This window comes from Phyllobates terribilis, unplaced genomic scaffold (assembly GCF_046119375.1).
Source record: "Phyllobates terribilis strain yellow unplaced genomic scaffold, ASM4611937v1 Scaffold_1__5_contigs__length_1240528914, whole genome shotgun sequence".
Classification (NCBI taxonomy): Eukaryota; Metazoa; Chordata; class Amphibia; order Anura; family Dendrobatidae; genus Phyllobates; species Phyllobates terribilis.
Window position 1 is genome coordinate 100,791,587 of NW_027362761.1, and position 72,089 is coordinate 100,863,675.

A 72,089-nucleotide genomic window follows, 5' to 3' on the forward strand; every position below is an offset into this window, starting at 1 on the left:
TAACATTATGTGCCATCAATTTCATTCTTTCTTCGGCTCTATAATAGATGCGATCCGATGGTCAACTTGCAAAAACGGAGTGCTGATAGTATCCAGATGATGACGATGGGTTAACATTGTGTGCCATCAATTTCATTCTTTCTTCGGCTCTATAATAGATGCGATCCGATGGTCCGCTTGCAAAAACGAAGTGCTGATAGTATCCAGATGATGACGGTGGGGTAACATTATGTGTCATCAATTTCATTCTTTCTTCGCCTCTATAATATGAGATCAGATGGTCCGATTGCAAAAACGGAGTGCTGATAGTATCCAGATGATGACGGTGTGGTAACATTATGTGCCATCAATTTCATTCTTTGTTCCGCTCTAAAAGATGCGATCGGATGGTCCGCTTGCAAAAACGGAGTGCTGATAGTATCCAGATGATAACGGTGAGGTAACATTATGTGCCATCAATTTCGTTCTTTCTTCGGCTCTATAATAGTTGCTATCCGATGGTCCGCTTACAAAAACGGAGTGCTGATAGTATCCAGATGATGAAGGTGGGCTAACATTATGTGCCATCAATTTCATTCTTTCTTCGGCTCTATAATAGATGCGATCCGATGGTCCGCTTGCAAAAACGGAATGCTGATAGTATCCAGATGATGACGGTGGGGTAACATTATGTGCCATCAATTTCATTCTTTCTTCGGCTCTATAATAGATGCGATCCGATGGTCCGCTTGCAAAAACGGAGTGCTGATAGTATCCAGATGATGACGGTGGGATAACATTGTGCGCCATCAATTTCATTCTTTCTTCGGCTCTATAATAGATGCGATCCGATGGTCTGCTTGCAAAAACGAAGTGCTGATAGTATCTAGATGATGACGGTGGGGTAACATTCTGTGCCATCAATTTCATTCTTTCTTCGGCTCTATAATATGCGATCCGATGGTCCGCTTGCAAAAACGGAGTGCTGATAGTATCCAGATGATAACGGTGAGGTAACATTATGTGCCATCAATTTCATTCTTTCTTCGGCTCTATAATAGTTGCTATCCGATGGTCCGCTTGCAAAAACGGAGTGCTGATAGTATCCAGATGATGAAGGTGGGCTAACATTATGTGCCATCAATTTCATTCTTTCTTCGGCTCTATAATAGATGCGATCCGATGGTCCGCTTGCAAAAACGTAGTGCTGATAGTATTCAGATGATGACGGTGGGGTAGCATTATGTGCCATCAATTTCATTCTTTCTTCGGCTCTATAATAGATGCTATCCGATGGTCCGCTTGCAAAAACGGAGTGTTGATAGTATCCAGATGATGACGGTGGGGTAACATTATGTGCCATCAATTTCATTCTTTCTTCGGCTCTATAATAGATGCGATCCGATGGTCCACTTGTAAAAACGGAATGCGGATAGTATCCAGATGATGACGGTGGGGTAACATTATGTGCCATCAATTTCATTCTTTCTTCGGCTCTATAATAGATGCGATCCGATGGTCCGCTTGCAAAAACGGAGTGCTGATAGTATCCAGATGATGACGGTGGGATAACATCATGTGCCATCAATTTCATTCTTTCTTCAGCTCTATAATAGATGCGATCCGATGGTCCGCTTGCAAAAACGGAGTGCTGATAGTATTCACATGATGATGGTGGGGAAACATCATGTGCCATCAATTTCATTCTTTCTTTGGCTCTATAATAGATGCGATCCGATGGTCCGCTTGCAAAAACGGAATGCTGATAGTATCCAGATGATGACGGTGGGGTAACATTATGTGCCATCAATTTCATTCTTTCTTCGGCTCTATAATAGATGCGATCCGATGGTCCGCTTGCAAAAACGGAGTGCTGATAGTATCCAGATGATGACGGTGGGGTAACATTCTGTGCCATCAAATTCATTCTTTCTTCGGCTCTATAATAGATGCGATCCGATGGTCCGCTTGCAAAAACGGAATGCTGATAGTATCCAGATGATGACGGTGGGGTAACATTATGTGCCATCAATTTCATTCTTTCTTCCGCTCTATAATATGCGATCCGATGGTCCGATTGCAAAAACGGAGTGCTGATAGTATCCAGATGATGATGGTGGGGTAACATTATGTGCCATCAATTTCATTCTTTCTTCGGCTCTATAATAGATGCGATCCGATGGTCTGCTTGCAAAAACGAAGTGCTGATAGTATCCAGATGATGACGGTGGGGTAACATTATGTGCCATCAATTTCATTCTTTCTTCGGCTCTATAATAGATGCGATCCGATGGTCCGCTTTCAAAACCGGAGAGCTGATAGTATCCAGACGATGACGGTGGGGTAACATTATGTGCCATCAATTTCATTCTTTCTTCAGCTCTATAATAGATGCGATCCGATGGTCCGCTTGCAAAAACGAAGTGCTGATAGTATCCAGATGATGACGGTGGGGTAACATTATGTGCCATCAATTTCATTCTTTCTTCACCTCTATAATATGCGATCCGATGGTCCGATTGCAAAAACGGAGTGCTGATAGTATCCAGATGATGTCGGTGGGGTAACATTATTTGCCATCAATTTCATTCTTTCTTCGGCTCTATAATAGATGCGATCTGATGGTCCGCTTGCAAAAACGGAGTGCTGATAGTATCCAGATGACGATCGTCGGGTAACATTATGTGCTATCGATTTCATTTTTTTGTTCAGCTCTATAATAGATGCGATCATATGGTCCGCTTGCAAAAACGGAGAGCTGATAGTATCCAGATGATGACGGTAGGGTAACATTATTTGCCATCAATTTCAGTCTTTCTTCGGCTCTATAATAGATGCGATCCGATGGTCCGCTTGCAAAAACGGAGTGCTGATAGTATCCAGATGATGACGGTGGGGTAACATTATGTGCCATCACTTTCATTCTTTCTTCTGCTCTATAATAGATGCGATCCGATGGTCCGCTTGCAAAAACGGAGTGCTGATAGTATCCAGATGATGACGGTGGGGAAACATCATGTGCCATCAATTTCATTCTTTCTTCGGCTCTATAATAGATGTGATCCGATGGTCCGCTTGCAAAAATGGAGTGCTGATAGTATCCAGATGATGACGGTGGGAAAACATTATGTGCCATCAATTTCATTCTTTCTTCGGCTCTATAATAGATGCGATCCGATGGTCCGCTTGCAAAAACGGAATGCTGATAGTATCCAGATGATGACGGTGGGGTAACATTATGTGCCATCAATTTCATTCTTTCTTCAGCTCTATAATAGATGCGATCCGATGGTCTGCTTGCAAAAATGGAGTGCTGATAGTATCCAGATGATGACGGTGGGGTAACATTATTTGCCATCAATTTGATTCTTCCCTCGGCTCTATAATAGATGCGATCCGATCGTCCGCTTGCAAAAACGGAGTGCTGATAGTATCCAGATGATGACGGTGGGGTAACATTATGTGCCATCAATTTCATTCTTTCTTCGGCTCTATAATAGATGCGATCCGATGGTCCACTTGCAAAAACGGAGTGCTGATAGTATCCAGATGATGACGATGGGCTAACATTGTATGCCATCAATTTCATTCTTTCTTCGGCTCTATAATAGATGCGATCCGATGGTCCGCTTGCAAAAACGAAGTGCTGATAGTATCCAGATGATGACGGTGGGGTAACATTATATGCCATCAATTTCATTCTTTCTTCGGCTCTATAATATGCGATCCGATGGTCCGATTGCAAAAACGGAGTGCTGATAGTATCCAGATGATGACGGTTGGGTAACATTATGTGCCATCAATTTCATTCTTTCTTCCGCTCTAAAAGATGCGATCCGATGGTCCGCTTGCAAAAACGAAGTGCTGATAGTATCCAGATGATAACGGTGAGGTAACATTATGTGCCATCAATTTCATTCTTTCTTCAGCTCTATAATAGTTGCTATCCGATGGTCCGCTTGCAAAAACGGAGTGCTGATAGTTTCCAGATGATGAAGGTGGGCTAACATTATGTGCCATCAATTTCATTCTTTCTTCGGCTCTATAATAGATGCGATCCTATGGTCCGCTTGCAAAAAAGGAGTGCTGATAGTATTCAGATGATGACGGTGGGGTAACATTATGTGCCATCAATTTCATTCTTTCTTCGGCTCTATAATAGATGCGATCCGATGGTCCGCTTGCAAAAACGGAGTGTTGATAGTATCCAGATGATGACGGTGGGGTAACATTATGTGCCATCAATTTCATTCTTTCTTCGGCTCTATAATAGATGCGATCCAATGGTCCGCTTGCAAAAAACGGAATGCTGATAGTATCCAGATGATGACGGTGGGATAACATTATGTGGCATCAATTTCATTCTTTCTTCGGCTCTATAATAGATGCGATCCGATGGTCCGCTTGCAAAAACGGAGTGCGGATAGTATCCAGATGATGACGGTGGGGTAACATTATGTCCCATCAATTTCATTCTTTCTTCAGCTCTATAATAGATGCGATCCGATGGTCCGCTTGCAAAAACGGAGTGCTGATAGTATCCAGATGATGACGGTGGGATAACATTATGTGCCATCAATTTCATTCTTTCTTCGGCTCTATAATAGATGCGATCCGATGGTCCGCTTGCAAAAACGGAGTGCTGATAGTATCCAGATGATGATGGTGGGGAAACATCATGTGCCATCAATTTCATTCTTTCTTTGGCTCTATAATAGATGCGATCCGATGGTCCGCTTTCAAAACCGGAGAGCTGATAGTATCCAGACGATGACGGTGGGGTAACATTATGTGCCATCAATTTCATTCTTTCTTCGGCTCTATAATAGATGCGATCCGATGGTCCACTTGCAAAAACGGAGTGCTGATAGTATCCAGATGATGACGATGGGTTAACATTGTGTGCCATCAATTTCATTCTTTCTTCGGCTCTATAATAGATGCGATCCGATGGTCCGCTTGCAAAAACGAAGTGCTGATAGTATCCAGATGATGACGGTGGGGTAACATTATGTGTCATCAATTTCATTCTTTCTTCGCCTCTATAATATGAGATCAGATGGTCCGATTGCAAAAACGGAGTGCTGATAGTATCCAGATGATGACGGTGGGGTAACATTATGTGCCATCAATTTCATTCTTTGTTCCGCTCTAAAAGATGCGATCGGATGGTCCGCTTGCAAAAACGGAGTGCTGATAGTATCCAGATGATAACGGTGAGGTAACATTATGTGCCATCAATTTCGTTCTTTCTTCGGCTCTATAATAGTTGCTATCCGATGGTCCGCTTACAAAAACGGAGTGCTGATAGTATCCAGATGATGAAGGTGGGCTAACATTATGTGCCATCAATTTCATTCTTTCTTCGGCTCTATAATAGATGCGATCCGATGGTCCGCTTGCAAAAACGGAATGCTGATAGTATCCAGATGATGACGGTGGGGTAACATTATGTGCCATCAATTTCATTCTTTCTTCGGCTCTATAATAGATGCGATCCGATGGTCCGCTTGCAAAAACGGAGTGCTGATAGTATCCAGATGATGACGGTGGGATAACATTGTGCGCCATCAATTTCATTCTTTCTTCGGCTCTATAATAGATGCGATCCGATGGTCTGCTTGCAAAAACGAAGTGCTGATAGTATCTAGATGATGACGGTGGGGTAACATTCTGTGCCATCAATTTTATTCTTTCTTCGGCTCTATAATATGCGATCCGATGGTCCGCTTGCAAAAACGGAGTGCTGATAGTATCCAGATGATAACGGTGAGGTAACATTATGTGCCATCAATTTCATTCTTTCTTCGGCTCTATAATAGTTGCTATCCGATGGTCCCCTTGCAAAAACGGAGTGCTGATAGTATCCAGATGATGAAGGTGGGCTAACATTATGTGCCATCAATTTCATTCTTTCTTCGGCTCTATAATAGATGTGATCCGATGGTCCGCTTGCAAAAACGTAGTGCTGATAGTATTCAGATGATGACGGTGGGGTAGCATTATGTGCCATCAATTTCATTCTTTCTTCGGCTCTATAATAGATGCTATCCGATGGTCCGCTTGCAAAAACGGAGTGTTGATAGTATCCAGATGATGACGGTGGGGTAACATTATGTGCCATCAATTTCATTCTTTCTTCGGCTCTATAATAGATGCGATCCGATGGTCCACTTGTAAAAACGGAATGCGGATAGTATCCAGATGATGACGGTGGGGTAACATTATGTGCCATCAATTTCATTCTTTCTTCGGCTCTATAATAGATGCGATCCGATGGTCCGCTTGCAAAAACGGAGTGCTGATAGTATCCAGATGATGACGGTGGGATAACATTATGTGCCATCAATTTCATTCTTTCTTCAGCTCTATAATAGATGCGATCCGATGGTCCGCTTGCAAAAACGGAGTGCTGATAGTATTCACATGATGATGGTGGGGAAACATCATGTGCCATCAATTTCATTCTTTCTTTGGCTCTATAATAGATGCGATCCGATGGTCCGCTTGCAAAAACGGAATGCTGATAGTATCCAGATGATGACGGTGGGGTAACATTATGTGCCATCAATTTCATTCTTTCTTCGGCTCTACAATAGATGCGATCCGATGGTCCGCTTGCAAAAACGGAGTGCTGATAGTATCCAGATGATGACGGTGGGATAACATTATGTGCCATCAATTTCATTCTTTCTTCAGCTCTATAATAGATGTGATCCGATGGTCCGCTTGCAAAAACGGAGTGCTGATGGTATCCAGATGATGACGATGGGCTAACATTGTGTGCCATCAATTTCATTCTTTCTTCGGCTCTATAATAGATGCGATCCGATGGTCTGCTTGCAAAAACGAAGTGCTGATAGTATCTAGATGATGACGGTGGGGTAACATTCTGTGCCATCAATTTCATTCTTTCTTCGGCTCTATAATATGCGATCCAATGGTCCGCTTGCAAAAACGGAGTGCTGATAGTATCCAGATGATAACGGTGAGGTAACATTATGTGCCATCAATTTCATTCTTTCTTCGGCTCTATAATAGTTGCTATCCGATGGTCCGCTTGCAAAAACGGAGTGCTGATAGTATCCAGATGATGAAGGTGGGCTAACATTATGTGCCATCAATTTCATTCTTTCTTCGGCTCTATAATAGATGCGATCCGATGGTCCGCTTGCAAAAACGTAGTGCTGATAGTATTCAGATGATGACGGTGGGGTAGCATTATGTGCCATCAATTTCATTCTTTCTTCGGCTCTATAATAGATGCTATCCGATGGTCCGCTTGCAAAAACGGAGTGTTGATAGTATCCAGATGATGACGGTGGGGTAACATTATGTGCCATCAATTTCATTCTTTCTTCGGCTCTATAATAGATGCGATCCGATGGTCCACTTGTAAAAACGGAATGCGGATAGTATCCAGATGATGACGGTGGGGTAACATTATGTGCCATCAATTTCATTCTTTCTTCGGCTCTATAATAGATGCGATCCGATGGTCCGCTTGCAAAAACGGAGTGCTGATAGTATCCAGATGATGACGGTGGGATAACATTATGTGCCATCAATTTCATTCTTTCTTCAGCTCTATAATAGATGCGATCCGATGGTCCGCTTGCAAAAACGGAGTGCTGATAGTATTCACATGATGATGATGGGGAAACATCATGTGCCATCAATTTCATTCTTTCTTTGACTCTATAATAGATGCGATCCGATGATCCGCTTTCAAAACCGGAGAGCTGATAGTATCCAGATGATGACGGTGGGGTAACATTATTTGCCATCAATTTCATTCTTTGTTTGGCTCTATAATAGATGCGATCCGATGGTCCGTGTGCAAAAGCGGAGTGCTGATCATTTCCAGATGATGAAGGTGGGCTAACATTATGTGCCATCAATTTCATTCTTTCTTCGGCTCTATAATAGATGCGATCCTATGGTCCGCTTGCAAAAAAGGAGTGCTGATAGTATTCAGATGATGACGGTGGGGTAACATTATGTGCCATCAATTTCATTCTTTGTTTGGCTCTATAATAGATGCGATCCGATGGTCCGCTTGCAAAAAACGGAATGCTGATAGTATCCAGATGATGACGGTGGGATAACATTATGTGCCATCAATTTCATTCTTTCTTCGGCTCTATAATAGATGCGATCCGATGGTCCGCTTTCAAAACCGGAGAGCTGATAGTATCCAGACGATGACGGTGGGGTAACATTATGTGCCATCAATTTCATTCTTTCTTCGGCTCTATAATAGATGCGATCCGATGGTCCACTTGCAAAAACGGAGTGCTGATAGTATCCAGATGATGACGGTGGGGTAACATTATGTGCCATCAATTTCTTTCTTTCTTCGGCTCTATAATAGATGCTATCCGATGGTCCGCTTGCAAAAACGGAGTGTTGATAGTATCCAGATGATGACGGTGGGGTAACATTATGTGCCATCAATTTCATTCTTTCTTCGGCTCTATAATAGATGCGATCCGATGGTCCGCTTGCAAAAACGGAATGCTGATAGTATCCAGATGATGTCGGTGGGGTAACATTATGTGCCATCAATTTCATTCTTTCTTCGGCTCTATAATAGATGCGATCCGATGGTCCGCTTGCAAAAACGGAGTGCTGATAGTATCCAGATGATGACGGTGGGATAACATTATGTGCCATCAATTTCATTCTTTCTTCAGCTCTTTAATAGATGCGATCCGATGGTCCGCTTGCAAAAACGGAGTGCTGATAGTATCCAGATGATGACGATGGGCTAACATTGTGTGCCATCAATTTCATTCTTTCTTCGGCTCTATAATAGATGCGATCCTATGGTCCGCTTGCAAAAAAGGAGTGCTGATAGTATTCAGATGATGACGGTGGGGTAACATTATGTGCCATCAATTTCATTCTTTCTTCGGCTCTATAATAGATGCAATCCGATGGTCCGCTTGCAAAAATGGAGTGTTGATAGTATCCAGATGATGATGGTGGGGTAACATTATGTGCCATCAATTTCATTCTTTCTTCGGCTCAATAATAGATGCGATCCGATGGTCCGCTTGCAAAAAACGGAATGCTGATAGTATTCAGATGATGATGGTGGGGAAACATCATGTGCCATCAATTTCATTCTTTCTTTGGCTCTATAATAGATTCGATCCGATGGTATGCTTTCAAAACCGGAGAGCTGATAGTATCCAGATGATGACGGTGGGGTAACATTATGTGCCATCAATTTCATTCTTTCTTCGGCTCTAAAATAGATGCGATCCGATGGTCCGCTTGCAAAAACGGAGTGCTGATAGTTTCCAGATGATGAAGGTGGGCTAACATTATGTGCCATCAATTTCATTCTTTCTTCGGCTCTATAATAGATGCGATCCGATGGTCCGCTTGCAAAAACGGAGTGCTGATAGTATCCAGATGATGATGGTGGGGAAACATCATGTGCCATCAATTTCATTCTTTCTTTGGCTCTATAATAGATGGATTCCGATGGTCCACTTTCAAAACCGGAGAGCTGATAGTATCCAGACGATGATGGTGGTGTAAAATTATGTGCCATCAATTTCATTCTTTCTTCAGCTCTATAATAGATGCGATCCGATGGTCCGCTTGCAAAAACGGAGTGCTGATAGTTTCCAGATGATGACGGTGGGGTGACATTATTTGCCATCAATTTCATTCTTTGTTCGGCTCTATAATAGATGCGATCTGATGGTCCGTGTGCAAAAGCGGAGTGCTGATAGTATCCAGATGATGACGGTGGGGTAACATTATGCACCATCAATTTCATTCTTTCCTCGCCTCTATAATAGATGCGATCCGATGGTCCGCTTGGAAGAACGGAGTGCTGATAGTATCCAGATGATGACGATGGGGTAACATTATGCACCATCAATTTCATTCTTTCCTCGCCTCTATAATAGATGCGATCCGATGGTCCGCTTGCAAAAACGGAGTGCTGATAGTATCCAGATGATGACGGTGGGGTTACATTATGTGCCATCAATTTCATTCTTTCTTCGGCTCTATAATAGATGCGATCCGATGGTCCGGTTGCAAAAACGGAGTGATGATAGTATCCAGATGATGACGGTGGGGTAACATTATGTGCCATCAATTTCATTCTTTCTTCGGCTCTATAATAGATGCGATCCGATGGTCCGCTTGCAAAAACGGAGTGCTGATAGTATCCAGATGATGACGGTGGGGTAACATTATTTGCCATCAATTTCCTTCTTTCTTCGGCTCTATAATAGATGCGATCCGATCGTCCGCTTGCAAAAACGGAGTGCTGATAGTATCCAGATGATGACGGTGGGGTAACATTATGTGCCATCAATTTCATTCTTTCTTCGGCTCTATAATAGATGCGATCCGATGGTCCGCTTGCAAAAACGGAGTGCTGATAGTATCCAGATGATGACGGTGGGCTAACATTGTGTGCCATCAATTTCATTCTTTCTTCGGCTCTATAGTAGATGCGATCCGATAGTCCGCTTGCAAAAACGAAGTGCTGATAGTATCCAGATGATGACGGTGGGGTAACATTATGTGCCATCAATTTCAATCTTTCTTCGGCTCTATAATAGATGCGATCCGATGGTCCGCTTGCAAAAACGGAGTGCTGATAGTATCCAGATGATGACGTTGGGGTATCATTATGTGCCATCAATTTCATTCTTTCTTCGGCTCTATAATAGATGCGATCCAATGGTCCGCTTGCAAAAATGGAGTGCTGATAGTATCCAGATGATGACGGTGAGGAAACATCATGTGCCATCAATTTCATTCTTTCTTTGGCTTTATAATAGATGCGATCCGATGTTCCTCTTGCAAAAACGGAGTGCTGATAGTATCCAGATGATGACGGTGGGGTAACATTATGTGCCATCAATTTCATTCTTTCTTCGGCTCTATAATAGATGCGATCCGATGGTCCGCTTGCAAAAACGGAGTGCTGATAGTATCCAGATGATGACGGTGGGGTATCATTATTTGCCTTCAATTTCCTTCTTTCTTCGGCTCTATAATAGATGCGATCCGATGGTCCACTTGCAAAAACGGAGTGCTGATAGTATCCAGATGATGACGGTGGGCTAACATTGTGTGCCATCAATTTCATTCTTTCTTTGGCTCTATAATAGATGCGATCCGATGGTCCGCTTGCAAAAACGAAGTGCTGATAGTATCCAGATGATGACGGTGGGGTAACATTATGTGCCATCAATTTCAATCTTTCTTCGGCTCTATAATAGATGCGATCCGATGGTCCGCTTGCAAAAATGGAGTGCTGATATTATTCAGATGATGACGGTTGGGTAACATTATGTGCCATCAATTTCATTCTTTTTTCGGCTCTATAATAGATGCGATCCGATGGTCCGCTTGCAAAAACGAAGTGCTGATAGTATCCAGATGATGACGGTGGGGTAACATTATGTGCCATCAATTTCAATCTTTCTTCGGCTCTATAATAGATGCGATCCGATGGTCCGCTTGCAAAAATGGAGTGTTGATAGTATCCAGATGATGACGGTGGGTTAACATTATGTGCCATCAATTTCATTCTTTCTTCGGCTCTATAATAGATGAGATTGGATGGTCCGCTTGCAAAAACGGAGTGCTGATAGTATCCAGAAGATGACGGTGGGGTAACATTATGTGCCATCAATTTCATTCTTTCTTCGGCTCTATAATAGATGCGATCCGATGGTCCGCTTGCAAAAACGGAGTGCTGATTGTATCCAGATGATGACGGTGGGCTAACATTGTGTGCCATCAATTTCATTCTTTCTTCGCCTCTATAATAGATGCGAGCCGATGGTCCGCTTGCAAAAATGAAGTGCTGATAGTATTCAGATGATGACGGTGGGGTAACATTATGTGAAATCAATTTCATTCTGTCTTCGGTTCTATAATAGATGCGATCCGATGGTTGGCTTGCAAAAACGGAGTGCTGATAGTATCCAGATTATGACGGTGGGGTAACATTATGTGCCATCAATTTCATTCTTTCTTCGGCTCTATAATAGATGCGATCCGATGGTCCGCTTGCAAAAACGGAGTGCTGATAGTATCCAGATGATGACGGTGGGGTAACCTTATGTGCCATCAATTTCATTCTTTCTTCGGCTCTATAATAGATGTGATCCGATGGTCCGCTTGCAAAAACGGAGTGCTGATAGTATCCAGATGATGACGGTGGGGTAACATTATGTGCCATCAATTTCATTCTTCGGCTCTATAATAGATGCGATCCGATGGTCCGCTTGCAAAAACGGAGTGCTGAATGTATCCAGATGATGACGGTGGGGTAACATTATGTCCCATCAATTTCATTCTTTCTTCGGCTCTATAATAGAAGGGATCCGATGGTCCTCTTGCAAAAACGGAGTGCTGATAGTATCCAGATGATGACGGTGGGGTAACATTATGTGCCATCCATTTCATTCTTTCTTCGGCTCTATATTAGATGCAATCCGATGGTCCGCTTGCAAAAACGGATTGCTGATAGTATCCAGATGATGACGGTGGGCTAACATTGTGTGCCATCAATTTCATTCTTTCTTCGGCTCTATAATAGATGCGAACCGATGGTCCGCTTGCAAAAATGAAGTTTTGATAGTATCCAGATGATGACGGTGGGGTAACATTATTTGTCATCATTTTCATTCTTTCTTCAGCTCTATAAGATGCGATCCGATGGTCCGCTTGCAAAAACAGAGTGCTGATAGTATCCAGATGATGACGGTGGGGTAACATTATGTGCCATCAATTTCATTCTTTCTTCGGCTCTATAATAGATGCCTCCGATGGTCCGCTTGCAAAAACGGAGTGCTGATAGTATCCAGATGATGACGGTGGGGTAACCTTATGTGCCATCAATTTCATTCTTTCTTCGGCTCTATAATAGATGCGATCCGATGGTCCGCTTGCTAAAACGGAGTGCTGATAGCATCCAGATGATGACGGTGGAGTAGCATTATGTGCCATCAATTTCATTCTTCGGCTCTATAATAGATGCGATCCGATGGTCCGCTTGCAAAAACGGAGGGCTGATAGTATCCAGATTATGACGGTGGGGTAACATTATGTGCCATCAATTTCATTCTTTCTTCGGCTCTATAATAGATGCGATCCGATGGTCCACTTGCAAAAACGGAGTGCTGATAGTATCCAGATGATGACGGTGGGGTAACATTATGTGCCATCAATTTCATTCTTTCTTCGGCTCTATAATAGATGCTATCCGATGGTCCGCTTGCAAAAACGGAGTGTTGATAGTATCCAGATGATGACGGTGGGGTAACATTATGTGCCATCAATTTCATTCTTTCTTCGGCTTTATAATAGATGCGATCCGATGGTCCGCTTGCAAAAACGGAATGCTGATAGTATCCAGATGATGACGGTGGGGTAGCATTATGTGCCATCAATTTCATTCTTTCTTCGGCTCTATAATAGATGCGATCCGATGGTCCGCTTGCAAAAACGGAGTGCTGATAGTATCCAGATGATGACGGTGGGATAACATTATGTGCCATCAATTTCATTCTTTCTTCAGCTCTATAATAGATGCGATCCGATGGTCCGCTTGCAAAAACGGAGTGCTGATAGTATCCAGATGATGACGATGGGCTAACATTGTGTGCCATCAATTTCATTCTTTCTTCGGCTCTATAATAGATGCGATCCGATGGTCTGCTTGCAAAAACAAAGTGCTGATAGTATCCAGATGATGACGGTGGTGTAACATTATGTGCCATCAATTTAATTCTTTCTTCGGCTCTATAATATGCGATCCGATGGTCCGATTGCAAAAACGGAGTGCTGATAGTATCCAGATGATGACGGTGGGGTAACATTATGTGCCATCAATTTCATTCTTTCTTCCGCTCTAAAAGATGTGATCCGATGGTCCGCTTGCAAAAACGGAGTGCTGATAGTATCCAGATGATAACGGTGAGGTAACATTATGTGCCATCAATTTCATTCTTTCTTCGGCTCTATAATCGTTGCTGTCCGATGGTCCGCTTGCAAAAACGGAGTGCTGATAGGATCCAGATGATGAAGGTGGGCTAACATTATGTGCCATCAATTTCATTCTTTCTTCGGCTCTATAATAGATGCGATCCGATGGTCCGCTTTCAAAAACGGAGTGCTTATAGTATTCAGATAATGACGGTGGGGTAACATTATGTGCCATCAATTTCATTCTTTCCTCGGCTCTATAATAGAAGCGATCCGATGGTCCGCTTGCAAAAACGGAGTGCTGATAGTATCCAGATGATGACGGTGGGATAACATTATGTGCTATCAATTTCATTCTTTCTTCAGCTCTATAATAGATGCGATCCGATGGTCCGCTTGCAAAAACGGAGTGCTGATAGTATTCAGATGATGATGGTGGGGAAACATCATGTGCCATCAATTTCATTCTTTCTTTGGCTCTATAATAGATTCGATCCGATGGTATGCTTTCAAAACCGGAGAGCTGATAGTATCCAGATGATGACGGTGGGGTAACATTATGTGCCATCAATTTCATTCTTTCTTCGGCTCTAAAATAGATGCGATCCGATGGTCCGCTTGCAAAAACGGAGTGCTGATAGTTTCCAGATGATGAAGGTGGGCTAACATTATGTGCCATCAATTTCATTCTTTCTTCGGCTCTATAATAGATGCGATCCGATGGTCCGCTTGCAAAAACGGAGTGCTGATAGTATCCAGATGATGATGGTGGGGAAACATCATGTGCCATCAATTTCATTCTTTCTTTGGCTCTATAATAGATGGATTCCGATGGTCCACTTTCAAAACCGGAGAGCTGATAGTATCCAGACGATGATGGTGGTGTAAAATTATGTGCCATCAATTTCATTCTTTCTTCAGCTCTATAATAGATGCGATCCGATGGTCCGCTTGCAAAAACGGAGTGCTGATAGTTTCCAGATGATGACGGTGGGGTGACATTATTTGCCATCAATTTCATTCTTTGTTCGGCTCTATAATAGATGCGATCTGATGGTCCGTGTGCAAAAGCGGAGTGCTGATAGTATCCAGATGATGACGGTGGGGTAACATTATGTGCCATCAATTTCATTCTTTCTTCGGCTCTATAATAGATGTGATCGATGGTCCGCTTGCAAAAACGGAGTGCTGATAGTATCCAGATGATGACGGTGGGGTAGCATTATGTGCCATCAATTTCATACTTTCTTCGGCTCTATAATAGATGCGATCTTATGGTCCGCTTGCAAAAACGGAGTGCTGATAGTATCCAGTCGATGACGGTGGGGTAACATTGTGTGCCATCAATTTCATTCTTTCTTCGGCTCTATAATAGATGCGATCCGATGGTCCACTTGGAAGAACGGAGTGCTGATAGTATCCAGATGATGACGATGGGGTAACATTATGCACCATCAATTTCATTCTTTCCTCGCCTCTATAATAGATGCGATCCGATGGTCCGCTTGCAAAAACGGAGTGCTGATAGTATCCAGATGATGACGGTGGGGTTACATTATGTGCCATCATTTTCATTCTTTCTTCGGCTCTATAATAGATGCGATCCAATGGTCCGCTTGCAAAAATGGAGTGCTGATAGTATCCAGATGATGACGGTGAGGAAACATCATGTGCCATCAATTTCATTCTTTCTTTGGCTCTATAATAGATGCGATCCGATGGTCCTCTTGCAAAAACGGAGTGCTGATAGTATCCAGATGATGACGGTGGGGTAACATTATGTGCCATCAATTTCATTCTTTCTTCGGCTCTATAATAGATGAGATCCGATGGTCCGCTTGCAAAAATGGAGTGCTGATATTATTCAGATGATGACGGTTGGGTAACATTATGTGCCATCAATTTCATTCTTTTTTGGGCTCTATAATAGATGCTATACGATGGTCCGCTTGCAAAAACGGAGTGTTGATAGTATCCAGATGATGACGGTGGGTTAACATTATGTGCCATCAATTTCATTCTTTCTTCGGCTCTATAATAGATGAGATTGGATGGTCCGCTTGCAAAAACGGAGTGCTGATAGTATCCAGATGATGACGGTGGGGTAACATTATGTGCCATCAATTTCATTCTTTCTTCGGCTCTATAATAGATGCGATCCGATGGTCCGCTTGCAAAAACGGAGTGCTGATTGTATCCAGATGATGACGGTGGGCTAACATTGTGTGCCATCAATTTCATTCTTTCTTCGCCTCTATAATAGATGCGAGCCGATGGTCCGCTTGCAAAAATGAAGTGCTGATAGTATTCAGATGATGACGGTGGGGTAACATTATGTGCCATCAATTTCATTCTTTCTTCGGCTCTATAATAGATGCGATCCGATGGTCCGCTTGCAAAAACGGAGTGCTGATAGTATCCAGATGATGACGGTGGGGTAACATTATGTGCCATCAATTTCATTCTTTCTTGCGCTCTATAAGATGCGATCCGCTGGTCCGCTTGCAAAAATGGCGTGCTGATAGTATCCAGATGATAACGTTGAGGTAACATTATGTGCCATCAATTTCATTCTTTCTTCGGCTCTATAATAGATGCGATCCGATGGTCGGCTTGCAAAAACGGAGTGCTGATAGTATCCAGATGATAAAGGTGGGGTAACATTATGTGCCATCAATTTCATTCTTTCTTCGGCTCTATAATAGATGCGATCCGATGGTCCGCTTGCAAAAACGGACTGCTGATAGTTTCCAGATGATTACGGTGGGGTAACATTATGTGCCATCAATTTCATTCTTTCTTCGGCTCTATAATAGATGCGATCCGATCGTCCGCTTGCAAAAACGGAGTGCTGATAGTATCCAGATAACGACGGTGGGGTAACATTATGTGAAATCAATTTCATTCTGTCTTCGGTTCTATAATAGATGCGATCCGATGGTTGTCTTGCAAAAACGGAGTGCTGATAGTATCCAGATTATGACGGTGGGGTAACATTATGTGCCATCAATTTCATTCTTTCTTCGGCTCTATAATAGATGCGATCCGATGGTCCGCTTGCAAAAACGGAGTGCTGATAGTATCCAGATGATGATGGTGGGGTAACCTTATGTGCCATCAATTTCATTCTTTCTTCGGCTCTATAATAGATGTGATCCGATGGTCCGCTTGCAAAAACGGAGTGCTGATAGTATCCAGATGATGACGGTGGGGTAACATTATGTGCCATCAATTTCATTCTTCGGCTCTATAATAGATGCGATCCGATGGTCCGCTTGCAAAAACGGAGTGCTGAATGTATCCAGATGATGACGGTGGGGTAACATTATGTCCCATCAATTTCATTCTTTCTTCGGCTCTATAATAGAAGGGATCCGATGGTCCTCTTGCAAAAACGGAGTGCTGATAGTATCCAGATGATGACGGTGGGGTAACATTATGTGCCATCAATTTCATTCTTTCTTCGGCTCTATATTAGATGCAATCCGATGGTCCGCTTGCAAAAACGGATTGCTGATAGTATCCAGATGATGACGGTGGGCTAACATTGTGTGCCATCAATTTCATTCTTTCTTCGGCTCTATAATAGATGCGAACCGATGGTCCGCTTGCAAAAATGAAGTTATGATAGTATCCAGATGATGACGGTGGGGTAACATTATTTGTCATCATTTTCATTCTTTCTTCAGCTCTATAAGATGCGATCCGATGGTCCGCTTGCAAAAACAGAGTGATGATAGTATCCAGATGATGACGGTGGGGTAACATTATGTGCCATCAATTTCATTCTTTCTTCGGCTCTATAATAGATGCCTCCGATGGTCTGCTTGCTAAAACGGAGTGCTGATAGCATCCAGATGATGACGGTGGAGTAGCATTATGTGCCATCAATTTCATTCTTCGGCTCTATAATAGATGCGATCCGATGGTCCGCTTGCAAAAACGGAGTGCTGATAGTATCCAGATTATGACGGTGGGGTAACATTATGTGCCATCAATTTCATTCTTTCTTCGGCTCTATAATAGATGCGATCCGATGGTCCGCTTGCAAAAACGGAGTGCTGATAGTATCCAGATGATGACGGTGGGGTAACCTTATGTGCCATCAATTTCATTCTTTCTTCGGCTCTATAATAGATGTGATCCGATGGTCCGCTTGCAAAAACGGAGTGCTGATAGTATCCAGATGACGACGGTGGGGTAACATTATGTGCCATCAATTTCATTCTTCGGCTCTATAATAGATGCGATCCGATGGTCCGCTTGCAAAAACGGAGTGCTGAATGTATCCAGATGATGACTGTGGGGTAACATTATGTCCCATCAATTTCATTCTTTCTTCGGCTCTATAATAGAAGGGATCCGATGGTCCTCTTGCAAAAACGGAGTGCTGATAGTATCCAGATGATGACGGTGGGGTAACATTATGTGCCATCAATTTCATTCTTTCTTTGGCTCTATATTAGATGCAATCCGATGGTCCACTTGCAAAAATGGATTGCTGATAGTATCCAGATGATGACGGTGGGCTAACATTGTGTGCCATCAATTTCATTCTTTCTTCGGCTCTATAATAGATGCGAACCGATGGTCCGCTTGCAAAAATGAAGTGCTGATAGTATCCAGATGATGATGGTGGGGTAACATTATTTGTCATCATTTTCATTCTTTCTTCAGCTCTATAAGATGCGATCCGATGGTCCGCTTGCAAAAACAGAGTGCTGATAGTATCCAGATGATGACGGTGGGGTAACATTATGTGCCATCAATTTCATTCTTTCTTCGGCTCTATAATAGATGCCTCCGATGGTCCGCTTGCAAAAACGGAGTGCTGATAGTATCCAGATGATGACGGTGGGGTAACCTTATGTGCCATCAATTTCATTCTTTCTTCGGCTCTATAATAGATGCGATCCGATGGTCCGCTTGCTAAAACGGAGTGCTGATAGCATCCAGATGATGACGGTGGAGTAGCATTATGTGCCATCAATTTCATTCTTCGGCTCTATAATAGATGCGATCCGATGGTCCGCTTGCAAAAACGGAGTGCTGATAGTATCCAGATGATGACGGTGGGGTAACATTATGTCCCATCAATTTCATTCTTTCTTCGGCTCTATAATAGATGCGATGCGATGGTCCTCTTGCAAAAACGGAGTGCTGATAGTATCCAGATGATGACGGTGTGGTAACATTATGTGTCATCAATTTCATTCTTTCTTCGGCTCTATAATAGATGCGATGCGATGGTCCACTTGCAAAAAAGGAGTGCTGATAGTATCCAGATGATGAATGTCGTGTAACATTATATGTCATCAATTTCATTCTTTCTTCGGCTCTATAATAGATGCGATCCGATGGTCTGCTTGCAAAAACGGAGTGCTGATATAATCCAGATGATGACGGTGGGGTAACATTATGTGCCATCAATTTCATTCTTTCTTCGGCTCTATAATAGAAGCGATCCGATGATCCACTTGCAAAAACGGAGTGCTGATAGTATCCAGATGATAACGGTGGGGTAACATTATGTGCCATCATTTTCATTCTTTCTTCGGCTCTATAATAGATGCGATCCGATCGTCCGCTTGCAAAAACGGAGTGCTGATAGTATCCAGATGACGACGGTGGGGTAAAATTATGTGAAATCGATTTCATTCTGTCTTCGGCTCTATAATAGATGCGATCCGATGGTTGGCTTGCAAAAACGGAGTGCTGATAGTATGCAGATTATGACGGTGGGGTAACATTATGTGCCATCAATTTCATTCTTTCTTCGGCTCTATAATAGATGCGATCCGATGGTCCGCTTGCAAAAACGGAGTGCTGATAGTATACAGACGATGACGGTGGGGTAACATTATGTGCCATCAATTTCATTCTTTCTTCGGCTCTATAATAGATGCGATCCGATGGTCCGCTTGCAAAAACGGAGTGCTGATAGTATCCAGATGATGACGGTGGGGAAACATCATGTGCCATCAATTTCATTCTTTCTTCGGCTCTATAATAGATGCGATCCGATGGTCCGGTTGCAAAAACGGAGTGATGATAGTATCCAGATGATGACGGTGGGGTAACATTATGTGCCATCAATTTCATTCTTTCTTCGGCTCTATAATAGATGCGATCCGATGGTCCGCTTGCAAAAACGGAGTGCTGATAGTATCCAGATGATGACGGTGGGGTAACATTATTTGCCATCAATTTCCTTCTTTCTTCGGCTCTAGAATAGATGCGATCCGATCGTCCGCTTGCAAAAACGGAGTGCTGATAGTATCCAGATGATGACGGTGGGGTAACATTATGTGCCATCAGTTTCATTCTTTCTTCGGCTCTATAATAGATGCGATCCGATGGTCCGCTTGCAAAAACGGAGTGCTGATAGTATCCAGATGATGACGGTGGGCTAACATTGTGTGCCATCAATTTCATTCTTTCTTCGGCTCTATAATAGATGCGATCCGATGGTTCGCTTGCAAAAACGAAGTGCTGATAGTATCCAGATGATGACGGTGGGGTAACATTATGTGCCATCAATTTCAATCTTTCTTCGGCTCTATAATAGATGCGATCCGATGGTCCGCTTGCAAAAACGGAGTGCTGATAGTATCCAGATGATGACGGTGGGGTAACATTATGTGCCATCAATTTCATTCTTTCTTCGGCTCTATAATAGATGCGATCCGATGGTCCGCTTGCAAAAACGGAGTGCTGATAGTATCCAGATGATGACGGTGGGGAAACATCATGTGCCATCAATTTCATTCTTTCTTCGGCTCTATAATAGATGCGATCCGATGGTCCGGTTGCAAAAACGGAGTGATGATAGTATCCAGATGATGACGGTGGGGTAACATTATGTGCCATCAATTTCATTCTTTCTTCGGCTCTATAATAGATGCGATCCAATGGTCCGCTTGCAAAAATGGAGTGCTGATAGTATCCAGATGATGACAGTGGGGTAACATTATTTGCCATCAATTTCCTTCTTTCTTCGGCTCTATAATAGATGCGATCCGATCGTCCGCTTGCAAAAACGGAGTGCTGATAGTATCCAGATGATGACGGTGGGGTAACATTATGTGCCATCAATTTCATTCTTTCTTCGGCTCTATAATAGATGCGATCCGATGGTCCGCTTGCAAAAACGGAGTGCTGATAGTATCCAGATGATGACGGTGGGCTAACATTGTGTGCCATCAATTTCATTCTTTCTTTGGCTCTATAATAGATGCGATCCGATAGTCCGCTTGCAAAAACGAAGTCGATAGTATCCAGATGATGACGGTGGGGTAACATTATGTGCCATCAATTTCAATCTTTCTTCGGCTCTATAATAGATGCGATCCGATGGTCCGCTTGCAAAAATGGAGTGCTGATATTATTCAGATGATGACGGTTGGGTAACATTATGTGCCATCAATTTCATTCTTTCTTCGGCTCTATAATAGATGCTATCCGATGGTCCGCTTGCAAAAACGGAGTGTTGATAGTATCCAGATGATGACGGTGGGTTAACATTATGTGCCATCAATTTCATTCTTTCTTTGGCTCTATAATAGATGCGATCCGATGGTCCGCTTGCAAAAACGGAGTGCTGATAGTATCCAGATGATGACGGTGGGCTAACATTGTGTGCCATCAATTTCATTCTTTCTTCGCCTCTATAATAGATGCGAGCCGATGGTCCGCTTGCAAAAATGAAGTGCTGATAGTATCCAGATGATGACGGTGGGGTAACATTATTTGTCATCATTTTCATTCTTTCTTCGGCTCTATAAGATGCGATCCGATGGTCCACTTGCAAAAACGGAGTGCTGATAATATCCAGATGATGACGGTGGGGTAACATTATGTGCCATCAATTTCATTCTTTCTTCGGCTCTATAATAAATGCGATCCGATGGTCCGCTTGCAAAAACGGAGTGCTGATAGTATCCAGATGATGACGGTGGGCTAACATTGTGTGCCATCAATTCATTCTTTCTTCGGCTCTATAATAGATGCGATCCGATGGTCCGCTTGCAAAAACGAAGTGCTGATAGTATCCAGATGATGACGGAGGGGTAACATTATGTGCCATCAATTTCATTCTTTCTTCGGCTCTATAATATGCGATCCGATGGTCCGCTTGGAAAAACGGAGTGCTGATAGTATCCAGATGATGACGGTGGGGTAACATTATGTGCCATCAATTTCATTCTTTCTTCGGCTCTATAATAGATGCGATCCGATGGTCCGCTTGCAAACACGGAGTGCTGATAGTATCCAGATGATGACGGTGGGCTAACATTGTGTGCCATCAATTTCATTCTTTCTTTGGCTCTATAATAGATGCGATCCGATAGTCCGCTTGCAAAAACGAAGTGCTGATAGTATCCAGATGATGACGGTGGGGTAACATTATGTGCCATCAATTTCAATCTTTCTTCGGCTCTATAATAGATGCGATCCGATGGTCCGCTTGCAAAAATGGAGTGCTGATATTATTTAGATGATGACGGTTGGGTAACATTATGTGCCATCAATTTCATTCTTTCTTCGGCTCTGTAATAGATGCTATCCGATGGTCCGCTTGCAAAAACGGAGTGTTGATAGTATCCAGATGATGACGGTGGGTTAACATTATGTGCCATCAATTTCATTCTTTCTTCGGCTCTATAATAGATGCGATCCGATGGTCCGCTTGCAAAAACGGAGTGCTGATAGTATCCAGATGATGACGGTGGGCTAACATTGTGTGCCATCAATTTCATTCTTTCTTCGCCTCTATAATAGATGCGAGCCGATGGTCCGCTTGCAAAAATGAAGTGCTGATAGTATCCAGATGATGACGGTGGGGTAACATTATTTGTCATCATTTTCATTCTTTCTTCGGCTCTATAAGATGCGATCCGATGGTCCGCTTCCAAAAACGGAGTGCTGATAATATCCAGATGATGACGGTGGGGTAACATTATGTGCCATCAATTTCATTCTTTCTTCGGCTCTATAATAGATGCGATCCGATGGTCCGCTTGCAAAAACGGAGTGCTGATAGTATCCAGATGATGACGGTGGGCTAACATTGTGTGCCATCAATTCATTCTTTCTTCGGCTCTATAATAGATGCGATCCGATGGTCCGCTTGCAAAAACGAAGTGCTGATAGTATCCAGATGATGACGGAGGGGTAACATTATGTGCCATCAATTTCATTCTTTCTTCGGCTCTATAATATGCGATCCGATGGTCCGCTTGGAAAAACGGAGTGCTGATAGTATCCAGATGATGACGGTGGGGTAACATTATGTGCCATCAATTTCATTCTTTCTTCCGCTCTATAATAGATGCGATCCGATGGTCGGCTTGCAAAAACGGAGTGCTGATAGTATCCAGATGATAACGGTGGGGTAACATTATGTGCCATCAATTTCATTCTTTCTTCGGCTCTATAATAGATGCGATCCGATGGTCCGCTTGCAAAAACGGACTGCTGATAGTTTCCAGATGATTACGGTGGGGTAACATTATGTGCCATCAATTTCATTCTTTCTTCGGCTCTATAATAGATGCGATCCGATCGTCCGCTTGCAAAAACGGAGTGCTGATAGTATCCAGATGACGACGGTGGGGTAACATTATGTGAAATCAATTTCATTCTGTCTTCGGCTCTATAATAGATGCGATCCGATGGTTGGCTTGCAAAAACGGAGTGCTGATAGTATCCAGATTATGACGGTGGGGTAACATTATGTGCCATCAATTTCATTCTTTCTTCGGCTCTATAATAGATGCGATCCGATGGTCCGCTTGCAAAAACGGAGTGCTGATAGTATCCAGATGATGACGGTGGGGTAACCTTATGTGCCATCAATTTCATTCTTTCTTCGGCTCTATAATAGATGTGATCCGATGGTCTGCTTGCAAAAACGGAGTGCTGATAGTATCCAGATGATGACGGTGGGGTAACATTATGTGCCATCAATTTCATTCTTCGGCTCTATAATAGATGCGATCCGATGGTCCGCTTGCAAAAACGGAGTGCTGATAGTATCCAGATGATGACGGTGGGGTAACATTATGTCCCATCAATTTCATTCTTTCTTCGACTCTATAATAGAAGGGATCCGATGGTCCTCTTGCAAAAACGGAGTGCTGATAGTATCCAGATGATGACGGTGGGGTAACATTAAGTGCCATCAATTTCATTCTTTCTTCGGCTCTATATTAGATGCGATCCGATGGTCCACTTGCAAAAACGGATTGCTGATAGTATCCAGATGATGACGGTGGGCTAACATCGTGTGCCATCAATTTCATTCTTTCTTCGGCTCTATATTAGATGCGATCCGATGGTCCGCTTGCAAAAACGGATTGCTGATAGTATCCAGATGATGACGGTGGGCTAACATTGTGTGCCATCAATTTCATTCTTTCTTCGGCTCTATAATAGATGCGAACCGATGGTCCGCTTGCAAAAATGAAGTGCTGATAGTATCCAGATGATGACGGTGGGGTAACATTATGTGCCATAAATTTCATTCTTTCTTCGGCTCTATAATAGATGCCTCCGATGGTCCGCTTGCAAAAACGGAGTGCTGATAGTATCCAGATGATGACGGTGGGGTAACCTTATGTGCCATCAATTTCATTCTTTCTTCGGCTCTATAATAGATGCGATCCGATGGTCCGCTTGCTAAAACGGAGTGCTGATAGCATCCAGATGATGACGGTGGAGTAGCATTATGTGCCATCAATTTCATTCTTCGGCTCTATAATAGATGCGATCCGATGGTCCGCTTGCAAAAACGGAGTGCTGATAGTACCCAGATGATGACGGTGGGGTAACATTATGTCCCATCAATTTCATTCTTTCTTCGGCTCTATAATAGATGCGATGCGATGGTCCGCTTGCAAAAACGGAGTGCTGATAGTATCCAGATGATGACGGTGTGGTAACATTATGTGTCATCAATTTCATTCTTTCTTCGGCTCTATAATAGATGCGATGCGATGGTCCGCTTGCAAAAAAGGAGTGCTGATAGTATCCAGATGATGAATGTCATGTAACATTATATGTCATCAATTTCATTCTTTCTTCGGCTCTATAATAGATGCGATCCGATGGTCTGCTTGCAAAAACGGAGTGCTGATAGTATCCAGATGATGACTGTGGGGTAACATTATGTGCCATCAATTTCACTCTTTCTTCGGCTCTATAATAGAAGCAATCCGATGATCCACTTGCAAAAACGGAGAGCTGATAGTATCCAGATGACGACGGTGGGGTAACATTATGTGAAATCAATTTCATTCTGTCTTCGGCTCTATAATAGATGCGATCCGATGGTTGGCTTGCAAAAACGGAGTGCTGATAGTATCCAGATTATGACGGTGGGGTAACATTATGTGCCACCAATTTCATTCTTTCTTCGGCTCTATAATAGATGCGATCCGATGGTCCGCTTGCAAAAACGGAGTGCTGATAGTATCCAGATGATGACGGTGGGGTAACATTATGTGCCATCAATTTCATTCTTCGACTCTATAATAGATGCGATCCGATGGTCCGCTTGCAAAAACGGAGTGCTGATAGTATCCAGATGATGACGGTGGGGTAACATTATGTCCCATCAAGTTCATTCTTTCTTCTGCTCTATAATAGAAGGGATCCGATGGTCCTCTTGCAAAAACGGAATGCTGATAGTATCCAGATGATGACGGTGGGGTAACATTATGTGCCATCAATTTCATTCTTTCTTCGGCTCTATATTAGATGCAATCCGATGGTCCGCTTGCAAAAACGGATTGCTGTTAGTATCCAGATGATGACGGTGGGCTAACATTGTGTGCCATCAATTTCATTCTTTCTTCGGCTCTATAATAGATGCGAACCGATGGTCCGCTTGCAAAAATGAAGTGCTGATAGTATCCAGATGATGACGGTGGGGTAACATTATTTGTCATCATTTTCATTCTTTCTTCAGCTCTATAAGATGCGATCCGATGGTCCGCTTGCAAAAACAGAGTGCTGATAGTATCCAGATGATGACGGTGGGGTAACATTATGTGCCATCAATTTCATTCTTTCTTCGGCTCTATAATAGATGCCTCCGATGGTCCGATTGCAAAAACGGAGTGCTGATAGTATCCAGATGATGACGGTGGGGTAACCTTATGTGCCATCAATTTCATTCTTTCTTCGGCTCTATAATAGATGCGATCCGATGGTCCGCTTGCTAAAACGGAGTGCTGATAGCATCCAGATGATGACGGTGGAGTAGCATTATGTGCCATCAATTTCATTCTTCGGCTCTATAATAGATGCGATCCGATGGTCCGCTTGCAAAAACGGAGTGCTGATAGTATCCAGATGATGACGGTGGGGTAACATTATGTCCCATCAATTTCATTCTTTCTTCGGCTCTATAATAGATGCGATGCGATGGTCCGCTTGCAAAAACGGAGTGCTGATAGTATCCAGATGATGACGGTGTGGTAACATTATGTGTCATCAATTTCATTCTTTCTTCGGCTCCATAATAGATGCGATGCGATGGTCCGCTTGCAAAAAAGGAGTGCTGATAGTATCCAGATGATGAATGTCGTGTAACATTATATGTCATCAATTTCATTCTTTCTTCGGCTCTATAATAGATGCGATCCGATGGTCTGCTTGCAAAAACGGAGTGCTGATAGTATCCAGATGATGACGGTGGGGTAACATTATGTGCCATCAATTTCATTCTTTCTTCGGCTCTATAATAGAAGCGATCCGATGATCCACTTGCAAAAACGGAGTGCTGATAGTATCCAGATGATAACGGTGGGGTAAAATTATGTGCCATCAATTTCATTCTTTCTTCGGCTCTATAGTTGATGCGATCCGATGGTTCGCTTGCAAAAACGAAGTGCTGATAGTATGCAGATGATGAAGGTGGGCTAACATTATGTGCCATCAATTTCATTCTCTCTTCAACTCTATAATAGATGCGATCCGATGGTCCGCTTGCAAAAAAGTAGTGCTGATAGTATCCAGATAATGAAGGTGGGCTAACATTATGTGCCATCAATTTCATTCTTTCATCGGCTCTATAATAGATGCGATCCAATGGTCTGCTTGCAAAAACGGAGTGCTGATAGTATCCAGATGATGACGGTGGGGTAACATTATGTGCCATCAATTTCATTCTTTCTTCGGCTCTATAGTAGATGCGATCTGATGGTCCGCTTGCAAAAACGGAGTGCTGATAGTATCCAGATGATGACGGTGGGGTAACATTATGTGCCATCAATTTCATTCTTTCTTCGGCTCTATAATAGATGCGATCCGATGGTCCGCTTGCAAAAACGGAGTGCTGATAGTATCCAGATGATGACGGTGGGGTAACATTATGTGCCATCAATTTCATTCTTGCTTCGGCTCTATAATAGATGCGATCCGATGGTCCGCTTGCAAAAACGGACTGCTGATAGTTTCCAGATGATTACGGTGGGGTAACATTATGTGCCATCAATTTCATTCTTGCTTCGGCTCTATAATAGATGCGATCTGATGGTCCGCTTGCAAAAACGGAGTGCTGATAGTATCCAGATGATGACGGTGGGGTAACATTATGTGCCATCAATTTCATTCTTGCTTCGGCTCTATAATAGATGCGATCCGATGGTGCGCTTGCAAAAACGGACTGCTGATAGCTTCCAGATGATTACGGTGGGGTAACATTATGTGCCATCAATTTCATTCTTTCTTCGGCTCTATAATAGATGCGATCCGATGGTCCGCTTGCAAAAACGGAGTGCTGATAGTATCCAGATGACGACGGTGGGGTAACATTATGTGAAATCAATTTCATTCTGTCTTCGGCTCTATAATAGATGCGATCCGATGGTCCGCTTGCAAAAACCGAGTGCTGATAGTATCCAGATGATGACGGTGGGGTAACATTATGTGCCATTAATTTCATTCTTTCTTCGGCTCTATAATAGATGCGATCCGATGGTCCGCTTGCAAAAATGGACTGCTGATAGTATCCAGATGATGACGGTGGGCTAACATTGTGTGCCATCAATTTCATTCTTTCTTCGGCTCTATAGTAGATGCGAACCGATGGTCCGCTTGCAAAAATGAAGTGCTGATAGTATCCAGATGATGACGGTGGGGTAACATTATTTGTCATCATTTTCATTCTTTCTTCGGCTCTATAAGATGCGATCCGATGGTCCGCTTGCAAAAACAGAGTGCTGATAGTATCCAGATGATGACGGTGGGGTAACATTATGTGCCATCAATTTCATTCTTTCTTCGGCTCTATAATAGATGCGATCCGATGGTCCGCTTGCAAAAACGGAGTGCTGATAGTATCCTGATGATGACAGTGGGGTAACCTTATGTGCCATCAATTTCATTCTTTCTTCGGCTCTATAATGCATGCGATCCGATGGTCCGCTTGCTTAAACGGAGTGCAGATAGCATCCAGATGATGACGGTGGAGAAGCATTATGTGCCATCAATTTCATTCTTCGGCTCTATAATAGATGCGATCCGATGGTCCGCTTGCAAAAACGGAGTGCTGATAGTATCCAGATGATGACGGTGGGGTAAAATTATGTCCCATCAATTTCATTCTTTCTTCGGCTCTATAATAGATGCGATGCGATGGTCCGCTTGCAAAAACGGAGTGCTGATAGTATCCAGATGATGACGGTGGGGTAAAATTATGTGCCATCAATTTCATTCTTTCTTCGGCTTTATAATAGATGCGATCCGATGGTCCACTTGCAAAAACGGAGTGCTGATAGTATCCAGATGATGACGGTGGGCTAACATTATGTCCCATCAATTTCATTCTTTCTTCGGCTCTATAATAGATGCGATGCGATGGCCCGCTTGTAAAAATGGACTGCTGATAGTATCCAGATAATGACGGTGGGCTAACATTGTGTGCCATCAATTTCATTCTTTCTTCGGCTCTATAATAGATGCGAACCGATGGTCCGCTTGCAAAAATGAAGTGCTGATAGTATCCAGATGATGACGGTGGGGTAACATTATTTGTCATCATTTTCATTCTTTCTTCGGCTCTATAAGATGCGATCCGATGGTCCGCTTGCAAAAACAGAATGCTGATAGTATCCAGATGATGACGGTGGGGTAACATTATGTGCCATCAATTTCATTCTTTCTTCGGCTCTATAATAGATGCGATCCGATGGTCCGCTTGCAAAAATGGAGTGCTGATAGTATCCTGATGATGACGGTGGGGTAACCTTATGTGCCATCAATTTCATTCTTTCTTCGGCTCTATAATAGATGCGATCCGATGGTCCGCTTGCTTAAACGGAGTGCAGATAGCATCCAGATGATGACGGTGGAGAAGCATTATGTGCCATCAATTTCATTCTTCGGCTCTATAATAGATGCGATCCGATGGTCCGCTTGCAAAAACGGAGTGCTGATAGTATCCAGATGATGACGGTGGGGTAACATTATGTCCCATCAATTTCATTCTTTCTTCGGCTCTATAATAGATGCGATCCGATGGTCCGCTTGCAAAAACGGAGTGCTGATAGTATCCAGATGATGACGGTGGGGAAACATCATGTGCCATCAATTTCATTCTTTCTTCGGCTCTATAATAGATGCGATCCGATGGTCCGGTTGCAAAAACGGAGTGATGATAGTATCCAGATGATGACGGTGGGGTAACATTATGTGCCATCAATTTCATTCTTTCTTCGGCTCTATAATAGATGCGATCCGATGGTCCGCTTGCAAAAACGGAGTGCTGATAGTATCCAGATGATGACGGTGGGGTAACATTATTTGCCATCAATTTCCTTCTTTCTTCGGCTCTATAATAGATGCGATCCGATCGTCCGCTTGCAAAAACGGAGTGCTGATAGTATCCAGATGATGACGGTGGGTTAACATTATGTGCCATCAATTTCATTCTTTCTTCGGCTCTATAATAGATGCGATCCGATGGTCCGCTTGCAAAAACGGAGTGCTGATAGTATCCAGATGATGACGGTGGGCTAACATTGTGTGCCATCAATTTCATTCTTTCTTTGGCTCTATAATAGATGCGATCCGATAGTCCGCTTGCAAAAACGAAGTGCTGATAGTATCCAGATGATGACGGTGGGGTAACATTATGTGCCATCAATTTCAATCTTTCTTCGGCTCTATAATAGATGCGATCCGATGGTCCGCTTGCAAAAATGGAGTGCTGATATTATTCAGATGATGACGGTTGGGTAACATTATGTGCCATCAATTTCATTCTTTCTTCTGCTCTATAATAGATGCTATCCGATGGTCCGCTTGCAAAAACGGAGTGTTGATAGTATCCAGATGATGACGGTGGGTTAACATTATGTGCCATCAATTTCATTCTTTCTTCGGCTCTATAATAGATGCGATCCGATGGTCCGCTTGCAAAAACGGAGTGCTGATAGTATCCAGATGATGACGGTGGGCTAACATTGTGTGCCATCAATTTCATTCTTTCTTCGCCTCTATAATAGATGCGAGCCGATGGTCCGCTTGCAAAAATGAAGTGCTGATAGTATCCAGATGATGACGGTGGGGTAACATTATTTGTCATCATTTTCATTCTTTCTTCGGCTCTATAAGATGCGATCCGATGGTCCGCTTGCAAAAACGGAGTGCTGATAATATCCAGATGATGACGGTGGGGTAACATTATGTGCCATCAATTTCATTCTTTCTTCGGCTCTATAATAGATGCGATCCGATGGTCCGCTTGCAAAAACGGAGTGCTGATAGTATCCAGATGATGACGGTGGGCTAACATTGTGTGCCATCAATTCATTCTTTCTTCGGCTCTATAATAGATGCGATCCGATGGTCCGCTTGCAAAAACGAAGTGCTGATAGTATCCAGATGATGACGGAGGGGTAACATTATGTGCCATCAATTTCATTCTTTCTTCGGCTCTATAATATGCGATCCGATGGTCCGCTTGGAAAAACGGAGTGCTGATAGTATCCAGATGATGACGGTGGGGTAACATTATGTGCCATCAATTTCATTCTTTCTTCCGCTCTATAAGATGCGATCCGATGGTCCGCTTGCAAAAATGGCGTGCTGATAGTATCCAGATGATAACGTTGAGGTAACATTATGTGCCATCAATTTCATTCTTTCTTCGGCTCTATAATAGATGCGATCCGATGGTCGGCTTGCAAAAACGGAGTGCTGATAGTATCCAGATGATAACGGTGGGGTAACATTATGTGCCATCAATTTCATTCTTTCTTCGGCTCTATAATAGATGCGATCCGATGGTCCGCTTGCAAAAACGGACTGCTGATAGTTTCCAGATGATTACGGTGGGGTAACATTATGTGCCATCAATTTCATTCTTTCTTCGGCTCTATAATAGATGCGATCCGATCGTCCGCTTGCAAAAACGGAGTGCTGATAGTATCCAGATGACGACGGTGGGGTAACATTATGTGAAATCAATTTCATTCTGTCTTCGGCTCTATAATAGATGCGATCCGATGGTTGGCTTGCAAAAACGGAGTGCTGATAGTATCCAGATTATGACGGTGGGGTAACATTATGTGCCATCAATTTCATTCTTTCTTCGGCTCTATAATAGATGCGATCCGATGGTCCGCTTGCAAAAACGGAGTGCTGATAGTATCCAGATGATGACGGTGGGGTAACCTTATGTGCCATCAATTTCATTCTTTCTTCGGCTCTATAATAGATGTGATCCGATGGTCTGCTTGCAAAAACGGAGTGCTGATAGTATCCAGATGATGACGGTGGGGTAACATTATGTGCCATCAATTTCATTCTTCGGCTCTATAATAGATGCGATCCGATGGTCCGCTTGCAAAAACGGAGTGCTGATAGTATCCAGATGATGACGGTGGGGTAACATTATGTCCCATCAATTTCATTCTTTCTTCGGCTCTATAATAGAAGGGATCCGATGGTCCTCTTGCAAAAACGGAGTGCTGATAGTATCCAGATGATGACGGTGGGGTAACATTATGTGCCATCAATTTCATTCTTTCTTCGGCTCTATATTAGATGCAATCCGATGGTCCGCTTGCAAAAACGGATTGCTGATAGTATCCAGATGATGACGGTGGGCTAACATTGTGTGCCATCAATTTCATTCTTTCTTCGGCTCTATAATAGATGCGAACCGATGGTCCGCTTGCAAAAATGAAGTGCTGATAGTATCCAGATGATGACGGTGGGGTAACATTATGTGCCATCAATTTCATTCTTTCTTCGGCTCTATAATAGATGCCTCCGATGGTCCGCTTGCAAAAACGGAGTGCTGATAGTATCCAGATGATGACGGTGGGGTAACCTTATGTGCCATCAATTTCATTCTTTCTTCGGCTCTATAATAGATGCGATCCGATGGTCCGCTTGCTAAAACGGAGTGCTGATAGCATCCAGATGATGACGGTGGAGTAGCATTATGTGCCATCAATTTCATTCTTCGGCTCTATAATAGATGCGATCCGATGGTCCGCTTGCAAAAACGGAGTGCTGATAGTATCCAGATGATGACGGTGGGGTAACATTATGTCCCATCAATTTCATTCTTTCTTCGGCTCTATAATAGATGCGATGCGATGGTCCGCTTGCAAAAACGGAGTGCTGATAGTATCCAGATGATGACGGTGTGGTAACATTATGTGTCATCAATTTCATTCTTTCTTCGGCTCTATAATAGATGTGATGCGATGGTCCGCTTGCAAAAAAGGAGTGCTGATAGTATCCAGATGATGAATGTCGTGTAACATTATATGTCATCAATTTCATTCTTTCTTCGGCTCTATAATAGATGCGATCCGATGGTCTGCTTGCAAAAACGGAGTGCTGATAGTATCCAGATGATGACTGTGGGGTAACATTATGTGCCATCAATTTCATTCTTTCTTCGGCTCTATAATAGAAGCAATCCGATGATCCACTTGCAAAAACGGAGAGCTGATAGTATCCAGATGACGACGGTGGGGTAACATTATGTGAAATCAATTTCATTCTGTCTTCGGCTCTATAATAGATGCGATCCGATGGTTGGCTTGCAAAAACGGAGTGCTGATAGTATCCAGATTATGACGGTGGGGTAACATTATGTGCCACCAATTTCATTCTTTCTTCGGCTCTATAATAGATGCGATCCGATGGTCCGCTTGCAAAAACGGAGTGCTGATAGTATCCAGATGATGACGGTGGGGTAACATTATGTGCCATCAATTTCATTCTTCGTCTCTATAATAGATGCGATCCGATGGTCCGCTTGCAAAAACGGAGTGCTGATAGTATCCAGATAATGACGGTGGGGTAACATTATGTCCCATCAATTTCATTCTTTCTTCGGCTCTATAATAGAAGGGATCCGATGGTCCTCTTGCAAAAACGGAATGCTGATAGTATCCAGATGATGACGGTGGGGTAACATTATGTGCCATCAATTTCATTCTTTCTTCGGCTCTATAATAGATGCGATCCGATGGTCCGCTTGCAAAAACGGAGTGCTGATAGTATCCAGATGATGACGGTGGGGTAACATTATGTGCCATCAATTTCATTCTTGCTTCGGCTCTATAATAGATGCGAACCGATGGTCCGCTTGCAAAAATGAAGTGCTGATAGTATCCAGATGATGACGGTGGGGTAACATTATTTGTCATCATTTTCATTCTTTCTTCAGCTCTATAAGATGCGATCCGATGGTCCGCTTGCAAAAACAGAGTGCTGATAGTATCCAGATGATGACGGTGGGGTAACATTATGTGCCATCAATTTCATTCTTTCTTCGGCTCTATAATAGATGCCTCCGATGGTCCGCTTGCAAAAACGGAGTGCTGATAGTATCCAGATGATGACGGTGGGGTAACCTTATGTGCCATCAATTTCATTCTTTCTTCGGCTCTATAATAGATGCGATCCGATGGTCCGCTTGCTTAAACGGAGTGCAGATAGCATCCAGATGATGACGGTGGAGAAGCATTATGTGCCATCAATTTCATTCTTCGGCTCTATAATAGATGCGATCCGATAGTCCCCTTGCAAAAACGGAGTGCTGATAGTATCCAGATGATGACGGTGGGGTAAAATTATGTCCCATCAATTTCATTCTTTCTTCGGCTCTATAATAGATGCGATGCGATGGTCCGCTTGCAAAAACGGAGTGCTGATAGTATCCAGATGATGACGGTGGGGTAAAATTATGTGCCATCAATTTCATTCTTTCTTCGGCTTTATAATAGATGCGATCCGATGGTCCACTTGCAAAAACGGAGTGCTGATAGTATCCAGATGATGACGGTGGGCTAACATTGTGTGCCTTCAATTTCATTCTTTCTTCGGCTCTATAATAGATGCGAACCGATGGTCCGCTTGCAAAAATGAAGTGCTGATAGTATCCAGATGATGACGGTGGGGTAACATTATTTGTCATCATTTTCATTCTTTCTTCGGCTCTATAAGATGCGATCCGATGGTCCGCTTGCAAAAACAGAATGCTGATAGTATCCAGATGATGACGGTGGGGTAACATTATGTGCCATCAATTTCATTCTTTCTTCGGCTCTATAATAGATGCGATCCGATGGTCCGCTTGCAAAAATGGAGTGCTGATAGTATCCTGATGATGACGGTGGGGTAACCTTATGTGCCATCAATTTCATTCTTTCTTCGGCTCTATAATAGATGCGATCCGATGGTCCGCTTGCTTAAACGGAGTGCAGATAGCATCCAGATGATGACGGTGGAGAAGCATTATGTGCCATCAATTTCATTCTTCGGCTCTATAATAGATGCGATCCGATGGTCCGCTTGCAAAAACGCAGTGCTGATAGTATCCAGATGATGACGGTGGGGTAACATTATGTCCCATCAATTTCATTCTTTCTTCGGCTCTATAATAGATGCGATGCGATGGTCCGCTTGCAAAAACGGAGTGCTGATAGTATCCAGATGATGACGGTGGGGTAAAATTATGTGCCATCAATTTCATTCTTTCTTCGGCTCTATAATAGATGCGATCCGATGGTCCGCTTGCAAAAACGGAGTGCTGATAGTATCCAGATGATGACGGTGGGGTAACATTATGTCCCATCAATTTCATTCTTTCTTCGGCTCTATAATAGATGCGATGCGATGGTCCGCTTGCAAAAACGGAGTGCTGATAGTATCCAGATGATGACGGTGGGGTAACATTATGTGCCATCAATTTCATTCTTCGGCTCTATAATAGATGCGATCCGATGGTCCGCTTGCAAAAACGGAGTGCTGATAGTATCCAGATGATGACGGTGGGGTAACATTATTAGTGTTGAGCCACCCCCGTAGTGTTCGGGTTCGGTTCGGTTCGTCGAACACCGGGATGTTCGAGGAACTGTTCGTCGAACTGTTCGTCGAACACCTTAGAACACCGTCGAACACCGTTAAAACCAATGGCAGGCAAACAAAAACACATAGAAACACATAGAAAACACCTGCAAAGGTGTCCAAAAGCTGACAAACTGCTCAGAAGACACTCTCTTTAAAAAAGCCGGCCGGCAAATTCAGCAGCGGCATACACCGGTACCCGACAATTTAGACAAGAAGGAATAGAGCATCACACATAGATTAGATAGATAGAAACATGTCAGTCACACATATAAGAAGCACAGTGACAGTGTTGGTTACTGCACTTGTCATTTAGTGTAAAGGATTTATTAAAAAAAATATTAGTGTTTTCATGCACCGTCTCTTTAAAAAAGCCGGCCGGCAATTCAGCATCTGTACCCGACAATTTAGAACAGAAAGAATAGAGCTTCACACATAGATTAGATAGATAGAAACATGTCAGTCACATATATAATAAGTACAGTGATAGTGTTGCTTACTGTACTTGTCATTTAGTGTAAAGGATTTATTTAAAAAAATAATAGTGTTTTCATGCACTGTCTCTTTAAAAAAGCCGGCCGGCAATTCAGCAGCGGTACCCGACAATTTAGAACAGAAAGATAGAGCATCACACATAGATTAGATAGATAGAAACATGTCAGTCACATATATATGAAGTACAGTGATAGTGTTGGTTACTGTACTTGTCATTTAGTATTAAAATAAAGGATTTATTATTAAAAAAATTGGCGTGGGGTTCCCCTTAATTTTAGGCTCTAGCGGAGGTTAAGCAGACGGCTGGGGCAGATGTTTGAAGCCTGGGAAGGGGGTAATACCCACGGAGCTTCCCAGGCTACTAATATCAGCCTCCAGCTGAATACATAGCCTTTACTAGCTATTAAAATGGGGGACCCCCCAAAAAAAATGACGTGGGGTCCCCCCTAATTTAATAGCTAGCAAAGGCTAGGCAGACAGCTGGGGGCTGATATTAATAGCCCAGGAAGGGAGCCATGAATATTGGCCCCCTCCCAGGCTAGAAACACCAGCCGTCAGCCGCCCCAGAAATGGCGCATTCATAGGATGCGCCAATTCTGGCACTTAGCCTCGCTCTTCCACGCTGCCCTGGTGCGGTGGCAGGGGGTAATAGGGTTGGGGTTGATGTCAGCTTATAATGCCAGCTGACATCAAGCCCAGGTTAGTAATGGAGAGGCGTCTATAAGACACCCCCATTACTAACCCCATAGTCAAAGTTAAAAAAAACACAAACACCCAGAATAAAGTCCTTTAATTGAAATAAAGACACAATCCTTTATTGTTCTAAATTAAACCATACTTACCATCACGCCCATTCCAGCTGAAGCCAACGATCTCCTGCAATAAAAGAAAAATAATAAAGCAACCTCATCCTTACCTTTCCATGGTTCCCACGACAGCTTCAGCTCTGCTACATCGAGATGACAGGCTGGACCGCAGCAGAACGCTGCCATCCAGCCTGTCATCCCGCAGACACTGAGAAGCGCAGGCTTGCTTGCGCTGCTCAGCGTCTCTCTGTGACGACATCCAGATGAGCCGAGTTCATGTCCAATGAACTCGGCTCACCTCATGCACGTCACTGACAGCGTGGGAAAATTCTCACGCTGAAGCGCTGATTGCAGGAGAATTTTCCCACGCTGTCAGTGACGTGCAGGAGGTGAGCTGAGTTCATTGGACATGAGCTCACCTCATGCACATCACTGACAGCGTGGGAGTATTCTCCTGCACTCAGCACTTCAGCGTGAGAATTTTCCCACGCTGTCAGTGACGTGCATGAGGTGAGCCGAGTTCATTGGACATGACCTCGGCTCATCTGGATGCCGTCACAGCGAGACAGTGAGGAGCGCAAGCATGCCTGCGCTTCTCAGTGTCTGCGGGATGACAGACTGGATGGCAGCGTTCTGCTGCGGTCCAGCCAGTCATCTCGATGTAGCAGAGCTGAAGCTGTCGTGGGAACCATGGAAAGGTAAGGATGAGGTTGGTTTATTATTTTTCTTTTATTGCAGGAGATCGTTGGCTTCAGCTGGAATGGGTGTGATGGTAAGTATGGTTTAATTTAGAACAATAAAGAATTGTGTCTTTATTTCAATTAAAGGACTTTATTCTGGGTGTTGTGTTTTTTTTAAATACTTTACTAGAAATTCATGGCGGTCATGTCTAATACTGGCGTGACCCCATGAATTTTGGGCTTGGGGCCAGCTGATAATACCAAGCTGGCCCTAACCCCTTTATTACCCAGTGAGCCACCGCACCAGGGCCCTGGATGAGTTGGGTACAGCGCCAGAAGATGGCGCTTCTATGAACGCGCCATTTTCCGGGGTGGCTGCGGACTGCAATTTGTAGCGGGGGGGGGCCCAGAAAGCTTGGGCCTCCCTGCGCTGCAGATTCCAGCCCCCAGCTGCCTAGTTGTACCTGGCTGGACACAAAAATAGGGCGAAGCCCCACGTACTTTTTTTTTAATTATTTCATGAAATTCATGAAATAATTAAGAAAAAAAGGCCTTCCCTATATTGTTGTGTCCGGCCAGGTACAAATAGGCAGCTGGTGGTTGGGGGCAGCCCGTTCCTGCCTGCTGTACCTGGCTGGACACAAATATAGTGCGAAGCCCCACTTCAATTTTTTTTAATTATTTCATGAAATTCATGAAATAATTAAGAAAAAAAGGGCTTCCCTATATTGTTGTGTCCGGCCAGGTGCAAATAGGCAGCTGGTGGATGGGGGCAGCCCGTTCCTGCCTGCTGTACCTGGCTGGACACAAATATAGTGCGAAGCCCCACTTCAATTTTTTTTAATTATTTCATGAAATTCATGAAATAATTAAGAAAAAAAGGGCTTCCCTATATTGTTGTGTCCGGCCAGGTACAAATAGGCAGCTGGTGGATGGGGGCAGCCCGTTCCTGCCTGCTGTACCTGGCTGGACACAAATATAGTGCGAAGCCCCACTTCAATTTTTTTAAATTATTTCAGGAAATTCATGAAATAATTTAAAAAAAATTGACGTGGGGCTTCGCACTATATTTGTGTCCAGCCAGGTACAGCAGGCAGGAACGGGCTGCCCCCATCCACCAGCTGCCTATTTGTACCTGGCCGGACACAACAATATAGGGAAGCCCTTTTTTCTTAATTATTTCATGAAATAATTTAAAAAAAATTGACGTGGGGCTTCGCACTATATTTGTGTCCAGTCAGGTACAGCAGGCAGGAACGGGCTGCCCCCAACCACCAGCTGCCTATTTGTACCTGGCCGGACACAACAATATAGGGAAGCCCTTTTTTTCTTAATTATTTCATGAAATAATTTAAAGAAAATTGACGTGGGGCTTCGCCCTGTTTTTGTGTCCAGCCAGGTACAACTAGGCAGCTGGGGGCTGGAATCCGCAGCGCAGGGAGGCCCAAGCTTTCTGGGCCACCCCCGCTGCAAATTGCAGTCCGCAGCCACCCCGGAAAATGGCGCGTTCATAGAAGCGCCATCTTCTGGCGCTGTACCCAACTCATCCAGGGCCCTGATGCGGTGGCTCACTGGGTAATAAAGGGGTTAGGGCCAGCTTGGCATTATCAGCTGGCCCTAAGCCCGAAATTCATGGGGTCACGCCAATATTAGACATGACCACCATGAATTTCTAGTAAAGTATTTAAAAAAAACACAACACCCAGAAAAAAGTCCTTTAATTGAAATAAACACACAATTCTTTATTGTTCTAAATTAAACCATACTTACCATCACGCCCATTCCAGCTGAAGCCAACGATCTCCTGAAATAAAAGAAAAATAATAAAGCAACATCATCCTTACCTTTCCATGGTTCCCATGACAGCTTCAGCTCTGCTACATCGAGATGACAGGCTGGACCGCAGCAGAACGCTGCCATCCAGTCTGTCATCCCGCAGACACTGAGAAGCGCAGGCTTGCTTGCGCTCCACAGTGTCTCTCTGTGAGGGCATCCAGATGAGCCGAGTTAATGTCCAATGAACTCGGCTCACCTCATGCACGTCACTGACAGCGTGGGAAAATTCTCCTGCACTCACCGCTTCAGCGTGGGAGAATTCTCACACTGAAGCGCTGAGTGCAGGAGAATTCTCCCACGCTGTCAGTGACGTGCAGGAGGTGAGCTGAGTTCATTGGACATGAGCTCACCTTATGCACGTCACTGACAGCGTGGGAAAATTCTCCTGCACTCAGCGCTTCAGCGGGAGAATTCTCACGCTGAAGCACTGAGTGCAGGAGAATTCTCCCACGCTGTCAGTGACGTGCAGGAGGTGAGCTGAGTTCATTGGACATGAACTCGGCTCATCTGGATGTCGTCACAGAGAGACGCTGAGCAGCGCAAGTAAGCCTGCGCTTCTCAGTGTCTGCGGGATGAGAGGCTGGATGGCAGCGTTCTGCTGCGGTCCAGCCTGTCATCTCGATGTAGCAGAGCTGAAGCTGTCGTGGGAACCATGGAAAGGTAAGGATGAGGTTGCTTTATTATTTTTCTTTTATTGCAGGAGATCGTTGGCTTCAGCTGGAATGGGCGTGACGGTAAGTATGGTTTAATTTAGAACAATAAAGGATTGTGTCTTTATTTCAATTAAAGGACTTTATTCTGGGTGTTTGTGTTTTTTTTAACTTTGACTATGGGGTTAGTAATGGGGGTGTCTTATAGACGCCTCTCCATTACTAACCTGGGCTTGATGTCAGCTGGCATTATAAGCTGACATCAACCCCAACCCTATTACCCCCTGCCACCGCACCAGGGCAGCGTGGAAGAGCGAGGCTAAGTGCCAGAATTGGCGCATCCTATGAATGCGCCATTTCTGGGGCGGCTGACGGCTGGTGTTTCTAGCCTGGGAGGGGGCCAATATTCATGGCTCCCTTCCTGGGCTATTAATATCAGCCCCCAGCTGTCTGCCTAGCCTTTGCTAGCTATTAAATTAGGGGGGACCCCACGTCATTTTTTTTGGGGGGTCCCCCATTTTAATAGCTAGTAAAGGCTATGTATTCAGCTGGGGGCTGATATTAGTAGCCTGGGAAGCTCCGTGGGTATTACCCCCTTCCCAGGCTTCAAACATCTGCCCCAGCCGTCTGCTTAACCTCCGCTAGAGCCTAAAATTAAGGGGAACCCCCGCCATTTTTTTTAATAATAAATCCTTTATTTTAATACTAAATGACAAGTACAGTAACCAACACTATCACTGTACTTCATATATATGTGACTGACATGTTTCTATCTATCTAATCTATGTGTGAAGCTCTATTCTGTCTGTTATAAATTGTCGGGTACCGCTGCTGAATTGCCGGCCGGCTTTTTTAAAGAGACGGTGCATGAAAACACTATTATTTTTTTTGATAAATCCTTTACGCTAAATGACAAGTACAGTAAGCAGCACTTTCACTGTACTTCGTATATATGTGGCTGACATGTTTATATCTATCTAATCTATGTGTGAAGCTCTATTCTTTCGGTTCTAAATTGTCGGGTACCGGTGTATGCCGCTGCTGAATTGCCGGCTTTTCATGTTTCACTGTTGACACTGTTCCCATCGATTTGGGCAATCACTGTAATGCCACAACCACCATGGCTGTGGCATTACAGTGAGTGACAGACAATCCCTGCATGATTGGTGCTCTAAATAGCGCCAGACATGCAGGACAAGCTTTTGGTGCACGAACAGTTATCGAACATAACCTCGAACAGCCGAATTTTTTGCAAATCGTTCGGGTTCGTCGAACAACTCGAACACCGCCCAAAACAGCTCGAATTTGAGATTGGCGAACAGTTCTAGTCGAACACCGCTCATCTCTAAACATTATGTCCCATCAATTTCATTCTTTCTTCGGCTCTATAATAGAAGGGATCCGATGGTCCTCTTGCAAAAACGGAATGCTGATAGTATCCAGATGATGACGGTGGGGTAACATTATGTGCCATCAATTTCATTCTTTCTTCGGCTCTATATTAGATGCAATCCGATGGTCCGCTTGCAAAAACGGATTGCTGATAGTATCCAGATGATGACGGTGGGCTAACATTGTGTGCCATCAATTTCATTCTTTCTTCGGCTCTATAATAGATGCGAACCGATGGTCCGCTTGCAAAAATGAAGTGCTGATAGTATCCAGATGATGACGGTGGGGTAACATTATTTGTCATCATTTTCATTCTTTCTTCAGCTCTATAAGATGCGATCCGATGGTCCGCTTGCAAAAACAGAGTGCTGATAGTATCCAGATGATGTCGGTGGGGTAACATTATGTGCCATCAATTTCATTCTTTCTTCGGCTCTATAATAGATGCCTCCGATGGTCCGCTTGCAAAAACGGAGTGCTGATAGTATCCAGATGATGACGGTGGGGTAACCTTATGTGCCATCAATTTCATTCTTTCTTCGGCTCTATAATAGATGCGATCCGATGGTCCGCTTGCTAAAACGGAGTGCTGATAGCATCCAGATGATGACGGTGGAGTAGCATTATGTGCCATCAATTTCATTCTTCGGCTCTATAATAGATGCGATCCGATGGTCCGCTTGCAAAAACGGAGTGCTGATAGTATCCAGATGATGACGGTGGGGTAACATTATGTCCCATCAATTTCATTCTTTCTTCGGCTCTATAATAGATGCGATGCGATGGTCCGCTTGCAAAAACGGAGTGCTGATAGTATCCAGATGATGACGGTGTGGTAACATTATGTGTCATCAATTTCATTCTTTCTTCGGCTCTATAATAGATGCGATGCGATGGTCCGCTTGCAAAAAAGGAGTGCTGATAGTATCCAGATGATGAATGTCGTGTAACATTATATGTCATCAATTTCATTCTTTCTTCGGCTCTATAATAGATGCGATCCGATGGTCTGCTTGCAAAAACGGAGTGCTGATAGTATCCAGATGATGACGGTGGGGTAACATTATGTGCCATCAATTTCATTCTTTCTTCGGCTCTATAATAGAAGCGATCCGATGATCCACTTGCAAAAACAGAGTGCTGATAGTATCCAGATGATAACGGTGGGGTAAAATTATGTGCCATCAATTTCATTCTTTCTTCGGCTCTATAGTTGATGCGATCCGATGGTTCGCTTGCAAAAACGAAGTGCTGATAGTATGCAGATGATGAAGGTGGGCTAACATTATGTGCCATCAATTTCATTCTTTCATCGGCTCTATAATAGATGCGATCCAATGGTCTGCTTGCAAAAACGGAGTGCTGATAGTATCCAGATGATGACGGTGGGGTAACATTATGTGCCATCAATTTCATTCTTTCTTCGGCTCTATAGTAGATGCGATCTGATGGTCCGCTTGCAAAAACGGAGTGCTGATAGTATCCAGATGATGACGGTGGGGTAACATTATGTGCCATCAATTTCATTCTTTCTTCGGCTCTATAATAGATGCGATCCGATGGTCCGCTTGCAAAAACGGAGTGCTGATAGTATCCAGATGATGACGGTGGGGTAACATTATGTGCCATCAATTTCATTCTTGCTTCGACTCTATAATAGATGCGATCCGATGGTCCGCTTGCAAAAACGGACTGCTGATAGTTTCCAGATGATTACGGTGGGGTAACATTATGTGCCATCAATTTCATTCTTGCTTCGGCTCTATAATAGATGCGATCTGATGGTCCGCTTGCAAAAACGGAGTGCTGATAGTATCCAGATGATGACGGTGGGGTAACATTATGTGCCATCAATTTCATTCTTGCTTCGGCTCTATAATAGATGCGAACCGATGGTGCGCTTGCAAAAACGGACTGCTGATAGCTTCCAGATGATTACGGTGGGGTAACATTATGTGCCATCAATTTCATTCTTTCTTCGGCTCTATAATAGATGCGATCCGATGGTCCGCTTGCAAAAACGGAGTGCTGATAGTATCCAGATGACGACGGTGGGGTAACATTATGTGAAATCAATTTCATTCTGTCTTCGGCTCTATAATAGATGCGATCCGATGGTCCGCTTGCAAAAACCGAGTGCTGATAGTATCCAGATGATGACGGTGGGGTAACATTATGTGCCATTAATTTCATTCTTTCTTCGGCTCTATAATAGATGCGATCCGATGGTCCGCTTGCAAAAATGGACTGCTGATAGTATCCAGATGATGACGGTGGGGTAACATTATTTGTCATCATTTTCATTCTTTCTTCGGCTCTATAAGATGCGATCCGATGGTCCGCTTGCAAAAACAGAGTGCTGATAGTATCCAGATGATGACAGTGGGGTAACCTTATGTGCCATCAATTTCATTCTTTCTTCGGCTCTATAATACATGCGATCCGATGGTCCGCTTGCTTAAACGGAGTGCAGATAGCATCCAGATGATGACGGTGGAGAAGCATTATGTGCCATCAATTTCATTCTTCGGCTCTATAATAGATGCGATCCGATGGTCCGCTTGCAAAAACGGAGTGCTGATAGTATCCAGATGATGACGGTGGGGTAAAATTATGTCCCATCAATTTCATTCTTTCTTCGGCTCTATAATAGATGCGATGCGATGGTCCGCTTGCAAAAACGGAGTGCTGATAGTATCCAGATGATGACGGTGGGGTAAAATTATGTGCCATCAATTTCATTCTTTCTTCGGCTTTATAATAGATGCGATCCGATGGTCCACTTGCAAAAACGGAGTGCTGATAGTATCCAGATGATGACGGTGGGCTAACATTATGTCCCATCAATTTCATTCTTTCTTCGGCTCTATAATAGATGCGATGCGATGGTCCGCTTGCAAAAATGGACTGCTGATAGTATCCAGATGATGACGGTGGGCTAACATTGTGTGCCATCAATTTCATTCTTTCTTCGGCTCTATAATAGATGCGAACCGATGGTCCGCTTGCAAAAATGAAGTGCTGATAGTATCCAGATGATGACGGTGGGGTAACATTATTTGTCATCATTTTCATTCTTTCTTCGGCTCTATAAGATGCGATCCGATGGTCCGCTTGCAAAAACAGAATGCTGATAATATCCAGATGATGACGGTGGGGTAACATTATGTGCCATCAATTTCATTCTTTCTTCGGCTCTATAATAGATGCGATCCGATGGTCCGCTTGCAAAAATGGAGTGCTGATAGTATCCTGATGATGACGGTGGGGTAACCTTATGTGCCATCAATTTCATTCTTTCTTCGGCTCTATAATAGATGCGATCCGATGGTCCGCTTGCTTAAACGGAGTGCAGATAGCATCCAGATGATGACGGTGGAGAAGCATTATGTGCCATCAATTTCATTCTTCGGCTCTATAATAGATGCGATCCGATGGTCCGCTTGCAAAAACGGAGTGCTGATAGTATCCAGATGATGACGGTGGGGTAACATTATGTCCCATCAATTTCATTCTTTCTTCGGCTCTATAATAGATGCGTTGCGATGGTCCGCTTGCAAAAACGGAGTGCTGATAGTATCCAGATGATGACGGTGGGGTAAAATTATGTGCCATCAATTTCATTCTTTCTTCGGCATTATAATAGATGCGATCCGATGGTCCACTTGCAAAAACGGAGTGCTGATAGTATCCAGATAATGACAATGGGGTAACATTATGAGCCATCAATTTCATTCTTTCTTCGGCTCTATAATAGATGCGATCCGATGGTCCGCTTGCAAAAAATGGAGTGCAGATAGTATCCAGATGATGACCGTGGGGTAACATTTTGTGCGATTAATTTCATTCTTTCTTTGGCTCTATAATAGTTGCGATCCGATGGTCCGCTTGCAAAAACGGTGTGCTGATAGTATCCAGATGATGATGGTGGGGTAACATTATGTCCCATCAATTTCATTCTTTCTTCGGCTCTATAAGATGCGATCCGATGGTCCGCTTGCAAAAACAGAGTGCTGATAGTATCCAGATGATGACAGTGGGGTAACCTTATGTGCCATCAATTTCATTCTTTCTTCGGCTCTATAATACATGCGATCCGATGGTCCGCTTGCTTAAACGGAGTGCAGATAGCATCCAGATGATGACGGTGGAGAAGCATTATGTGCCATCAATTTCATTCTTCGGCTCTATAATAGATGCGATCCGATGGTCCGCTTGCAAAAACGGAGTGCTGATAGTATCCAGATGATGACGGTGGGGTAAAATTATGTCCCATCAATTTCATTCTTTCTTCGGCTCTATAATAGATGCGATGCGATGGTCCGCTTGCAAAAACGGAGTGCTGATAGTATCCAGATGATGACGGTGGGGTAAAATTATGTGCCATCAATTTCATTCTTTCTTCGGCTTTATAATAGATGCGATCCGATGGTCCACTTGCAAAAACGGAGTGCTGATAGTATCCAGATGATGACGGTGGGCTAACATTATGTCCCATCAATTTCATTCTTTCTTCGGCTCTATAATAGATGCGATGCGATGGTCCGCTTGCAAAAATGGACTGCTGATAGTATCCAGATGATGACGGTGGGCTAACATTGTGTGCCATCAATTTCATTCTTTCTTCGGCTCTATAATAGATGCGAACCGATGGTCCGCTTGCAAAAATGAAGTGCTGATAGTATCCAGATGATGACGGTGGGGTAACATTATTTGTCATCATTTTCATTCTTTCTTCGGCTCTATAAGATGCGATCCGATGGTCCGCTTGCAAAAACAGAATGCTGATAATATCCAGATGATGACGGTGGGGTAACATTATGTGCCATCAATTTCATTCTTTCTTCGGCTCTATAATAGATGCGATCCGATGGTCCGCTTGCAAAAATGGAGTGCTGATAGTATCCTGATGATGACGGTGGGGTAACCTTATGTGCCATCAATTTCATTCTTTCTTCGGCTCTATAATAGATGCGATCCGATGGTCCGCTTGCTTAAACGGAGTGCAGATAGCATCCAGATGATGACGGTGGAGAAGCATTATGTGCCATCAATTTCATTCTTCGGCTCTATAATAGATGCGATCCGATGGTCCGCTTGCAAAAACGGAGTGCTGATAGTATCCAGATGATGACGGTGGGGTAACATTATGTCCCATCAATTTCATTCTTTCTTCGGCTCTATAATAGATGCGTTGCGATGGTCCGCTTGCAAAAACGGAGTGCTGATAGTATCCAGATGATGACGGTGGGGTAAAATTATGTGCCATCAATTTCATTCTTTCTTCGGCATTATAATAGATGCGATCCGATGGTCCACTTGCAAAAACGGAGTGCTGATAGTATCCAGATAATGACAATGGGGTAACATTATGAGCCATCAATTTCATTCTTTCTTCGGCTCTATAATAGATGCGATCCGATGGTCCGCTTGCAAAAAATGGAGTGCAGATAGTATCCAGATGATGACCGTGGGGTAACATTTTGTGCGATTAATTTCATTCTTTCTTTGGCTCTATAATAGTTGCGATCCGATGGTCCGCTTGCAAAAACGGTGTGCTGATAGTATCCAGATGATGATGGTGGGGTAACATTATGTCCCATCAATTTCATTCTTTCTTCGGCTCTATAATAGATGCGATGCGATGGTCCGCTTGCAAAAACGGAGTGCTGATAGTATCCAGATGATGACGGTGGGGTAAAATTATGTGCCATCAATTTCATTCTTTCTTCGGCTTTATAATAGATGCGATCCGATGGTCCACTTGCAAAAACGGAGTGCTGATAGTATCCAGATGATGACGGTGGGCTAACATTATGTCCCATCAATTTCATTCTTTCTTCGGCTCTATAATAGATGCGATGCGATGGTCCGCTTGCAAAAATGGACTGCTGATAGTATCCAGATGATGACGGTGGGCTAACATTGTGTGCCATCAATTTCATTCTTTCTTCGGCTCTATAATAGATGCGAACCGATGGTCCGCTTGCAAAAATGAAGTGCTGATAGTATCCAGATGATGACGGTGGGGTAACATTATTTGTCATCATTTTCATTCTTTCTTCGGCTCTATAAGATGCGATCCGATGGTCCGCTTGCAAAAACAGAATGCTGATAATATCCAGATGATGACGGTGGGGTAACATTATGTGCCATCAATTTCATTCTTTCTTCGGCTCTATAATAGATGCGATCCGATGGTCCGCTTGCAAAAATGGAGTGCTGATAGTATCCTGATGATGACGGTGGGGTAACCTTATGTGCCATCAATTTCATTCTTTCTTCGGCTCTATAATAGATGCGATCCGATGGTCCGCTTGCTTAAACGGAGTGCAGATAGCATCCAGATGATGACGGTGGAGAAGCATTATGTGCCATCAATTTCATTCTTCGGCTCTATAATAGATGCGATCCGATGGTCCGCTTGCAAAAACGGAGTGCTGATAGTATCCAGATGATGACGGTGGGGTAACATTATGTCCCATCAATTTCATTCTTTCTTCGGCTCTATAATAGATGCGTTGCGATGGTCCGCTTGCAAAAACGGAGTGCTGATAGTATCCAGATGATGACGGTGGGGTAAAATTATGTGCCATCAATTTCATTCTTTCTTCGGCATTATAATAGATGCGATCCGATGGTCCACTTGCAAAAACGGAGTGCTGATAGTATCCAGATAATGACAATGGGGTAACATTATGAGCCATCAATTTCATTCTTTCTTCGGCTCTATAATAGATGCGATCCGATGGTCCGCTTGCAAAAAATGGAGTGCAGATAGTATCCAGATGATGACCGTGGGGTAACATTTTGTGCGATTAATTTCATTCTTTCTTTGGCTCTATAATAGTTGCGATCCGATGGTCCGCTTGCAAAAACGGTGTGCTGATAGTATCCAGATGATGATGGTGGGGTAACATTATGTCCCATCAATTTCATTCTTTCTTCGGCTCTATAATAGATGCGATGCGATGGTCCGCTTGCAAAAACGGAGTGCTGATAGTATCCAGATGATGACGGTGTGGTAACATTATGTGTCATCAATTTCATTCTTTCTTCGGCTCTATAATAGATGCGATGCGATGGTCCGCTTGCAAAAAAGGAGTGCTGATAGTATCCAGATGATGAATGTCGTGTAACATTATGTGTCATCAATTTCATTCTTTCTTCGGCTCTATAATAGATGCGATCCGATGGTCTGCTTGCAAAAACGGAGTGCTGATAGTATCCAGATGATTACGGTGGGGTAACATTATGTGCCATCAATTTCATTCTTGCTTCGGCTCTATAATAGATGCGATCTGATGGTCCGCTTGCAAAAACGGAGTGCTGATAGTATCCAGATGATGACGGTGGGGTAACATTATGTGCCATCAATTTCATTCTTGCTTCGGCTCTATAATAGATGCGAACCGATGGTGCGCTTGCAAAAACGGACTGCTGATAGCTTCCAGATGATTACGGTGGGGTAACATTATGTGCCATCAATTTCATTCTTTCTTCGGCTCTATAATAGATGCGATCCGATGGTCCGCTTGCAAAAACGGAGTGCTGATAGTATCCAGATGACGACGGTGGGGTAACATTATGTGAAATCAATTTCATTCTGTCTTCGGCTCTATAATAGATGCGATCCGATGGTCCGCTTGCAAAAACCGAGTGCTGATAGTATCCAGATGATGACAGTGGGGTAACATTATGTGCCATTAATTTCATTCTTTCTTCGGCTCTATAATAGATGCGATCCGATGGTCCGCTTGCAAAAATGGACTGCTGATAGTATCCAGATGATGACGGTGGGCTAACATTGTGTGCCATCAATTTCATTCTTTCTTCGGCTCTATAATAGATGCGAACCGATGGTCCGCTTGCAAAAATGAAGTGCTGATAGTATCCAGATGATGACGGTGGGGTAACATTGTTTGTCATCATTTTCATTCTTTCTTCGGCTCTATAATAGATGCGATCCGATGGTCCGCTTGCTTAAACGGAGTGCAGATAGCATCCAGATGATGACGGTGGAGAAGCATTATGTGCCATCAATTTCATTCTTCGGCTCTATAATAGATGCGATCCGATGGTCTGCTTGCAAAAACGGAGTGCTGATAGTATCCAGATGATGACGGTGGGGTAACATTATGTCCCATCAATTTCATTCTTTCTTCGGCTCTATAATAGATGCGTTGCGATGGTCCGCTTGCAAAAACGGAGTGCTGATAGTATCCAGATGATGACGGTGGGGTAAAATTATGTGCCATCAATTTCATTCTTTCTTCGGCTTTATAATAGATGCGATCCGATGGTCCACTTGCAAAAACGGAGTGCTGATAGTATCCAGATAATGACAATGGGGTAACATTATGAGCCATCAATTTCATTCTTTCTTCGGCTCTATAATAGATGCGATCCGATGGTCCGCTTGCAAAAAACGGAGTGCAGATAGTATCCAGATGATGACGGTGGGGTAACATTTTGTGCCATTAATTTCATTCTTTCTTTGGCTCTATAATAGTTGCGATCCGATGGTCCGCTTGCAAAAACGGTGTGCTGATAGTATCCAGATGATGATGGTGGGGTAACATTATGTCCCATCAATTTCATTCTTTCTTCGGCTCTAAAATAGATGCGATGCGATGGTCCGCTTGCAAAAACGGAGTGCTGATAGTATCCAGATGATGACGGTGTGGTAACATTATGTGTCATCAATTTCATTCTTTCTTCGGCTCTATAATAGATGCGATGCGATGGTCCGCTTGCAAAAAAGGAGTGCTGATAGTATCCAGATGATGAATGTCGTGTAACATTATGTGTCATCAATTTCATTCTTTCTTCGGCTCTATAATAGCTGCGATCCGATGGTCTGCTTGCAAAAACGGAGTGCTGATAGTATCCAGATGATTACGGTGGGGTAACATTATGTGCCATCAATTTCATTCTTGCTTCGGCTCTATAATAGATGCGATCTGATGGTCCGCTTGCAAAAACGGAGTGCTGATAGTATCCAGATGATGACGGTGGGGTAACATTATGTGCCATCAATTTCATTCTTGCTTCGGCTCTATAATAGATGCGAACCGATGGTGCGCTTGCAAAAACGGACTGCTGATAGCTTCCAGATGATTACGGTGGGGTAACATTATGTGCCATCAATTTCATTCTTTCTTCGGCTCTATAATAGATGCGATCCGATGGTCCGCTTGCAAAAACGGAGTGCTGATAGTATCCAGATGACGACGGTGGGGTAACATTATGTGCCATCAATTTCATTCTGTCTTCGGCTCTATAATAGATGCGATCCGATGGTCCGCTTGCAAAAACCGAGTGCTGATAGTATCCAGATGATGACGGTGGGGTAACATTATGTGCCATTAATTTCATTCTTTCTTCGGCTCTATAATAGATGCGATCCGATGGTCCGCTTGCAAAAATGGACTGCTGATAGTATCCAGATGATGACGGTGGGCTAACATTGTGTGCCATCAATTTCATTCTTTCTTCGGCTCTATAATAGATGCGAACCGATGGTCCGTTGCAAAAATGAAGTGCTGATAGTATCCAGATGATGACGGTGGGGTAACATTATTTGTCATCATTTTCATTCTTTCTTCGGCTCTATAAGATGCGATCCGATGGTCCGCTTGCAAAAACAGAGTGCTGATAGTATCCAGATGATGACGGTGGGGTAACATTATGTGCCATCAATTTCATTCTTTCTTCGGCTCTATAATAGATGCGATCCGATGGTCCGCTTGCAAAAACGGAGTGCTGATAGTATCCTGATGATGACAGTGGGGTAACCTTATGTGCCATCAATTTCATTCTTTCTTCGGCTCTATAATAGATGCGATCCGATGGTCCGCTTGCTTAAACGGAGTGCAGATAGCATCCAGATGATGATGGTGGAGAAGCATTATGTGCCATCAATTTCATTCTTCGGCTCTATAATAGATGCGATCCGATGGTCCGCTTGCAAAAACGGAGTGCTGATAGTATCCAGATGATGACGGTGGGGTAAAATTATGTCCCATCAATTTCATTCTTTCTTCGGCTCTATAATAGATGCGATGCGATGGTCCGCTTGCAAAAACGGAGTGCTGATAGTATCCAGATGATGACGGTGGGGTAAAATTATGTGCCATCAATTTCATTCTTTCTTCGGCTTTATAATAGATGCGATCCGATGGTCCACTTGCAAAAACGGAGTGCTGATAGTATCCAGATGATGACGGTGGGCTAACATTATGTCCCATCAATTTCATTCTTTCTTCGGCTCTATAATAGATGCGATGCGATGGTCCGCTTGCAAAAATGGACTGCTGATAGTATCCAGATGATGACGGTGGGCTAACATTGTGTGCCATCAATTTCATTCTTTCTTCGGCTCTATAATAGATGCGAACCGATGGTCCGCTTGCAAAAATGAAGTGCTGATAGTATCCAGATGATGACGGTGGGGTAACATTATTTGTCATCATTTTCATTCTTTCTTCGGCTCTATAAGATGCGATCCGATGGTCCGCTTGCAAAAACAGAATGCTGATAGTATCCAGATGATGACGGTGGGGTAACATTATGTGCCATCAATTTCATTCTTTCTTCGGCTCTATAATAGATGCGATCCGATGGTCCGCTTGCAAAAATGGAGTGCTGATAGTATCCTGATGATGACGGTGGGGTAACCTTATGTGCCATCAATTTCATTCTTTCTTCGGCTCTATAATAGATGCGATCCGATGGTCCGCTTGCTTAAACGGAGTGCAGATAGCATCCAGATGATGACGGTGGAGAAGCATTATGTGCCATCAATTTCATTCTTCGGCTCTATAATAGATGCGATCCGATGGTCCGCTTGCAAAAACGGAGTGCTGATAGTATCCAGATGATGACGGTGGGGTAACATTATGTCCCATCAATTTCATTCTTTCTTCGGCTCTATAATAGATGCGATGCGATGGTCCGCTTGCAAAAACGGAGTGCTGATAGTATCCAGATGATGACGGTGGGGTAAAATTATGTGCCATCAATTTCATTCTTTCTTCGGCTTTATAATAGATGCGATCCGATGGTCCACTTGCAAAAACGGAGTGCTGATAGTATCCAGATAATGACAATGGGGTAACATTATGAGCCATCAATTTCATTCTTTCTTCGGCTCTATAATAGATGCGATCCGATGGTCCGCTTGCAAAAAACGGAGTGCAGATAGTATCCAGATGATGACGGTGGGGTAACATTTTGTGCCATTAATTTAATTCTTTCTTTGGCTCTATAATAGTTGCGATCCGATGGTCCGCTTGCAAAAACGGTGTGCTGATAGTATCCAGATGATGATGGTGGGGTAACATTATGTCCCATCAATTTCATTCTTTCTTCGGCTCTATAATAGATGCGATGCGATGGTCCGCTTGCAAAAACGGAGTGCTGATAGTATCCAGATGATGACGGTGTGGTAACATTATGTGTCATCAATTTCATTCTTTCTTCGGCTCTATAATAGATGCGATGCAATGGTCCGCTTGCAAAAAAGGAGTGCTGATAGTATCCAGATGATGAATGTCGTGTAACATTATGTGTCATCAATTTCATTCTTTCTTCGGCTCTATAATAGATGCGATCCGATGGTCTGCTTGCAAAAACGGAGTGCTGATAGTATCCAGATGATGACGGTGGGGTAACATTATGTGCCATCAATTTCATTCTTTCTTCGGCTCTATAATAGAAGCGATCCGATGATCCACTTGCAAAAACGGAGTGCTGATAGTATCCAGATGATAACGGTGGGGTAAAATTATGTGCCATCAATTTCATTCTTTCTTCGGCTCTATAGTTGATGCGATCCGATGGTTCGCTTGCAAAAACGAAGTGCTGATAGTATGCAGATGATGAAGGTGGGCTAACATTATGTGCCATCAATTTCATTCTTTCTTCGGCTCTATAATAGATGCGATCCGATGGTCCGCTTGCAAAAAAGTAGTGCTGATAGTATCCAGATAATGAAGGTGGGCTAACATTATGTGCCATCAATTTCATTCTTTCATCGGCTCTATAATAGATGCGATCCAATGGTCTGCTTGCAAAAACGGAGTGCTGATAGTATCCAGATGATGACGGTGGGGTAACATTATATGCCATCAATTTCATTCTTTCTTCGGCTCTATAGTAGATGCGATCTGATGGTCCGCTTGCAAAAACGGAGTGCTGATAGTATCCAGATGATGACGGTGGGGTAACATTATGTGCCATCAATTTCATTCTTTCTTCGGCTCTATAATAGATGCGATCCGATGGTCCGCTTGCAAAAACGGAGTGCTGATAGTATCCAGATGATGACGGTGGGGTAACATTATGTCCCATCAATTTCATTCTTGCTTCGGCTCTATAATAGATGCGATCCGATGGTCCGCTTGCAAAAACGGACTGCTGATAGTTTCCAGATGATTACGGTGGGGTAACATTATGTGCCATCAATTTCATTCTTGCTTCGGCTCTATAATAGATGCGATCCGATGGTCCGCTTGCAAAAACGGAGTGCTGATAGTATCCAGATGACGACGGTGGGGTAACATTATGTGAAATCAATTTCATTCTGTCTTCGGCTCTATAATAGATGCGATCCGATGGTCCGCTTGCAAAAACCGAGTGCTGATAGTATCCAGATGATGACGGTGGGGTAACATTATGTGCCATCAATTTCATTCTTTCTTCGGCTCTATAATAGATGCGATCCGATGGTCCGCTTGCAAAAATGGACTGCTGATAGTATCCAGATGATGACGGTGGGCTAACATTGTGTGCCATCAATTTCATTCTTTCTTCGGCTCTATAATAGATGCGAACCGATGGTCCGCTTGCAAAAATGAAGTGCTGATAGTATCCAGATGATGACGGTGGGGTAACATTATTTGTCATCATTTTCATTCTTTCTTCGGCTCCATAGTTGATACGATCCGATGGTTCGCTTGCAAAAACGAAGTGCTGATAGTATGCAGATGATGAAGGTGGGCTAACATTATGTGCCATCAATTTCATTCTTTCTTCGGCTCTATAATAGATGTGATCCGATGGTCCGCTTGCAAAAAAGTAGTGCTGATAGTATCCAGATAATGAAGGTGGGCTAACATTATGTGCCATCAATTTCATTCTTTCATCGGCTCTATAATAGATGCGATCCAATGGTCTGCTTGCAAAAACGGAGTGCTGATAGTATCCAGATGATGACGGTGGGGTAACATTATGTGCCATCAATTTCATTCTTTCTTCGGCTCTATAATAGATGCGATCCGATGGTCCGCTTGCAAAAACGGAGTGCTGATAGTATCCAGATGATGACGGTGGGGTAACATTATGTGCCATCAATTTCATTCTTTCTTCGGCTCTATAGTAGATACGATCTGATGGTCCGCTTGCAAAAACGGAGTGCTGATAGTATCCAGATGATGACGGTGGGGTAACATTATGTGCCATCAATTTCATTCTTTCTTCGGCTCTATAATAGATGCGATCCGATGGTCCGCTTGCAAAAACGGAGTGCTGATAGTATCCAGATGATGACGGTGGGGTAACATTATGTGCCATCAATTTCATTCTTGCTTCGGCTCTATAATAGATGCGATCCGATGGTCCGCTTGCAAAAACGGACTGCTGATAGTTTCCAGATGATTACGGTGGGGTAACATTATGTGCCATCAATTTCATTCTTGCTTCGGCTCTATAATAGATGCGATCTGATGGTCCGCTTGCAAAAACGGAGTGCTGATAGTATCCAGATGATGACGGTGGGGTAACATTATGTGCCATCAATTTCATTCTTGCTTCGGCTCTATAATAGATGCGATCCGATGGTGCGCTTGCAAAAACGGACTGCTGATAGCTTCCAGATGATTACGGTGGAGTAACATTATGTGCCATCAATTTCATTCTTTCTTCGGCTCTATAATAGATGCGATCCGATGGTCCGCTTGCAAAAACGGAGTGCTGATAGTATCCAGATGACGACGGTGGGGTAACATTATGTGAAATCAATTTCATTCTGTCTTCGGCTCTATAATAGATGCGATCCGATGGTCCGCTTGCAAAAACCGAGTGCTGATAGTATCCAGATGATGACGGTGGGGTAACATTATGTGCCATCAATTTCATTCTTTCTTCGGCTCTATAGTAGATGCGATCCGATGGTCCGCTTGCAAAAACAGAGTGCTGATGGTATCCAGATGATGACGGTGGGGTAACATTATGTGCCATCAATTTCATTCTTTCTTCGGCTCTATAGTAGATGCGATCCGATAGTCCGCTTGCAAAAACGGAGTGCTGATAGTATCCAGATGATGACGGTGGGGTAACATTATGTGCCATCAATTTCATTCTTTCTTCGGCTCTATAAGATGCAATCCGATTGTCCGCTTGCAAAAACGGAGTGCTGATAGTATCCAGATGATGACGGTGGGGTAACATTATGTGCCATCAATTTCATTCTTTCTTCGGCTCTATAATAGGTGCGATCCGATGGTCCGCTTGCAAAAACGGAGTGCTGATAGTATCCAGATGATGACGATGGGTTAACATTATGTGCCATCAATTTAATTTTTTCTTCGGCTCTATAATAGATGGGATCCGATGGTCCGCTTGCTAAAACGGAGTGCTGATAGTATCCAGATGATGACGGTGGGGTAACATTATGTGCCATCAATTTAATTCTTTCTTCAGCTCTATAATAGATGCGATCTGATGGTCCGCTTGCAAAAACAGAGTGCTGATAGTATCCAGATGATGACGGTGGTATAACATTATGTGCCATCAATTTCATTCTTTCTTCGGCTCTATAATAGATGCGAACCGATGATCCGCTTGCAAAAATGAAGTGCTGATAGTATCCAGATGATGACGGTGGGGTAACATCATTTGTCATCATTTTCATTCTTTCTTCGGCTCTATAAGATGCGATCCGATGGTCCGCTTGCAAAAACGGAGTGCTAATAGTATCCAGATGATGACGGTGGGGTAACATTATGTGCCATCAATTTCATTCTTTCTTCGGCTCTATAATAGATGCGATCCGATGGTCCGCTTGCAAAAACGGAGTGCTGATAGTATCCAGATGATGACGGTGGGGTAACCTTATGTGCCATCAATTTCATTCTTTCTTCGGCTCTATTATAGATGCGATCCGATGGTCCGTGTGCAAAAACGGAGTGCTGATAGTATCCAGATAATGACGATGGGGTTACATTATGAGCCATCAATTTCATTCTTTCTTCGGCTCTATAATAGATGCGATCCGATGGTCCGCTTGCAAAAACGGAGTGCTGATAGTATACAGATGATGACGGTGGGGTAACATTATGTGCCATCAATTTCATTCTTTCTTCGGCTCTATAATAGATGCGATCCGATGGTCTGCTTGCAAAAACGGAGTGCTGATAGTATACAGATGATGACGGTGGGGTAACATTATGTGCCATCAATTTCATTCTTTCTTCGGCTCTATAATCGATGCGATCCGATGGTCCGCTTGCAAAAACGGAGTGCTGATAGTATTCAGATGATGACAGTGGGGTAATATTTTGTGCCTTCAATTTCATTCTTTCTTCGGCTCTATAATAGATGCAATCCGATGGTCCGCTTGCAAAAACGGAATGCTGATAGTATGCAGTTGATGACGGTGGGGTAACATTATGTGCCATCAATTTCATTCTTTCTTCGGCTCTATAAGATGCGATCCGATGGTCCGCTTGCAAAAACGGAGTGCTGATAGTATCCAGATGATGATGGTGGGGTAACATTATGTGCCATCAATTTCATTCTTTCTTCGGCTCTATAATAGATGCGATCCGATGGTCCACTTGCAAAAACTGAGTGCTGATAGTATCCAGATGATGACGGTGGTATAACATTATGTGCCATCAATTTCATTCTTTCTTCGGCTCTATAATAGATGCGATCCGATGGTCAGCTAGCAAAAACTGAGTGCTGATAGTATCCAGATGATGACGGTAGGGTAACATTATGTGCCATCAATTTCATTCCTTCTTCGGCTCTATAATAGATGCGATCCGATGGTCCGCTTGCAAAAATGGAGTTCTGATAGTATCCAGATGATGACGTTGGAGTAACATTATGTGCCATCAATTTCATTCTTTCTTCGGCTCTAAAATAGATGCGATCCCATGGTCCGCTTGCAAAAATAGAGTGCTGATAGTATCTAGATGATGACGGTGGGCTAGCATTATGTGCCATCAATTTCATTCTTTTTTTGGCTCTATAATAGATGCGATCCGATGGTCCGCTAGCAAAAACGGAGTGCTAATAGTATCCAGATGTTGACGGTGGGGTAACATTATGTGCCATCAATTTCATTCCTTCTTCGGCTCTATAATAGATGCAATCCGATGGTCCGCTTGCAAAAACGGAGTGCTGATAGTATCCAGATGATGACGGTGCGGTAACATTATGTGCCATCAATTTCATTCTTTCTTCGGCTCTATAATAGATGCGATCCGATGGTCCGCTTGCAAAAACGGAGTTCTGATAGTATCCAGATGATGACGTTGGAGTAACATTATGTGCCATCAATTTCATTCTTTCTTCTGCTCTATAATAGATGCGATCCGATGGTCCGCTTGCAAAAATAGAGTGCTGATAGTATCCAGATGATGACGGTGGGGTAACATTATGTGCCATCAATTTCATTCTTTCTTCGGCTCTATAAGATGCGGTCCGATGGTCCGCTTGCAAAAACGGAGTGCTGATAGTATCCAGATGATGACGGTGGGGTAACATTATGTGCCATCAATTTCATTCTTTCTTCGGCTCTATAATAGATGTGATCCAATGGTCCGCTTGCAAAAACGGAGTGCTGATAGTTTCCAGATGATGACGGTGGGGTAAAATTATGTGCCATCAATTTCATTCTTTCTTCGGCTCTATAATAGATGCGATCCGATGGTCTGCTTGTAAAAACGGAGTGCTGATAGTATCCAGATGATGACGGTGGGGTAACATTATGTGCCTTCAATTTGATTCTTTCTTCGGCTCTATAATAGATGCCATCCGATGGTCCTCTTGAAAAAACGGAGTGCTGATGGTATCCAGATGATGATGGTGGGGTAACATTATGTGCCATCAATTTCATTCTTTCTTCGGCTCTATAATAGATGCGATCTGATGGTCCGCTTGCAAAAACGGAGTGCTGATAGTATCCAGATGATGACTGTCGGGTAACATTTTGTGCCATCAATTTCATTCTTTCTTCGGCTCTATAATAGATGCGATCCGATGGTCCGCTTGCAAAAACGGAGTGCTGATAGTATCCAGATGATGACGGTGGGGTAACATTATGTGACATCCATTTCATTCTTTCGTCGGCTCTATAATAGATGCTATCCGTTGGTCCACTTGCAAAAACGGAGTGCTGATAGTATTCAGATTATGACAGTGGGGTAACATTATTTGCCTTCAATTTCATTCTTTCTTCGGCACTATAATAGATGCATTCCGATGGTCCGCTTGCAAAAACGGAATGCTGATAGTATGCAGATGATGACGGTGGGGTAACATTATGTGCCATCAATTTCATTCTTTCTTCGGCTCTATAATAGATGCAATCCGATGGTCCGCTTGCAAAAACAGAGTGCTGATGGTATCCAGATGATGACGGTGGGGTAACATTGTGTGCCATCAATTTCATTCTTTCTTCGGCTCTATAATAGATGCGATCCGATAGTCCGCTTGCAAAAACGGAGTGCTGATAGTATCCAGATGATGACGGTGGGGTAACATTATGTGCCATCAATTTCATTCTTTCTTCGGCTCTATAAGATGCAATCCGATTGTCCGCTTGCAAAAACGGAGTGCTGATAGTATCCAGATGATGACGGTGGGGTAACATTATGTGCCATCAATTTCATTCTTTCTTCGGCTCTATAATAGGTGCGATCCGATGGTCCGCTTGCAAAAACGGAGTGCTGATAGTATCCAGATGATGACGATGGGTTAACATTATGTGCCATCAATTTAATTTTTTCTTCGGCTCTATAATAGATGGGATCCGATGGTCCGCTTGCTATAACGGAGTGCTGATAGCATCCAGATGATGACGGTGGGGTTACATTATGTGCCATCAATTTAATTCTTTCTTCAGCTCTATAATAGATGCGATCTGATGGTCCGCTTGCAAAAACAGAGTGCTGATAGTATCCAGATGATGACGGTGGTATAACATTATGTGCCATCAATTTCATTCTTTCTTCGGCTCTATAATAGATGCGAACCGATGATCCGCTTGCAAAAATGAAGTGCTGATAGTATCCAGATGATGACGGTGGGGTAACATTATTTGTCATCATTTTCATTCTTTCTTCGGCTCTATAAGATGCGATCCGATGGTCCGCTTGCAAAAACGGAGTGCTAATAGTATCCAGATGATGACGGTGGGGTAACATTATGTGCCATCAATTTCATTCTTTCTTCGGCTCTATAATAGATGCGATCCGATGGTCCGCTTGCAAAAACGGAGTGCTGATAGTATACAGATGATGACGGTGGGGTAACATTATGTGCCATCAATTTCATTCTTTCTTCGGCTCTATAATCGATGCGATCCGATGGTCCGCTTGCAAAAACGGAGTGCTGATAGTATTCAGATGATGACAGTGGGGTAATATTTTGTGCCTTCAATTTCTTTCTTTCTTCGGCTCTATAATAGATGCAATCCGATGGTCCGCTTGCAAAAACGGAGTGCTGATAGTATCCAGATGATGATGGTGGGGTAACATTATGTGCCATCAATTTCATTCTTTCTTCGGCTCTATAATAGATGCGATCCGATGGTCCACTTGCAAAAACTGAGTGCTGATAGTATCCAGATGATGACGGTGGTATAACATTATGTGCCATCAATTTCATTCTTTCTTCGGCTCTATAATAGATGCGATCCGATGGTCTGCTTTAAAAAACGGAGTGCTGATAGTATCCAGATGATGACGGTGGGGTAACATTATGTGCCATCAATTTCATTCTTTCTTCGGCTCTATAATAGATGCGATCCGATGGTCCGCTTGCAAAAACGGAGTGCTGATAGTATCCAGATGATGACGGTGGGGTAGCATTATGTGCCATCAATTTCATTCTTTCTTTGGCTCTATAATAGATGCGATCCGATGGTCAGCTAGCAAAAACTGAGTGCTGATAGTATCCAGATGATGACGGTAGGGTAACATTATGTGCCATCAATTTCATTCCTTCTTCGGCTCTATAATAGATGCGATCCGATGGTCCGCTTGCAAAAATGGAGTTCTGATAGTATCCAGATGATGACGTTGGAGTAACATTATGTGCCATCAATTTCATTCTTTCTTCGGCTCTAAAATAGATGCGATCCGATGGTCCGCTTGCAAAAATAGAGTGCTGATAGTATCCAGATGATGACGGTGGGCTAGCATTATGTGCCATCAATTTCATTCTTTCTTTGGCTCTATAATAGATGCGATCCGATGGTCCGCTAGCAAAAACGGAGTGCTAATAGTATCCAGATGTTGACGGTGGGGTAACATTATGTGCCATCAATTTCATTCCTTCTTCGGCTCTATAATAGATGCAATCCGATGGTCCGCTTGCAAAAACGGAGTGCTGATAGTATCCAGATGATGACGGTGCGGTAACATTATGTGCCATCAATTTCATTCTTTCTTCGGCTCTATAATAGATGCGATCCGATGGTCCGCTTGCAAAAACGGAGTTCTGATAGTATCCAGATGATGACGTTGGAGTAACATTATGTGCCATCAATTTCATTCTTTCTTCTGCTCTATAATAGATGCGATCCGATGGTCCGCTTGCAAAAATAGAGTGCTGATAGTATCCAGATGATGACGGTGGGGTAACATTATGTGCCATCAATTTCATTCTTTCTTCGGCTCTATAAGATGCGGTCCGATGGTCCGCTTGCAAAAACGGAGTGCTGATAGTATCCAGATGATGACGGTGGGGTAACATTATGTGCCATCAATTTCATTCTTTCTTCGGCTCTATAATAGATGTGATCCAATGGTCCGCTTGCAAAAACGGAGTGCTGATAGTTTCCAGATGATGACGGTGGGGTAAAATTATGTGCCATCAATTTCATTCTTTCTTCGGCTCTATAATAGATGCGATCCGATGGTCTGCTTGTAAAAACGGAGTGCTGATAGTATCCAGATGATGACGGTGGGGTAACATTATGTGCCTTCAATTTGATTCTTTCTTCGGCTCTATAATAGATGCCATCCGATGGTCCTCTTGAAAAAACGGAGTGCTGATGGTATCCAGATTATGACGGTGGGGTAACATTATGTGCCATCAATTTCATTCTTTCTTCGGCTCTATAATAGATGCGATCTGATGGTCCGCTTGCAAAAACGGAGTGCTGATAGTATCCAGATGATGACTGTCGGGTAACATTTTGTGCCATCAATTTCATTCTTTCTTCGGCTCTATAATAGATGCGATCCGATGGTCCGCTTGCAAAAACGGAGTGCTGATAGTATCCAGATGATGACGGTGGGGTAACATTATGTGACATCCATTTCATTCTTTCGTCGGCTCTATAATAGATGCTATCCGATGGTCCACTTGCAAAAACGGAGTGCTGATAGTATTCAGATGATGACAGTGGGGTAACATTATTTGCCTTCAATTTCATTCTTTCTTCGGCACTATAATAGATGCATTCCGATGGTCCGCTTGCAAAAACGGAATGCTGATAGTATGCAGATGATGACGGTGGGGTAACATTATGTGCCATCAATTTCATTCTTTCTTCGGCTCTCTAATAGATGCAATCCGATGGTCCGCTTGCAAAAACAGAGTGCTGATGGTATCCAGATGATGACGGTGGGGTAACATTGTGTGCCATCAATTTCATTCTTTCTTCGGCTCTATAATAGATGCGATCCGATAGTCCGCTTGCAAAAACGGAGTGCTGATAGTATCCAGATGATGACGGTGGGGTAACATTATGTGCCATCAATTTCATTCTTTCTTCGGCTCTATAAGATGCAATCCGATTGTCCGCTTGCAAAAACGGAGTGCTGATAGTATCCAGATGATGACGGTGGGGTAACATTATGTGCCATCAATTTCATTCTTTCTTCGGCTCTATAATAGGTGCGATCCGATGGTCCGCTTGCAAAAACGGAGTGCTGATAGTATCCAGATGATGACGATGGGTTAACATTATGTGCCATCAATTTAATTTTTTCTTCGGCTCTATAATAGATGGGATCCGATGGTCCGCTTGCTATAACGGAGTGCTGATAGCATCCAGATGATGACGGTGGGGTTACATTATGTGCCATCAATTTAATTCTTTCTTCAGCTCTATAATAGATGCGATCTGATGGTCCGCTTGCAAAAACAGAGTGCTGATAGTATCCAGATGATGACGGTGGTATAACATTATGTGCCATCAATTTCATTCTTTCTTCGGCTCTATAATAGATGCGAACCGATGATCCGCTTGCAAAAATGAAGTGCTGATAGTATCCAGATGATGACGGTGGGGTAACATTATTTGTCATCATTTTCATTCTTTCTTCGGCTCTATAAGATGCGATCCGATGGTCCGCTTGCAAAAACGGAGTGCTAATAGTATCCAGATGATGACGGTGGGGTAACATTATGTGCCATCAATTTCATTCTTTCTTCGGCTCTATAATAGATGCGATCCGATGGTCCGCTTGCAAAAACGGAGTGCTGATAGTATACAGATGATGACGGTGGGGTAAAATTATGTGCCATCAATTTCATTCTTTCTTCGGCTCTATAATCGATGCGATCCGATGGTCCGCTTGCAAAAACGGAGTGCTGATAGTATTCAGATGATGACAGTGGGGTAATATTTTGTGCCTTCAATTTCTTTCTTTCTTCGGCTCTATAATAGATGCAATCCGATGGTCCGCTTGCAAAAACGGAATGCTGATAGTATGCAGTTGATGACGGTGGGGTAACATTATGTGCCATCAATTTCATTCTTTCTTCGGCTCTATAACATGCAATCCGATTATCCGCTTGCAAAAACGGATTGCTGATAGTATCCAGATGATGACGGTGAGGTAACATTATGTGCCATCAATTTCATTCTTTCTTCGGCTCTATAATAGATGCGATCCGATGGTCCGCTTGCAAAAACGGAGTGCTGATAGTATCCAGATGATGGCGGTGGGGTAACATTATGTGCCATCAATTTCATTCTTTCTTCGGCTCTATAAGATGTAATCTGATGGTCCGCTTGCAAAAACTGAGTGCTGATAGTATCCAGATGATGACGGTGGGGTAACATTATGTGCCATCAATTTCATTCTTTCTTCGGCTCTATAAGATGCGATCCGATGGTCCGCTTGCAAAAACGGAGTGCTGATAGTATCCAGATGATGACGGGGGGGTAACATTATGTGCCATCAATTTCATTCTTTCTTCGGCTCTATAATAGATGCGATCCGATGGTCTGCTTTAAAAAACGGAGTGCTGATAGTATCCAGATGATGACGGTGGGGTAACATTATGTGCCATCAATTTCATTCTTTCTTCGGCTCTATAATAGATGCGATCCGATGGTCCGCTTGCAAAAACGGAGTGCTGATAGTATCCAGATGATGACGGTGGGGTAGGATTATGTGCCATCAATTTCATTCTTTCTTTGGCTCTATAATAGATGCGATCCGATGGTCAGCTAGCAAAAACTGAGTGCTGATAGTATCCAGATGATGACGGTAGGGTAACATTATGTGCCATCAATTTCATTCCTTCTTCGGCTCTATAATAGATGCGATCCGATGGTCCGCTTGCAAAAATGGAGTTCTGATAGTATCCAGATGATGACGTTGGAGTAACATTATGTGCCATCAATTTCATTCTTTCTTCGGCTCTAAAATAGATGCGATCCGATGATCCGCTTGCAAAAATAGAGTGCTGATAGTATCCAGATGATGACGGTGGGGTAACATTATGTGCCATCAATTTCATTCTTTCTTCGGCTCTATAATAGATGCGATCAGATGGTCCGCTTGCAAAAACGGAGCGCTGATAGTATCCAGATGATGACGGTGGGTTAACATTTTGTGCCATCAATTTAATTTTTTCTTCAGCTCTATAATAGATGCGATCCGATGGTCCGCTTGCAAAAACGGAGTGCTGATAGTATCCAGATGGTGACGGTGGGGTAACATTATGTGCCATCAATTTCATTCTTTCTTCGGCTCTATAATAGATGCGATCCGATGGTCCGCTTGCAAAAACGGAGTGCTGTTAGTATCCAGATGATGACGGTGGGCTAGCATTATGTGCCATCAATTTCATTCTTTCTTTGGCTCTATAATAGATGCGATCCGATGGTCCGCTAGCAAAAACGGAGTGCTAATAGTATCCAGATGATGACGGTGGGGTAACATTATGTGCCATCAATTTCATTCCTTCTTCGGCTCTATAATAGATGCAATCCGATGGTCCGCTTGCAAAAACGGAGTGCTGATAGTATCCAGATGATGACGGTGCGGTAACATTATGTGCCATCAATTTCATTCTTTCTTCGGCTCTATAATAGATGCGATCCGATGGTCCGCTTGCAAAAACGGAGTTCTGATAGTATCCAGATGATGACGTTGGAGTAACATTATGTGCCATCAATTTCATTCTTTCTTCGGCTCTATAATAGATGCGATCCGATGGTCCGCTTGCAAAAATAGAGTGCTGATAGTATCCAGATGATGACGGTGGGGTAACATTATGTGCCATCAATTTCATTCTTTCTTCGGCTCTATAAGATGCGGTCCGATGGTCCGCTTGCAAAAACGGAGTGCTGATAGTATCCAGATGATGACGGTGGGGTAACATTATGTGCCATCAATTTCATTCTTTCTTCGGCTCTATAATAGATGTGATCCAATGGTCCGCTTGCAAAAACGGAGTGCTGATAGTTTCCAGATGATGACGGTGGGGTAAAATTATGTGCCATCAATTTCATTCTTTCTTCGGCTCTATAATAGATGCGATCCGATGGTCTGCTTGTAAAAACTGAGTGCTGATAGTATCCAGATGATGACGGTGGGGTAACATTATGTGCCTTCAATTTGATTCTTTCTTCGGCTCTATAATAGATGCCATCCGATGGTCCTCTTGAAAAAACGGAGTGCTGATGGTATCCAGATGATGACGGTGGGGTAACATTATGTGCCATCAATTTCATTCTTTCTTCTGCTCTATAATAGATGCGATCCGATGGTCCGCTTGCAAAAACGGAGTGCTGATAGTATCCAGATGATGACTGTCGGGTAACATTTTGTGCCATCAATTTCATTCTTTCTTCGGCTCTATAATAGATGCGATCCGATGGTCTGCTTGCAAAAACGGAGTGCTGATAGTATCCAGATGATGACGGTGGGGTAACCTTATGTGCCATCAATTTCAATCTTTCTTCGGCTCTATAATAGATGCGATCCGATGGTCCGCTTGCAAAGGAATGGCAAGGGTTGACTAGCTTGGGCCTTTTTTGAGACCACAAAGGATGAGCCATCTCATGTTATCTGCGCACTTTGCGATAAAAAACTCAGTAGAGGGAAAAATTGCGATAATTTGACTACTACATGCATGAACCTTCACATGCGCACACAACATGCGTTACGCTGGGAATCTCACTGCGCTCAAACGGACTTCAACAACCATCAGCTGCCCTATCAACTGCATCCGCTGCTTCTTCCTCCTCCTCCTCCTCTGTTACCGTGCCATGTATTGTCATGCAGGTCTCCCACCGCAGAACCTCTTGTTCTCTAACCGCTCCAGACTGAGTGAGAGCCCGTCAACTGTAACGGAAGCGGACATGCCTGCTGTGTTTGTTTCACCGAGCACATCACATTTTTCTCTATCCACCGTAACATCTCCTCCTGCATCTCACTCACGGTCCAGCAGTTTGTCCGGTTTACCATACTCCACCCACTCTCAGCACTGCAGCCAGCCCTCGGTCCCGCAGTTCTGGTCACTTAAAAGATTGTTTCATTCTAATATGTCAAAGCTAAGAGGTTAGCCACAGAAATGGTGTTGTTAGGCTCTAATTTTTTTTTAAATGTGAAGACTCCTGATTGTGTTTCCATCTGCTGGGTTGGCTGTAGTGGAAGAGGTGTCGGTCCCCATTATAATACTTATACTCAGTTTAAATTAATTGTTTGATGTTTAAATAGAACACATGATAAAATTGAAATTGGCTTTCTTTCTAACCTGGTAAATAAAGCAGATTACATCTCAGCTTAAAATTCTTTGGGGCAACTATTGTTCTCCACACAGGGGGTACACAGACCTGATAAACTCAAAATTGGTATATAAAGCAGACTACATCTCAGCTTAAAATTCTTTTGGGCAGATGTTTTTATCCACACAGGGGTACACAGACCTGATAAACTCAAAATTGGTATATACAGCAGATTACATCTCAGCTTAAAATTCTTTGGGGCAGATATTGTTCTCCATACAGGGGGAAAAAAGGTTGGGTCAGAGCGGCTTCCTGACCCTCGACTGTACTGTGCTGTCAGGGCTAGAGGAGGAGGAGGAGGGTGACTCTCAGAGTGAGGAATGGGATAACACAATGGATGATGATGAGATTGTAGATCCCACTTGGTGTGAACCCAGAGGCATGCAGCTGAGGAGCTTATGTGAGGAGGTAGAGGAGGAGAAAGACGAGGAGGTTACGTTGCGTCCTACGGTGCAGACATGGAGTGATGCAACTGCGAAGAGCACTGCATACTTAGCCACAACTGTGGCCAGCAGCGGTCGTGGGTCTGCAGATCGCAGAGTCGGCAAGGGTTGCCTAGCCTGGGCCTTTTTTGAGATCGCATAGGATGAGCCAACTCACGTTATCTGCAAACTTTGTGATAAACAACTCAGTAGAACTCCACCATCTCCAATCTGTTGGTCACAGAAATGGTGGTGTCAGGCCCTAATTTTTTGAACTGTGAACACTCCAGTATGGCTGCTTTTTTACTGAGAAGGAAACCTGAGAACCTGGGGAAAACCCCCGCAAAAGCAGGAAGAACATACAAACTTTCAGATGCTGTCCTTGGTGGGATTTGAACCCAGGACTCCAGCGCTGCAAGGCTGCAGTGCTAATCAATGATCCATTGTTCTGCTCTCTCTGTTCTCCTGGCTCTTATATCTAACATGCTGGAGAAACTTGCACCTACTGCCACTCAGTGTCTTCAGCTCCTTTGTGAGAAACTAACGTTTGGGCAGCCACTCAATCTATCAAATAAAATTCCTGAGAAGTAAATTGTGGATGGCTTCGCTTCTAGTGCTGGTTACACTGCTAATACCATGGTGTCATGCTTTAATTTACTGGAAATATTCTAGGCTGGTTGGAGACGAGCTCATTGCCACAGAAAAGTACGAACAATGAGCTAAGGAGATGGTGTCCTCTATCATCAAAAAGGAGTTAGCTCGTTGTCTAGGAGACTGATCATCGCTGCTGTCTACCTTGTGAACATTGTGTTGAAGCTTGCAATGTGTCACGGGTTTACCATGACAGAGAGGAGCCAGAAGACTGCAGCGTCTGATTCCTCTCACTCCTGCAGTCATTAGAAGCCTTTCACTTTCATATTAATCGGTGCAAGGGTTAATCTGCTCAGTTGTGAGCTACTGGAAGCTTACGGTGATTTAGGCTCTCAGTAGATTTGCCCCGTGCATCTCACCTACTGTGTAACGCTGTACCCCAATACATCAGACTGTAGTCTACCTTGGAAACCTTGAAAAGGAAGCTGAAGACCCACTTCTTGTGACAAGAGTACAATCTGCGGTAACCCTCGCTCCAGCATACCTCTGCACGACTAGTTGTACCCTGACCTACTGTATCCTCACCCATCCCTTATAGATTGTTTGTGCGCCCTTGCGGGCAGGGTCCTCTATCACCTTGTACCAGTCAGTGACCTCTTTTGACATGTAAAGTGCCACGGAATAAATGTCGCTGTAAAAATAATAAAAATTATAGTTACTTCTACTCTGGGTCAATTGATGGCACTTTCCAATATCTACCCCTAATTGTGTTTTGGAAGCTTTTGGGCCTCTTTGAAGGTGTTGTATATGCATTCTTTTGCCCCCCATTGAGTCCTACGGAGTTCGAAAATGTTCGCCGAATATTCAATGAATTAATCGGCAATATTGCAAATACAGCAATTGTTATCCGAACTGAATTTTGAAACATTCGCTCAACTCTGCTGTCACTTGCCGTGACCACCCGTCTGCTAACCTAGAGACTTCAGCCTGCTCAGCCGTCATGTGCCGTGACCACCAGTCTGCTAACCTAGAGACTTCAGCCTGCTTGGCCGTCACTTGCCGTGACCACCAGATAGCCTACCTGGAGGCTCCTGCTATCACTTGCCGTGACCACCCGTCTGCTAACCTAGAGACTTCAGCCTGCTCAGCCGTCACGTGCCATGACCACCCGTCTACTAACCCAGAGACTTCTGCCTGCTTGCTGTGCCCATCCGCTATAACGGTCAGTCCCAGTCATCTGACCCGTGGGAGCCACCAGCTCTCTTACAAGGTCGTCCCCAGAGTAGCACCTGGTCCCTCTGCTCGGTCCCTCCCTGGTCACGGAGTCGTTAGCCGCCGTACGACCAGGGTCGGTCTGAGTTGATACTTAGTTACGCCCCTCTGGGTCCCTCCTTGCACCGCGGCACAGAGGTTCCACCACCCTGACCCGTAACAGTTTGCTCGGGCCATGGAACCCGGTGGCCCCCAGACCCCCGCAATCTTCGACCTGCACCAGGAGGTCTTACGTCAGAGGACTCAACAGGAGTCGGTCCTGTCCTTCCTGCGGTCTGTTAAACTGTCGCCTAGGGGCATTGACCGGTCCGTCTGTGCCCATCTCTGGTCAGGCAGCACCTGCTTCCGCGGCACCACAACCTAGTCCTATTATGGCATCCAGCTATGGACCCCGGCTCTCGGCACCTCCACGTTTTGCCGGCAACCCCGCCTTGGCTCGAGGTTTCATAAACCAGTGCACCCTGCACTTTGAACTTTTGGCACATTAGTTCATCTCCGACCGGGCCAAAGTGGCCTTAATCATGTCCCATCTCACTGGGGAAGCACTGGCATGGCTAAATCCACTGTGGGAGAGAGGGGATCCTCTGGTGTCCAACCTGTCGTCTTTCCTTGCTCCTTTCCGGAAAGTCTTCGATGAACCAGGGTGAAAAACCTCTTCAGCCTCCTCTCTGCTACGTCTCCGCCAAGGGAGTCTCACCGTGGGCCAATATGCCATACGGTTTCGTATCCTCGCTTCTGAGCTTGCCTGGGATAACGAGGCTCTAGTGTCTGTCTTCTGGGAGGGTCTTTCCGCTCGGATTAAGGACGAGCTAGCCGGTCGGGACATTCCTACCACTCTGGATGACCTGGTGTCACTCGCTATCTGGATTGACATCTGGTTCCAAGAACGCACCAAAGAGACCACCCGGGAGAGAAAGCTCCCCCGCCTTGCTTCCACTTTCCAGAGACCTGCCTCTCAACCAGTCACTCCCCGGGCGCACTCGCCTGAACCCATGCAGATCGAACAGACCAAGATATTCAAATCTCGCCAAGAGTCACGTCGAGCCGAGGGGAGCTGTTTCTATTGTGGCAGTAAAGAGCACCTGATCCGTTCCTGCCCGGAGAGACCAAGAATCTTCAAGTGTCTAGGACCGCTCGGAGAGGTCGTCCTAGGCAAGAGTAAGCCCTCTCCATCCCTGACTTTGTCTGTCTCTATCTCCTGGGGAGAGAACCGTCTCTTTGAAATTTCTCATCTGGATTCTGGAGCTGCTGGAAACCTCATTCCCCAGTCCCTGGTAGAGAGATACCGAATTCCAACCAAACCTCTGGCTGAACCATTGTCCGTCGCCTCCGTGGATGGAAGACTCCTTCCGGTGACCATCCTGCTTGTCACTGAGCCCCTTACCCTGCAGGTGGGAATGCTGCACTCAGAGAAAATCTCCTTCAAATGTGCTGTCCGGACTCTCTCATTCCCTATTGCTAGGTCTACCCTGGCTCCAGATACATGAGCCCGTGCTGAACTGGCAATCCGGTGAAGTACTCCGGTGGGGGCAGGACTGCCATAGGACCTGCCTGGTTCCGGTTCGCCCGACTCGTCCACCACCTACTCCAGCTAATTTATCCGGTCTACCGGCTCCTTACTGGTCCTACGTGGATGTCTTCGGTAAAAAGGAACAGACACTGCCACCTCATAGGCCATATGATTGCCCGATCGACCCGGAACCTGGCGCCACTCCACCCCGTGGGCGTATTTACCCGTTGTCGGCGGCCGAATCCCGGGCCATGTCTGAGTACATAGAGGAGAATCTGGCTTGGGGATTCATCCGGAAATCTACCTCCCCGGCTGGAGCCGGATTCTTCTTTGTCAAGAAGAAGGATGGCTCGCTACGCCCCTGTATTGATTATAGAGGACTCAATCAGATCACGGTAAAAAACAAATATCCCCTGCCGCTCATCTCCGAGTTGTTTGATCGCCTTAAGTGCGCCAGGATCTTCTCCAAGCTGGATCTACGTGGAGCGTATAAACTGGTCCGAATCCGTCAAGGAGACGAGTGGAAGACGGCATTCAATACCCGGGACGGTCACTATGAATACCGTGTGATGCCCTTCGGTCTCTGCATTGCTCCCGCTGTCTTCCAAGAATTGGTCAATGACATCTTCCGTGATCTTCTTTGGTCCTGCGTGGTGGTATACCTGGACGATATCTTGGACTTCTCTCCGGATCTTCCTACACACCGGAGGGATGTTCGTCAGGTCCTGCTTAGGCTCAGGCAGAACCACCTCTATGCAAAATACGAGAAGTGCCTATTCAAGCAGACCTCTCTTCCATTCCTGGGCTACGTTATCTCCCAGACAGGCTTACGAATGGATCCCGAGAAGCTCTCTGCTGTCCTAAAGTGGCCCCGTCCGGAGGGGTTGAAGGCGATTCAGCGATTCCTGGGCTTCGCCAACTACTATCGTCTCTTCATTCCGCACTTCTCTTCCCGGACTGCCCCCATATCTGCGCTCACCCGTAAGGGAGCAAATCCTAAGGTATGGCCGCCCGAAGCTGAGGAGGCCTTCCTCTCCTTAAAGCAAGCCTTCTCCTCTGCCCCGGTACTGCACCGTCCGGACTGCAACAAACAATTCTACCTGGAGGTTGATGCTTCCTCCTCCGGAGCCGGAGCGGTGCTCACCCAAAAGTCTTCTTCCGGGAGAATGGTAACCTGCGGCTACTTCTCCCAACTCTTCTCCTCGTCTGAGCGCAACTACTCCATTGGAGACCTAGAATTGTTAGCCATTAAATTGGCGCTGGAGGAGTGGCGCTACCTGCTTGAAGGGGCTCTATACCCGGTGATCATCTATGCGGATCACAAAAATCTGGCATATCTCCAAAATGCCCAAAGACTCAATCCGCGTCAGGCCCAGTGGTCTTTGTTCTTCGCCCACTTCAACTTCGTTCTACATTTCCGCCCGGTGGACAAGAATGTCAAAGCCGACGCCTTGTCCCGATCCTTCCTGTCCTCCGATCAAGAGGAGGAGCCGATGCACATCATCGATCCCTCCAAGGTGATGAAGGTGGCCCCCTTGGATCTGACTCATCTTCCACCCGGTAAGACGTTTGTAGCAGTACCTGATCGTGAGAAGGTTCTTCGCTGGGGTCATTCATCTAAACTAGCCGGCCATGCTGGCCAAAAGAAGACCTTCCTGCTCATCACCCGGCATTACTGGTGGCCTACCCTGCGCAAGGATGTGGTAGACTTCGTCTCAGCCTGTTTGTCCTGTGCCCGCAACAAAGTTCCCAGACATCTACCAGCCGGTCATGTCCTGCCTCTTCCCGTACCTGCTGCCCCGTGGCAACACATTGCTATGGACTT